General features: G+C 45.2%; 1 protein-coding gene across 2 annotated transcripts; it reads left to right on the top strand.

Annotated features, from left to right (window-relative positions):
* The first annotated feature begins 37,066 nt into the window (after positions 1-37,066).
* Positions 37,067-45,451, top strand: LOC115311024. 2 transcript variants are annotated; one of them, XM_040215588.2, is made up of 4 exons: positions 37,067-37,255; positions 40,241-40,299; positions 41,909-41,971; positions 45,251-45,451. In XM_040215588.2, the coding sequence occupies exons 1-4, from the start codon at positions 37,086-37,088 to the stop codon at positions 45,379-45,381; spliced, it is 423 nt and encodes a 140-aa protein (XP_040071522.1). In that variant the 5' UTR covers positions 37,067-37,085; the 3' UTR covers positions 45,382-45,451. The 2 variants fall into 2 exon arrangements, with proteins under 2 accessions (XP_040071522.1, XP_042141979.1); XM_042286045.1 differs by lacking the exon at positions 41,909-41,971.
* Positions 45,452-72,089: the final 26,638 nt, after the last annotated feature.

Raw genomic sequence — 72,089 nt, 5'->3', positions numbered from 1 at the left:
GGCCGTGCTTGTGTGCTGCATCTGTTTACATATTAGACATCCTGGGTGCCTGCAAGGCCTACATTCGTTAGGTGGTGGCGATGAATTTATCCGAGAGTTTACTAGCGCGTCTTTGAGGTTACGCGATCGTCTGTGGACTACCCCCGGGGTGGATGGAAACGCGCGTTTAAAGGAGCGATGCAACAGTTTTTTTACTTTGCGCAAATACCGCTTAAAACGGATCCCTAACATTAATGACCTATGAAACACGCGTTTGTTTTGCACCCCACGCAATAGAAGTCCCAGAAAAAAATTTAAGAAAAACGAGCAGCGTTCACCCCCTCAACTCGCAGCCAGAACAAGCGGCCACGTGATCTGAAGCCGATTAAATTCCGCCAATGTAGGTCATAGCCACGCACTGGGGTGGGCAAAGCACAATGCACGCGCTGAGTTCCAGATATTGTTATGGCTCGGCTATTGTCGTCGTTGCAGCGATTGGACACGGGCCACAACCGGAATGCTTATCGAGGTAGTAATTATCACCAGCCCAAATCGAGTGCCCACGCAATGCTCGGGTCCAGTCTATGAACCGCATTCAAATATCGTCACTTGGGTGTACTGCGATCCCCGAGTTACGTCATCAAATTTTGCAAAGGAGAGATTGAATGAAAATGATCGCTTTTGTCCTTGAAATTACACCGCAACAAAGGAGTTTCTTGGCCAATGGCGTTGCGTGTGAGTATCCTTGAGTCCCAGGTGTGCCAGTAAGCTCGTGTAAGAGAAAAACATTCCAATTGAATATCGTTGCACAGCTCCTTTAAGGCGCTCGCTTTGTTCGAGAATGTTATAATGTCGTCTCAAGACATTATTTACATTAGGATGGTTTATGCTATAAGTTAGACATAGATTTGTGCGTTGTGTGGCGCTTTGCGTGGGGCGCGGGCTGATGAGGTCTGCGCGGTTCAGTTGTTTGGCTTTTCTGATTGCACCGTCGATTATACGGGGTGGATACTTTTGTTTCTCTAGTACTGACTTTAAATTTTGACTGCTCGCATCAAAATCTGTCTCTTTTGAACAAATTCGTTTGAAACGATGAGCTTGGCTATAGGGAATCCTGTTCTTGCAATGGTGTGGGTGGTCGCTTTGATAATGAAGGTATTGCTGCCGATCTGTTGGCTTACGGTACAGGCTCGTGGCGAGTTTACTTTCGTCTATCTTAACGTTGACGTCTAGGAAGTTTATTTCGGTTTGAGAGTACGAATGTCGAAGCGGATGCTCGGATGAGCAGCATTGTATCGACCTATGAAGTCCACCAGCTCCTCCTCAGTGTGCGACCATACAATAAATATATCATCTATAAACCTTTTGTATATTAGCGGCTTTACGGGACATTCAGAAAGGAACTGAGATTCTAATTTTCCCATGAATATAGTTCGGGGCCATTTTGGTGCCCATCGCGGTTCCGCTAACCTGCCTAAAGTATTTATTGTTAAATTCGAACGTGTTTAGTTCTAAGACAAGCCTCGCTAGAGTAGCGACGACGTGTCCATCTGGGGCGGCGGAGAAAAGCTCACCGGAGAAAAGCTCACCGGAGATAAGCTCACCGGAGAAAAGCTCACCGCAAAACCGGCAGATGCGGAGAAAAGCTCACCGATTTTTTTTAACTTAGCGGATTCTGCGTCAAACGTGGCAATTTAACACAATTCTCATTCGCCACTTCATTAAAAAAAAAAGTCCTCTTGTAATATTTTTGAAGGTCATTGAGCATATTTTGTAATTCCTCAGAAATTAGTAATCACCCATTCTGTATATTAATGAAGCTGAAAAAATGATATCAGAACATCGTACACTGGTAAAAAAGACAACATTTTATTGACAACTGAGGGTGCGCTGTCGGTAGCTCTGTCAAATAAAGAGGTTAGTTCTTTGTGAGCTAATATGAATAGCGGTGTGTGAACCGTTTCAGCTCCTAATATTCTGTGGTGCCTAATAGTTAAGTAGGTAATTGTTGATTCAGTTAGTGTCGGCTACGCTGTTTTCTACTTTAGTTGCGAGAACAGCTTCGTCCTGTCGTGTTTGTTGTCTTCACTCCGTCGTCGTCTTTTGAGCGGTTTTCATCATGGTATAACGTTTACCAACTCGCCCTATTCACTACCTTAAAGAAGACTATTTCTTATATATGTCACGAGTAACAACGGTGCCAGTGTGCAGCTCTGAAAGTCATGAGTGGCTTACCTTAGAAGGGCACTATCACACAAAGGCAACGTGCGGAAACACCAGCACGAACGGCTAGCAAACGTGCATGTCCGTGGAAGAAAGAAGCCTCGATATCCTACTGACTGTTTTACCCTGTTTTCAAATGTTAATAAAAGCTACAAAGAGAATTTCAGGCACCGCGTTGTCGCGCACGCGCTTTCGGATTTTCGGTGTTTACAGTCTTGATTTTTAGGTTTTAGGGAGACATAAGTTTTGGATCTCTTTCATGTTATCCAAGTTCATAAAATTTTCAGTTAGGCTTTAGTTGCCTAGACAGTAAGCCGCAGAAAACACTGGCCCACCATTTTTAATTTAGGAGCAATATACTTAATAAGCTTGGCAAATGATACAAAAAAGGACATTTTCTTTTTGAGAAAGCTGACAAACTTTAATGATAATAAATTGATATATGTTACGCATGATCCAACAGCCTCCGTAAAAAAAGAAAAAAAATCGGTGAGCTTTTCTCCGCATCCGCCGGTTTTGCGGTGAGCTTTTCTCCGGTGAGCTTTTCTCCGGTGAGCTTTTCTCCAGTGAGCTTTTCTCCGGGATTCGTCCATCTGGGGTATCCGGTTGTTTGTGGAGTTCGTACATGTCAATTAAAGAGAGTATTCCATCATCATGTGGAATATTCGTATACAGCGATGACACATCGAGTGTAACGAGATATGATTCTTTTGGTATGCATAAATTTGATATTTCTCTTAAGAAGTGAGTTGTGTCTTTAATGTACGAATCAAGAATATATAGGTGAAAGATGCGTACTGGGGGAGTTACTAATTAGAAGTTTATTACGACGGTTCGAGCGGGGACCGCTCTTCATCGGGTAGCGAGTCCACAGCCCGTAAATATTTTTATACCCCTAAAAAGAAATTAGAGGGAGTAAAGATCAGTGGGAAATGGAAACAACGTTGTCAAATCAGATAGTGGTTCACACAGAAAGGAAAGAAAACCAAACTTGCAAATGCAAATGCCACAAAAGAAAGAAAAAAGAAAACGGTTGGCAAAAAAACGAACCACGCTCGCGCAAAAAAAAAAAAAAAAAAAGTAAGAAGTTTTGAAGCAAAAAGGAAAACACACACACACAAAAAAAGTGTGTCCGAAAGTTGCTGGTTGAAAAGGGGTGGCTCGTCTTCAAAGCAGATATAGGTCACGTGTGACCACCGACGCGCCCAAATCCCGAGACATTCCTTTGTGCTAGAAGATCGAAGTTTGAGATGGATTAAGACTTAGGGGGATTTTTCCTTGAATAAGGTGTGGCAGGATGTAACAGTCTATGCCAGCCTGAGATTAACCGCTTGAGCCGCATTTATCGGTTTTGGAGGTTCTCTTCGTACTTCAACGTATTACGATGTGGTTTAAATATCGATTGTTAAATTTGAAGATATCCTAGTGTCTTCAGCGTGTGCATCTGGAGAAACTCAAGGACGGAGAGGATCAGCTCTCCAACGAGCCAGCTGCAAACTAAACAGCCTTCCCGGACCTTCTTTAACGCCCTGGTTGAAGGTATTAAACTTATAAATACAATAACGATTATGTTTGCTCCCTTTCAATTTTTGTGCTGAAGCCTCATTCCAAAATTACAACAGAAATGTGCTTGATTGAGTGATTAGAAAGAGACATGTGCTTTGAGAGCGGAAAGTCGGGGAGTGTTTCTGCGTGACATTTGTGGTTGTTAAAGCATAGTCTGAAAATCAGATTAGTCTGTCCGATGTACAGTCGGGAGCAAAAGTTTGCGGGGCACGGGAGCGCCAGCCGAAAAGACTGGCTGCGCCTTCTCACGGCGCGTTGGCGCTCTCAAGACTCACGCTTTGCGCATGCGCCTCCTTTCTTGTTCGCGGTCATGCTTTTTCCGCTCGCTTCCGTTCGTCACCCACGAGATAACAGGGACTGGCGCAAGGTGCCGCGAAACGTTATCTGTAGCATGCGCGAACTCCGTCACCCAGCACGATGGTTGAGGCAGACGCACGGCATGATGGCTGTCATAGCGGCATCTTGCGCCGGTCCCGGTTATCTCGTGCACGTCGGGCGGAAGCGAGCAAAAAAGACATGACTTCGAGCACTAAAGGAAGCATATTTTCGAAGCGTGAATCTTGAGAGCGGCCGCGCGGCGTCGGAAGGCGCAACCAGTCATTTCGGCTGACGCTCCCGCGCCCCGCAAACCTTTGCCGTCGACTGTACTGTTTGTTATAGACATTGCAGTGCAGGAAATCAATCACGTTTGACGTGCCGCAATCGTAGCTACCCGTATGTTCCACGTGAACTCTAAATTTGTGCTCGTGGCGTTCTTTGTTTCTGATATGTGCTTGCATACTTTATACCTGGGCTTTCGGCATGGTCGGCAACCTTGGCTTGCGGGAGTGGTAGCTTTTGCCACGAACCGAACCACGAACCACGAACTACCGACAGACCCCATAGAAAGTCTTGAACCGGCCATCATAAAGAAATTAGTAGATCTAAAGAAAAGTGGCAAAATAACCAAAAAGGTTCTTAACGCCATAAAACCATTCCACTACAAACCCGGTCGTTTTAATCTCTTTCCTAAAATACACAAGATCAACAACCCCGGGCGACCCATAGTGTCAGGAATAGGTACAGTCACCGAACGCCTCTCGAGTCTTGTCGATACACTGATCAAGGACATTCCTCCAACCTTCCCTTCGTTGGTTAAGGACACCAGCCACTTCCTGCAGAAAATTGCCCCACTAGACATTCCGGATTACGCTTTTCTCATAACCCTTGATGTGGCTTCCCTATATACAAATATACCCCACAGAGACAGAATTGCGGCAATAACCGAAGCGTATGAACACGCTCATCACACACTAGACATCGAAGGGGACGTCCTTTCGATTCTGATGAAACTGGTTTGGAAGAACAATCACCTTGAATTTGAGAATAGGCACTTTCTGCAGACCAACGGAACCGCTATGGGAACTAAGATGGCGCCGAATTACGCTAACATATTTATGTCACTACCGGAAATCACCTTTCTCGCCGAACGCCCCACTCAACCGCTGTTTTACACAAGATACATCGACGGCATGTTCATGATCTGGGCCGGTACTGAAGACGAACTCATGAAATTCATCGCCGCCTTCAATTTAGCTCACCCATCGATAAAATTTACCCACTGCGTATCACAAAACTGCTCAAACTTCCTGGATGTAACTGTGGAAATTGTTAATAATAAATTAAGTACGAAACTTTACAGAAAACCTACTGATAGACAACAATACCTCTATTTTAACAGCTGCCATCCTCGACACTGTAAGACTAGTCTGCCCTACTCTCAGGCGCACAGATTTAAGCGCATATACTTAGACAACAACGACTTTGAATAAAACGCGCAGGAACTGAAACGCGTACTAACTCAGCAGAGGTACCCAACAAATGTAATCGATGACGCTATAAGCAACGCAAGAAACCTCGACTGCTCAGGCATCATTGGCAACCGAATAGAGCGTCCTCAAGAAAGCAGACAGTCTAACCTTATCTTAACGTATATAGGCAATCTTCCAAACATCAACAACATACCGAGCAAAAATTACAATCTTCTGTGACAACGCGACCGCCTCAAAGAAATCTTTCCCGCGCTCCTCGGGTCGTCTATCGACGAGGCAGGAATCTCCAGGACGTCTTATAAAATCAAAAACTACCACTCCCGCAAGCCTAGGTTGCCGACCATGCCGAAAGCCCAGGTGTAAAGTATGCAAGCACATGTCAGAAACAAAGAACGCCACGAGCACAAATTCAGAGTTCACTTGGAACATAAGGGGCAGCTACGATTGCGGCACGTCAAGCGTGATTTATCTCCTGCACTGCAATGTCTGTAACAAACAGTACATCGGACAGACTAATCTGGCTCTCAGACTCCGTTTTTACAACCCCAAATATCACGCACAAACACTCCCCGACCTTCCGCTCTCAAAACACCTGTCTGTTTCTAATCACTAAATCATGCACATTTCTGTTGTAATTTTGGAATAAGGCCTCAGCACAAAAATAGAAAGAGAACAAAAAGAATCGTATTTTATTTATAAGTTTAATACTGTAGCGGTGCTGCCGAGGCGCGTGCTAGAACCCACCGAGGACGACGACGAAGCGCGTGCAGACGGCACGGGACTCACTTCTAATACGGCCTAATTTGGTTATGAACGTCCTTTTGTAAATTAGAAACGTAACATAATACCTTCAACCAGGGCATTAATGAAAGACCGAGAAGGCTGTTTAGTTTGCAGCTGGCTCGTAGGAGAGATGATTCCCTCCTTCTTTGAGCTTCTCGAGATGCACACGCTGAAGACACTAGGAGATCTTCAAATTTAGCAATCGATATTTAAAAAACATCGTAATACATTTAAGTCCGAAGAGAACCTCCAAAACGGATAAATGTGGCTCAAGCGGTTGATCTCAGGCAGGCACAGTCTGGGACGGGTCTAGGCCAACTCGTCGAAAGCCAACTCGCCGACGGCCAACTCGTCGGCGGCCTATTCATCGAATAGGCCCCCTCGTCATTGGGCAACTCGTCGAAGGAAAACTTGTCGAAGAGGCCAACTGGTCGCCGCTTTTTTAAAGCCAAATATATAATTTGTGTCCTCAAAATTTTAAAGCAAGTACTGTCCTATAACAGTCCGTGTTCTGTCTTTCGTAAAAAAAATGTATCAGCAGGCGCTTTCCAGACTGCTCTTTCTTGTCGAAGGTTAACAACTTGCCGCTTTCGCCACTTTCGCTTTGCAGTGGGGCACGGTCACTATGTCGCTCGTGGATCAATGGGGCGCGTGCTAACTTACCCGGCCGATCGGTTGACGCTAGAGTGCCTTCATACACACGCGCGCTTTTGCTTGAGTGGTGACATCTCAGCCATTTTTCCGCCCAATCGTTTTTTTATGCATTTTGAAGTGCGCGCAATCCGGTGTCACTTAGCTCGAGCGCGTAGCTTTGGCTGATGCATAGACGCCATCTTACCGCCCAAGTCACGCACCGAGTGCGCGAGAGCGTCACGCGCTGGCACATTCGGGGCAACAATGGATGTCTTCACCCTGAGACAGACAGACATCTAGGCACCCTAGTTGACGCCGCTTCGCAGCGACATTCTGCGGCGGCTCATTACAATATAAGTATAGGGCTCCGTGTTTTCGGAAAAATCCGAAAATCTCCGAAAAACACCCGCCGGTAAAATTTGGTCAATTCGGATTTATTCGATAAACTCCAAATTTATAAATTAAAAAGTCAAAAACCTTTTTTTATATAATTTGGGCAGCGCAGGGAAATGGTCTTAGGAAAATGCCACCTTAATTATCTTTCAAATCTCGGATCGTTGTCAAAACGGGTCTTACCACTTGTCTCGTCAAGGTTGATTCAGGGCAACAGGTCAATGTACACTCGGGTCACAACAAAATTCACTCTTGGTTTCCTTTTTGGGTCATGAGATTTGTGCTTTAGAGAAAGGAGAGGTTATGTTTTTGTTAACAGTGAAAGCTATGGATCGTAGAGATTGTATAAAAAATATGAAAGCCGTTTACAACTCCCTGTAACGCCGAATTAGAGCGCATCTCTTGAGGAGGAGGAGGGAAGGGTGCTGGAGGGGTCAGTTGACCTCGGAAAAGGGGGGGGGGGGGGGGTCACGTGACCTTGGGGGGGGGGGAGTCACGTGACTTCGGGGGGAGGGGTCACGTCACTGATGACGTCATCACTGACGTCACTGATGACGTCATCGGCATCCGCATCGTCATCATCACTGATGACGTCAGTGATGACGTCATCGTCACGTGACCCCCCAGGTCACGTGACCCTTTCCCCCCTAGGTCCTCCCGAAGGAGCCCGAGGTCCTCCCGAAGGAACCCGAGGTCCTTCCGAGGTCCTCCCGAAGGAACCCGAGGTCCTCCCGAGGTCCTCCCGAAGGAACCTGAGGTCCTCCTGAGGTCCTTCGGGAGGACTTCGGGTTCCTCGGGAAAATTTACCCATAATGCACCGCACGGTTACGCCGACGGCGACGGCGACGCCGACGCCGCTCAAGCCGGAAACGGGCGCCTAAGAGCTGCGCTCTAAAATGGGAAGAGGGGCAGTTGAAACTTCTTTTTTACAACCTTAACCCCTCCACCTCCCGCGACCGTGGGCTAGATTGATTAAATTTGATGGGATGGGGCGGCGGAGAAAAGCTCACCGGAGATAAGCTCACCGGAGAAAAGCTCACCGCAAAACCGGCAGATGCGGAGAAAAGCTCACCGGCCTTTGAGCAAATGCGGAGAAAAGCTCACCAATTCTTTTTTTTTTAACTTAGCGGACTCTGCGTCAAACGTGACAATTTAACACAATTCGCATTCGTCACTTCATTAAAAATAAATAATCTTTTTTGTCACATTCTTGAAGTTCATTGTGCATATTTACTAATTCCTCAGAAATTAGTAATCACCCATTTTGTATATTAATGAAGCCGCAAGGGTATCAAATCGGAATATCGTACACCGGTAAAAAGAGAACCATTTATTGACAGCTGACAGTGCACCGTCGGTATAGCTCTGTCAGATAAAGAGGTTCGTTTTTTGCGAGCTAATATGAATAGCGGTGTGTGAACCGTTTCAGCTCCAAATATTGTGTAGTGCCTAATATATAAGTAGGTGTTTGTTGATGTAATCAGTGGTGGCTACGCTGTTCTCTTTCTGTTAATTTCACTAACAAACCTTTAGTTTCGAGAACAGCTTCGTCCTGTCGTGTTTGTTGTCTTCACTCCGTCGTCGTCGTTTGAGCGGTTTTCATCACGTATAACGCTTACCAACTCGCCCTATTCGCTACCTTACGAAAGACTACTTCTTATATGTCACGAGTAACAACGATGCCAGTGTGCAGCTCTGAATGTCATGGTGGTTCGCTGAAGAAGGGTACTATCACACAAAGGCAACGTGTGGAAACACCAGCACGAACGGCCAGAAAACTTTCATGTCCGTGGAAGAAAGAAGCCTCGATATCCTACTGACTGTTTTATTCTGTTTTCAAAGGTTAACAAAAGCTTCAAAGATAATTTCAGGCACAGCGTTGTTGAGCATGCACTTTCGAATTTTGGGCATTTACAGTTTTGATTTTTAGGTCTTAGGCAGACATTATTAAGTTTTCGAACTATTTCCTGCTCTTCAAGTTTATAAAATTTTCTGTTAGGCTTTAGTTGCCAACCAAGTAAGCCAAAGAAAACACTCGCCCGCAATTATTAATTTGGGAGCAGTATACCCAAAAAGTTCAAGAAATATTATAAAAAATGGCATTTTCTTTTTTACAAAGATGACAAATTTTAATTACAATAAATTGATATATGTTGCGCATAATCACGCAGCCTCCATATAAAAAGAAGAAAAAAATATCGGTGAGCTTTCCTCCGCATACGCTCAATGGCCGGTGAGCTTTTCTCCGCATCCGCCGGTTTTTCGGTGAGCTTTTCTCCGGTGAGCTTACCTCCGGTGAGCTTTTCTCCGGTGAGCTTTTCTCCGGGATTCGATGAAATAACTACGCGCTCCCTAGCGACAACCTCCGGGAGTTTATTGATTTTAAGGTATCAACGTTTATCGAAGCAACACTTGTGTGCGACTTTTCTCGTAGGACAAATTTGTATTGCCAATGGCAGTGGCACCAACGCCAAATTCAACCGAAGAAACTTTAATTAGTACAAGCGCGTTTTATTTTTATCTGGCACATGTTTACATCCGGTTAGTATTAATTTATTTATTTTAATACAAAACATGGCGAAATTAAAATCCGAATTTTGAGAAATTGGGAATCAAACAGATATGAACTCCGATAAACTCCGAATTTTCGGCAAAAAATAACCTCCAAAAAACGCCCTCCGAATTTTACGAAAAGTAAACTCCGAAAACAGGAAACCCTAAATATAAGCAATAAAGAAACGTAACAAACGGACGATCATGTCGATTATGAGATGACACAATTTTCAACTTGTCTAAAGTTTTTCTCTTATTTTTGCCCTCTTGTAATTTTTCTTTCAATCTTGTAAAGATTGAAAGAAGCTAAGAAAGTAAAGATAAAAAGGAACCACGAACGTTTACCTCAAACCGTCATCCAACCCATTCGACGAATCGCCCTTCGACCGATTACCCCTTTCGACAAGTGGCCCCTAGACGAATTGCCCTATTCGACGAGTTGGCCGTCGACGAGTTGGCTTTTGACGAGTTGGCCGGATCCCGACTGTTACATCCTACCGCTCCTTATTCAAGGAAAAATCCCCCAAAGATTTAATCCACCTCAAACTTCGAACTTTTTTAGCTTAATCGAATGTCTCGGGATTTGGGCGCGTCGGTGGCCACACGTGACCTATATCTGCTTTGAAGACGAGCCACCCGTTCCCAACCAGCAACTTTCGAACACCCCTTTTTTTTTTTTGTGTGTGTGTGTGTGATTTTCTTTTTTGCTTCAAAACTTCTTATCTTTTTTTGCGCTTTTTTGCGCCTTTTTTTTGTGTGCGAGCGTGGTTAATCTCTCCGCCAACCGTATTCTTTTTTTTTTTTTGCATTTGCATTTGCAAGTTTTTGTTTCCTTTCCTTTCTGTGTGAACTACTATCTGATTTGACAACGTTGTTTTCCATATCCCCCTGACCTTTACCCCCTCTTATTTCTTCTTAGGGGTATATAAACATTCACGGGTTGTGCATTCGTTACCTGATGAAGAGCGGTCCCCCCTCGAAACGTCGCAATAAACTTGGAATTAGCAACTCCGACAGTACGCATCTTTGACTTATTAACTTTTCCCGGTCCATTGTTTTTATATTTACCTTACTTCACCTATATATATATATATATATATATATGTGTGTGTGTGTGTGTGTGTGTGTGTGTGTGTGTGTGTGTGTGTGTGTGTGTGTGTGTGTGTGTGTGTGTGTGCGTGCGTGTCTGTGTGTCTGTGTGTGTAAAAAGCCACCGAGGTTCAAACCTACTTAGATAGATTTATAGATTTTTTTTAAATATTTATGTACATAACGGGTGTTTTTTTTTTTGGTTCTTACACATTTGTTTAAAAAAAACATGAAAGCTACACTAATGCGGTTTGTGCAGGTGGGTTATGCGGCCAGGCGGAAATATGTGGGTGGCTAATCTTTGGGACAAGTGGGCTAACTAATTAAAATTCGTTAATTAACTTTTTAATTAGTGGAAATAGACATATGGTTCCAATTAGAAACTTGCTGAGCGTCATCCAAAACCCCTAAATCAGTCATTTTTAGAGACTTTGAGCTCGTGAAAAGCGCAGTAGTGCGCTAAAGTTAACTTGTGGAACAGGTGCAAGGCTGGGGCTAAATAAGAGACGGAAAAATTGCATAATTAAAATAAGAACACCGACTTGACATAACAGAAAAAACAATTTCATTAGACGTTTCGCCTCCCATTCGGGAGGCATCATCCGTAGTTACACAATGTGATGTTATAGGTTCATGTCAAACCGCCGAAGGACGAATTCAGTCACACTGTGAGGTTTGATCAAGATATATATATATACATATTAAAAAAAATTAAGAAAAAATAAGAAACGTTCTAGCTATAGACGCTTTGCAGCAGCTGTGCATGGGCGCCGCCATAACTGACCTTCAGTTTTTGTTTCCCCTTATTACGTTTACTTCACTTCATTATTACCATAGCAGGCTAGGTCATTGCCATCCTATATTTTATTCTGTCTTTCTCCCTAGCATTGGCCTTTGTGGAGGCTCGTCCACAAAGGTTTCAGTGGCTCGGTATCTCGGTAAAACAAGAGAAGGTCAGCAATGGCGGCTGTATTTTGGCGCGTGTGCAAAGCGTCTATACACAAATATGCGGGTCAGAAATTGTCTCACTTTCAGTCCGTCCTTGTGTGGCTGAACGTCTTGGTGCTGTCTTGTTTTCAGCAGCGCTTGGTTGTTGGTGAGTGTTGTTCCTTGCTGATAATCTGGGATGCTCTGTTCCGGGACACCGCTGAAGTCGTTCCCAGTGATGTTCCTTGGGTGTTCCTTGAGGCTGGTCTGGGATGTTCTGCTCCGGGACACCGCCGAAGTCGTTACTCTTTGCCACCAGCGGCTACTTCGGATCGCTGCCGAATGCCTCGCTCATGCCGGATGTTGCCGCTATGTTTGCACACCGCCAAGCTGATGTTTCACCCGACAGTAGCACCCTCGGGACGTCGCCGGGTGTGCTTCCACCTGGTCGGGTTACCCCCGAACAAGAAGCCCTCTTCTTCCTCCTTTTCGCCCCCTTCTCCTCCGGCCTGCTTCCTCGACGTTTTCCTTTTCTGCTCCATTTTTTCTGTTGTAGCACGACATTTACCCCCTCCTCCAGAATTTAGTCGTACTAAATTTCTACACCACGTTGATGCATCATCCCCCTTTTTTTGTTTACGTCCCTGTGTTGGTTCACCAGTTTGCACATCACTTTCACACCCTGAACGTTTTATATCTGGCCCGCACCCAGTTCACAATTTCAGGTACACCAGAACATCAGCTGCATTTCACTGCCGCAACTAAAGCACTTCTATCCGTTACTGTATCACGGTATACTTAAATCATACGTATAAATATTATGATATCTAAAAAACAATTTTCCACCCTACCCCTTTGTGCCGATCAAACTCTGCTCAAGTAGTCCGTCCCGATATTGTCTTTGCCTTTTATATACTTAATCCTAAATGTAAACTCTTGCAGAGATAAACTCCACCTCATTACCCTCGCGTTGTTGAGTTTCGTCTTATTCAAATATTCTAGCGGTTGATAGTCCGTCTCAACTACGAATTCCTTTCCGTACAGGTAAATATCATATTTACCAATTGCCCACACGAGTGCGAGGCATTCACGTTCTATAGCCGCAAAGTTCTTTTCGCTCGCGCTAAGTTTTCTACTGCCATATAACACTGGGTGCAGCATGCCCTCGTGCTCCTGCAACAGCACTGCTCCCAAAGCTTCGTCTGATGCATCCGTACGCAGGACAAATTGCTTAGACACATCGGGCGCTAACAAAATGGGTGGTTCTGCCAGCCTTCTCTTAAGCTCTTTGAAGCTTGTGTCATGTTCAGAGCACCATTCTACTGCGTTAATTTGTCCCTTCCTTGTGAGGTTAGTAAGTGGAGCTGCTATCTCTGCATAACGGGGTATAAACTCTCTATAATACCCGGTAAGACCTAGAAAGGCTCGCACCTGTTTTTTTGTCTTTGGCGCCGATGGTTGTTGAATCTTTTCTATTATTTCCCTCTTCGGTGCGATTTGGCCCATCCCAAGCTTGTGACCTAAAAATGTTATCGCGTCAAACCCAACCTCACATTTGTTTGGCTTAACCGTGAGATGATTCCGCTTGAGACATTCAAAAATTTGCCGTAATGTTTGGCAGTGGTCCTCCCACGAGTCAGTGGCCACCAAAATGTCGTCAATGTAATGATGTACATTGGGCACCCCCTCCAGGACGGACCTCATCAACTTGGTAAACACTGCAGCAGCCGTCTTCAGTCCGAAAGGCATAAACCGGAATTGGTAAAGGCCCGTTCTTGTCGAGAAGGCAGTTTTTTTTTCTTTGGCTGATTCTTCCATCGGTATCTGCCCTTTGCTAGATCCAGTTTAGAAAAATATTTTTTTTCCCGACTCTTGCAAACACTACGTCCGACCTTGGTATAGGTTCAGCGACAGCCACTAAGACTGCGTTCAATCGCCGAAAGTCAACACAAAGCCTATTAGAGCCATCAGGCTTTTTTACCATTATTATGGGTGCGTTGTAGGCGGACGTGGATCGTTCGGTGATGCCTAATCTTAGCATCTCTTCCACTTCTTATTCCACCTCATCCTGGATGGCAAAAGGCAACGGATACTGCCTTACAAACACCGGCTCTTCTGTTATCAATCGAAGTTTGCATTGCAATGCATTTGTTCTGCCCGGTACGTCAGAGAATATATCTTCAAACTCCCCGATCGCGTCAGCAAGATCTTTCTTTTGCTTTTGACTTAATTTAGGATTGATGACCACATCCTGCGCACCCTGTTGCCTTTTTAGACTGGGCGTCGTGATCTCCCCTAAGTCTTCAACCTCATCCTCGACCACCATCACCCCACTACTTTCATTCTTAGTTTCGCGACCTACATATTTTTGTGACATATTTATGTGAAACGTTTTTCTTTTGTCGCCAACCAGCAGTTCGTAGTTTAAATCGCCTTTTCGCCTCGCAACTTCGTACGGTCCCTTCCACTGCATGGTTAGTTTGTTGTGGTCACTGGGTAGCAGTATGAGCACTCTGCCGCCTGGCTCGAACCTTCGAGCCTGGCTCTTCCGGTCGTAGAACCTTTTCTGTTTTGTTTGCGCCTCTGCCATGATCTCATGCGCCACATCACATGTTTTCTTCAGTTTGTCCTTAAGTTCGATCACGTATCCGTATGATGTTTTTAACTCCTGGTTTAAGCTTTTATTGGACCACAGCTCCTTAAGGATGGTCAAAGGACCACTCACATTTCGCCCGTACAACATCTCAAATGGTGCGAATCTTAACGACGCTTGTGGTACTCCTCTATAGGCAAAAAGGAGTGCTGGGATATACCTATCCCAGTCCGTGGGTTGTTCTTGACTCATTGTCTTCATCATTTGCTTGATAGTACCATTAAATCTCCCTACGAGCCCATTACACATTGGGTGATATGGCGTAGTTAACAACTGCCGAAAGGATAATAGCCGTCCTATCTCTTTCATAAGATTGGAAGTGAAGTTCGTACCTCGATCACTCAGAATATCCTTAGGTACTCCGTACCGGGAGAACATCTCGACTAGGGCTTCTGCCACCTGCGGGGTATCAATGGTTTTCAATGCCACAGCGTCCGGGTACCTCGCGGCTAAATCATCCATTGTCAAGATATATCGGTTTCCCTTGCTGGACTTCGGGGTTATTGGTCCAATGATATCTATCGCTACCCGGTGGAAGGGTTCTTCAATTATGGGCATACTCATCATTGGGGCTTTTTTCACGGTGCCTTTTGGTATAGTGCGTTGGCACACATCACAAGACCGTATGTAACGTTTCACGTCACCTTGCATACCAGGCCAAAAGAATTCTTCCGCTACCCTAGCGACCGTGCTCTTTACTCCCTGATGGCCCGACATCATTCCATCGTGAGCCAATTCCATTACAGTCTTTCTAAATACCGTTGGTACAATGAGTTGGTGTCTCACGTCCCCGTCGCTGAATTCGACTCGACGGAACAACAAATCATCCTTCACGACTTATTCCGTTGTTACGTCACATCTCCATTTCCGCACTCGTTTATTCAGACTTCTAAAACACCTCTGCAGGCTCTCATCCGACTTTTGCTGCCCCGTTAATTGAAGAGCTGTGACTTTTAGCAGCTCTATAACCGGCGCCTTGAGCTGGGGCAATTGTTTCTCTTCACGTTTGCCCGTTCTTTTTGCTCCTGCTGCAAATGACACCTCGTTATGAATCTGCTCTGCATTCAACGCCTCCTTTTCCCCGATTTCTTGCAGTAGTCGGTCGTTCTCAGCATATGATGTAACGCTGTTCAATGAATTAGACGGGGTTTCGCCAAACACTTCATCTCCCTGGTGACGTATTTTCCTCGTACTTGTGCCCCACCCTGGATCCGGGCAGTCCACTTTTCTAGCCCCTGGGATGTTACCCAGTATGAGGTCATACAGCGGTTCTTCTACGCATTTGGCACGTACTTCCCCGGTGTAATAAGGTGTATCTATGTTGATTATCGCTTCAGGCATAACCCTCATGGTGCCGTCAACCAAGATAACCCCAGTGGACGTACCTGTGAACTCCTCACTTCGTACCAGTCTCTTTCTTACTAGTACTGTGTTGGTTCCACTATCCCTAAGCACTGATATCTTAATATCATGTAACCTCCCTTCGACCACCGGCATCATTATGTCGATATTGTGTACTAAGTCAGCGTCAGTAACATGCTCAAATCTTGTATTTGTTATCGCTCCCTGCTGTTCTTTGTTGTCCCTCTTTAATGCTTTCTGTCTTTTATCCAGGACACACGCTGCTTTGTTCTGTGAGTGATTGGCGCACTGTCCAGCTTTGTGTCCCATTTTGCCGCACTCCCAGCATCGTACTCCTGCCTGATTTTGTCTATATCCGCTTCTGCAGTCACTTGCCTTATGCCCAACCTTACTGCACAGAAAGCTTCTAGGCGATGGTCTTCGGGCTCCTCCCGTTCGTCCAGTACCCTTACAGTTCTCGCCGTCTGGTCTCACTGTTGTACAACCCCCATCTTTCATAGCACCCAGATTGCATTTTTCCTGGGCTTCCAGGTACTGGTCAGCTAGCTCTGCCATTTCTTGCGTTGCGTTCACGTTACGTTCTTTGAGAAAAATGGCCAGCTTAAGATGACAGCAACTAAGGAACTGTTCGGCAATTACCCTGTCCCTCACTGCCTCGAACGTCTTCTCTGTCTGCGCCATTTCGAGCCGAATATCAAAATAATTACTCAATCTGGTACAGAATTGTCGTCCAGTTTCTGCCTCCTCCGGCTTGCTTCGTCTGTACTTTTCTCTAAAACTGTCTGCAGTTAGTCTGAATTGTTGGAGCAAGGTGATCTTAACCTTCTCATAGTCTAGGGAGTCAGCTGCTGTCATCCTCCCGAATGCGGTTAAAGCTTCACCCACCAGGCAAAGACTAAAGGACGTCGCCCATTCCTCCTTCGCCCATCCTTGTCCTACCGCAATCCTCTCAAATCTATGCAGGTAGGCATCTAAGTCATCGCGTTTCTCGTCAAAGGGCGGCATCAATTTCTTCAAGCACGCTCGTCCTCTTGACTGACCTTCGCTCCCTCCGTCTGTTGTCGCTCCACTGGCGCGTTCTGTTTCCGCGAGCTTGATCTTAAGCTCTATCATAGTGATCTCATCTGCCGCTTTCAGTCTGGCGTCCTCCCTCTCCCTCTCAGCCTTCTGCTGTTCCCTCTCGTGTTCGAGTTCGGAATCTTCTCTAGCGTGCACTCTCTCCTCTCTCTCACGCTTTCTTTCCTCCTCCAGAAGATGCAACGCTTCCTCTTTTGTTAGTCCGAGGGAGCTTCCTAAAGCCATTATCTTTTCAAAATCCATTTCAAACTTGTTGGGAACTGTTCACCGGTACAACTGGTTTTCCTCACTCTGCGGTTTGTATCCTGGCAGGCTCGCCAAATTGTGATGTTATAGGTTCAGGTCAAACCGCCGAAGGACGAATTCAGTCACACAGTGAGGTTTGATCAAGATATATATATATATATTTAAAAAAATTAACAAAAATAAGAAACGTTCTAGCTATACACAAATATACAGGTCAGAAATTGTCTCACTTTCAGTCCGTCCTTGTGTGGCTGAAGGTCTTGGTGCTGTCTTGTTTTCAGCAGCGCTTGGTTGTTGATGAGTGTTGTTCCTTGTTGATGGTCTGGGATGCTCTGCTCCGGGACACCGCCGAAGTCGTTCGCAGTGACGTATCTTGGGTGTTCCTTGAGGCTGGTCTGGGATGTTCTGCTCCGGGACACCGCCGAAGTCGTTACTCTTTCCCACCAGCGGCTACTTCGGATCGCTGCCGAATGCCTCGCTCATGCCGGATGTTGCCGCTTTGGTTGCACACCGCCAAGCTGATGTTTCACCCGACAGTAGCGCCCTCGGGACGTTGCCGGGTGTGCTTCCACCTGGTCGGGTTACCGCCGAACAAGAAGCCCTCTTCTTCCTCCTTTTCGCCCCCTTCTCCTCCGGCCTGCTTCCTCTACGTTTTCCTCTTCTGCTCCATTTTTTCTGTTGTAGCACGACACACAGCAAATGCAGGGTTCAACCTCAACTCAACGCTATTTATCACGAATGTCCGTGTAAGCTTCGTGGAGAGGGCCGCGGTTTTTGTTGCACACGGATGTGTCCCTGCGAACAAACCACGATTCTAGGAGCTTTCGGGGCCCCCATCTGTCCTCCCTCGCCAAGGTCGTCGCGGCCGGAAAGTCGAAAGAATGCCCCATTGTCCACGCATGGTCCGCCAGTTCAGTCTTCAGTCGTGTCGCGTGGGATGCGTACGTGACGTCACGCTTGTGTTCTTTGAGTCTGGTATCTCTCCTCCGTCCGGTTTCACCAAACTAGGACGCTGGGCAGTCACTGCGGGGGATCTTGTAGATAACGCCTCTTTGGACGTTCGCCGGCGTTGGGTCCTTTGGTTTGGAAACGGAATTTGCAATAGTTCTGTATGGCTTGAAAACAGTTCGGATGCCAAGGGGCCTCAAAGCGCGACTGAGAGGTTCGAAGACTCCTTTGACATAGGGGGTGCACACTACATTCTTATCTCTTTCCCTTTCGCACGGTTGCACATTTTGTTTCATTTTGTTTTTGACCTCGTCAACAAAACGCCTTGGGTAGTGACGTTTCACCAAAGCTCCCTGTAAATGAGTCATCTCATTTGCGCCATGGAGCTCGTTAGATGATATGGTATTTGATCTCTGTACAAACGATCGCGCTACTGGTTTCTTGTGTTGCACTGAGTGATGGGACAAAAAATCCAAAAAATTATCTGTTTCACATGGTTTGCCGTACACACCCGCTTCAATCCTGTGGTTCGGTTCGCCTGTCCTCATTACAGATACATCTAGGAAGGGCAATTTGCCCTGCTGTTCTGCCTCGCAAGAAAACTGTATCGCGGGGTGAACACTGTTTAACTCCCGGTGAAAATCATTAGCATGACTTATATCTAAAATGACGAAAGTGTCATCCATATAGCGGCGGAAAAATTTGACCGGGAACAGAACTGTTTTCAGCACTTTCTTCTGAATATGGTCCATAGCGAGATTGGCAACACTGACAGATACCGGGCTCCCCATCGGACACCCGTTCACCTGATGATACGTCTCCCTACGAAAGGCGAAAAAACATTGGTTTAAGCAAAAACGCAAAAGTAAAATTATATCATCAACGTGAAGTGACGTGCGTGCTCTTAGGCTTTGATCATCAAGTAGACGCTCGTGTGCGACATCAATGGCAACACTGTTAGGAACATTAGTGAAAAGGGAAACTACATCAAAAGAAAACATGCCTTCATTCGGAAGGAGGGTCTGGGCGCGGAATATCTGAACGAATTCTTGGGAATTCTGCACACAAAGACCACTTTTGCCTGTCACCGGCGCCAGTAGCTCTACCAAATATTTTGACAGGTCGTACGTGGGGCTACCGATAAAGGATACAATCGGGCGGAGAGGACATTCTGGTTTGTGCACTTTAGGTAGGCCGTACATTTTAGGTGTGCATCCGTCGGAGGAAAAGAGGCGGCGGTACAGAGAATCATTTATCCTACCCTTCTTTCGAAGTTCCCGGAGATGATCAACTAACGAACGTTCGGTTTTCCCAGTTGCGTCGCGAGCTAGTTTGACAAAGTGTGCGGGATTACTAAGACCGTTATACATTTTCTGGTCGTAGTCGGTCTTGTCGAGAATCACCGTTCCCCCACCCTTATCAGCACGTAAAATGACGATCGACTCATCAGCTCTCAACTCCTGCAACGCCTTGCGTTCATGCTGGTCCAGGTTTGGCTCCGGCGGCTTCGCATTGTTCAAAATGGACAACACCCGACTTCGGGCAAGGTTGACGCCAGTCTCACTAGATAGGTGGCGGAGTTTCTCCTCGATTTCGACAATGAAGTCACGCTTGGGGACTTATCGAGGTGCCATTGCAAAGTTGAGATCTTTTGAAAGAAGACTCACGTGGTGGTCCGTCAATTCCTTGGAAAAGTAGTTGAACACAGTCCTTTTCTCGATCTGGGAAGTTGGTTCCGGGGGCATTAACCGTGCGAGCTTCTTGTCGTGCAGTTCGGACGGTTTGTTCTTTTCCATGTCCTCGGCCTGTTTCCGTGCGACGAAAATACTGCGGAGGTCATCATACTGCAGCACGTGTCGAAGGTTCCGTTCCGCCGTCGCCTGTCGTTTTTTGGCGTGGTTGATTCGTTGCTTGTTATCCTGAACACGGGCCTTGACACAGTTCAGGCTGAAATCTCGAGCGAGCTTGCGTCCGCAGAGGGTATCCACCTGCGGCTTGCAGTGCAGCCCTTGAGGAATGAGGCCACGTTAGTAATCCCGCACACTTTGTCAAACTAGCTCGCGACCCAACTGGGAAAACCGAACGTTCGTTAGTTGATCATCTCCGGGAACTTCGAAAGAAGGGTAGGATAAATGATTTTCTGTACCGCCGCCTTTTTTCCTCTGACGGATGCACACCTAAAATGTACGGCCTACCCAAAGTGCACAAACCAGAATGTCCTCTCCGCCCGATTGTATCCTTTATCGGTAGCCCCACGTACGATCTGACAAAATATTTGGTAGAGTTACTGGCGCCGGTGACAGGCAAAAATGGTCTTTGTGTGCAGAATTCCCAAGAATTCGTTTAGATATTCCGCGCCCAGACCCTCCTTCCGAATGAAGGCATGTTTTCTTTTGATGTAGTTTCCCTTTTCACTAATGTTCCTAACAATGTTGCCATTGTTGTCGCACGCGAGCGTCTACTTGATGATCAAAGCCTAAGAGCACGCACGTCACTTCACGTTGATGATATAATTTTACTTTTGCGTTTTTGCTTAAACCAATATTTTTTTCGCCTTTCGTAGGGAGACGTATCATCAGGTGAACGGGTGTCCGATGGGGAGCCCGGTATCTGTCAGTGTTGCCAATCTCGCTATGGACCATATTCAGAAGAAAGTGCTGAAAACAGTTCTGTTCCCGGTCAAATTTTACCGCCGCTATGTGGATGACACTTTCGTCATTTTAGATAAAAGTCATGCTAATGATTTTCACCGGGAGTTAAAGAGTGTTCACCCCGCGATACAGTTTTCTTGCGAGGTAGAACAGCAGGGCAAATTGCCCTTCCTAGATGTATCTGTAATGAGGACAGGCGAACCGAACCACGGGATTGAAATGGATGTGTACCGCAAACCATGTGAAACAGATAATTTTTTGGATTTTTCGTCCCATCACCCAGTGCAACACAAGAAATCAGTAGTGCGATCGTTTGTACAGAGATCAAATACAGTGTCATCTAACGAGCTCCATGGCGCAAATGAGATGACTCATTTACAGGGAGCTTTGGTGAAACGTCACTACCCAAGGCGTTTTGTTGACGAGGTCAAAAACAAAATGAAACAAAATGTGGAACCGTGCGAAAGGGAAAGAGATAAGAATGTAGTGTGCATCCCCATATGTCAAAGGAGTCTCCGAACCTCTCAGTCGCGCTTTGAGGCCCCTTGGCATCCCAACTGTTTTCAAGCAATACAGAAATATTGGAAATTCCGTTTCCAAACCAAAGGACCCAACCCCGGCGAACGTCCAAAGAGGCGTTATCTACAAGATCCCCTGCAGTGCCTGCCCAGCGTCCTATATTGGTGAAACCGGACGGAGGAAAGATACCAGACTCAAAGAACACAAGCGTGACGTCACGTACGCATCCCACGCGACGCGGCTGAAGATTGAACTGGCGGACCATGCGTGGACAATGGGGCATTCTTTCGACTTTCCGGCTGCGACGACCTCGCGAGGGAGGACAGATGGGGGCCCCGAAAGCTCCTAGAATCGTGGTTTGTTCGCAGGGGGATGAGGACTATTCGTCACATGCGCACTCGTCACCGGACGATTGGTCACAGGAAGATTCGTCACATAGGAACATTCGTCACAGGATGAGTCGTCATGCGGGCAACTGGTCACATTGACCGGGCAGGGGACGATAGTAAATCACAAATTTCAACACCTGCCGACGTTCCCTGATGAGGAGTTTCATGACTTCCCACTGTCGCATGAACCAATAGTTAGGAAAACTAATCTTACAATACTCCTCCGCTTTTACTTTCATTATATTACGAGTCTTCAGCAGGTTGATCTCAGTTGCCGGCTTCAACGATCCGGCTGGCAGCCAAATCAGTTTTTGCTTTTGCTTTGCATACACCTATTCGAGAAAATCAATAAGTATCAGAATTCTTTCTGCTTATGTGTACGCGTACCCGTCGTGAAGCATCATGGCTCTATCTCTCTCTGTTGCGATCACCTCCATTATTTTGAATGTATTTGAGTTCAAAAATAGTCGCTCTTATATGACCTCCGCATTCACCGTTCGGGACGGACCCAGAAGCTAAAACGTCTGTTACAAATTTTTTGACCTTGAGAAGCGAAAGACATGCTAAAGTAAGAGGTGACCCACTTTGTGAGGCCGAACCAACATTCAATGTTCGGGACCGAACCAGAAGCTAAAACGTTTGTTACAAATTCTTCGCCTTTCAGAAGCCAAACACATAATAAGGTATCAGGTGAGCCACTTTGTCCGCCGCGAACCAAATTGAAGAATACATTTTTTGGGGGTCGAACTATTGTGGGACCGATTGGCCGCGTGACGAGTCATCCTATGACGAATGTTCCTGTGTAACGAATCGTCCTGTGACCAATCGCCCTGTGACGAGTGTGCATGTGACGAATGGACGGTATCCCGTTCGCAGAGACACATCCGTGTGCAACAAAAACCGCGGCCCTCTCCACGAAGCTTACACGGACATTCGTGATAAATAGCGTTGAGTTGAGGTTGAACCCTGCATTTGCTGTGTAACTACTGATGATGCCTCATGCATGGGAGGCGAAACATCTAATAAGTTGTTTTTTCTGTTATGTCAAGTCGGTGTTCTTATTTTAATTATGACGTCTCTCGGCTTTTGGAGTATTTTTGGAAAAATTGCGCGGGCGTCTTACCGCAACCGCTAGCCTTGTACCTGCTCCACAAGTTGTAACTTTAGCGCACTACTGCGCTATATGAATATGTATTCATATATATTAATATATATTGAACCGAATCGGGGGATTTAGAATTATACTAATGATATTTAATAAATCTGAACACTGACCAGTCAACTCTATATTTACGGTGGCGCAACGCATGTTTCAGACTTTTTCAGAACATTGGCAACGATGTATACAAAACCCTCAATTATCCTACTGGTGTTCTTATCTTCATCGTTTCTCCTCAACGTTTGTGACTCAAGAGGCCCTAATAACCCGACAAAGGAGTTCTACAATGTATGTAAATTTTGTGCATTCTGAATATGTCTTACGTGTATTAGAATATGCTTATCGATGTACTACGTCGAAATAAAATCGAAGGTAGACTTAAAATATGACTGGGGCTAAGACGGTCTGCTTTATATTCAAAATATGTTTGCTTCAGAATGAAGTGCTGTCTCCCCTTACTGGATAGAGTGAAATATACACGCTATCACAATCCCTGCGTACTCATTTTCCCCATAAACTTGTTGACATAATTTGTTTGAACCGGGTATAGACTGTTATTATAATTAATTTTCCCCAAACAGCAGACAGGACCTTAACCCCAATACTCTTTCACACCTTTTTATTTTCCACCAACCAAACTATGCCAGAAAAAAAGACATATACGCGAACATGACGACTTTAAATACGTATAAATAAGACGAGTGTGAAAACTAGTCTATTGACTCTATTAAAAAGTCCGATAAGAAATAGTTTATAGGAGTTAATTGGAGTTATTGTAATCCAAACAGGGTTCAATGTTTATTGAAGCACAGTTCATCCCAATACAATATGAGGTTATTGGTGTTGGGCGACAGTTAATGGAATACAATATGTCGTATACTCCTCTACTTATGGGAAATCGCGACAACATCTGTTGCATGATACGAAGTTGAAAGTGGACAGATTTTAAAATTACCTTGCACATATCTCGATCTGTGCACAAGAATATTTATCGATAATAACAAATCCGAGTGCTAAAAATATTTATTAATTGTCTTGGATTAAATCACAAATAACTTGAAGACACTAGCGAGCTGGTGTTTTCAGGATCGAGTTTCACAGTCTCGGACACTGACAATCTGGGTCGCTAAAACGACGTATCCCGCCGTCTGCTCGTCTCATCTTCCCCCCTCCCCTCCCATCACCTCCCCTCACCCCACCCCCCTCCCCCCCGCGCACGCTCCCACGACAAACCTTTTCGGGTAATTCTCGTAGTACTTACTAACATTCCGTGACCGTGACGAGGCACGAGATGCTTTCACCCTTCAACAAGATAAACTTCGGGCATGAACTGCCGTGAAAGCGGAACTGCGCCAACTGAGCGCATTCATTGTACGATCGTACGTGCCCAATAACGTTGCGAAAACGTAAGCAAAGACTCCAAACACCTTCCCTAACACACAAACTCTAGGAGCCACGGTAATGAAAACACAATACGACACAAACAGAAATAACATCGAACTTTTCCCGGAACTGATTTTTTGCCTGAAGTCACTGGCGTCACTATGTGATAGGGTCACGTGCCATGTACATCCTCTGAACAGTGTGATCATACTCTGCGCTCCACTCCCCTATGGACTCGCGCTCAAAAACGGTTCTCCCGTTCTGCCTCCTACTCCTGCGTCGGTGACGTTGGTGGGTGTCGTTGCCGACTGCCGGGGAAAAGGCGTCGTTTGAAAGTTTCTTGGGCTCTCGGCCGTGCTTTATATAGAATCTCAACTCTCAAGTCATAACTCACAAGCCCAATGGAACATATAAAGCTACGGAGAAGCTAGCATTACTGTCTAAGCGTTTTCAAGTACTATGGCGCCCGACAGCGCCCTCTACTTTCTATTTGCGCGTGTTCTCACGCTCTTCTGCACGGGCGCACCTGACTCTGGTTCGGCCTTTGACGACTTTTTGGCGCCAACAGTGCTTGTTCAGTTGTATGGCGTAGGCGATATGAGTTTAACTCTCATGCAGTATTCATCTCTCGGCAGTTGCGTTACCCAGACGCCTTTCGTTAGCAGACCACCGCCCTAGGTAATGAATTCACGCTCTCGTTTTCGTTACACCTTACTCAGGTAACGTGTTTTCTTGAAATTATAACACACGTATTGTACAGTCTCGAACAAAAAAAATGCGAAAGACGGAGCGATAGCCTCTCGCGCTCATCGCAAACAATTTACGTAAATACATGCATTTTTCTCTCATCAGTATGAACACAAGCTTGCTGAAGATGGTACACAACTGCTAATCGTAAAATGAAGGCGAGAAAGACACTTGGGTCACAGAGTACACCCATAGCTTGACTCTTGTCTTATGTTGGTTGCCTTCCTCAGAAAGAAACCTTTGCACCGAAGAATGCTTCAATTGTTCGAGTCCGTGTGTTGTTACAAATACCTTGGTATTCACACAATATGCAAACTTTCGTGGAGCACTCAGATAGAGCGCGCCATTAACAATGCTAACCCGATGCTTGGTATTCGAGAAGGACATGTGGATCGAAACGGTCCACTTTCCCTCCTACCCTCATGTGTTTCACAGGCGCGGATGACAAGCCTGAAGCACATCCGTATGTTATCTGTACCCCTTGGGCACAAAAGTAAAGTAATTACCTTTCCTTTTCCACTTGAGAGGATGTAGGACCGTGTCTTCTGAAGCAACGCTTGTTATTTATGATTTAGATCTTGACCTTGATTCATTATTATGGGCTACTTGCATTATGAATTACTGTTTTGTTTAACGGTGGCACTCATATTAGCGACACATGGCTATCAGGTGCGTACAAAGCAGGAGTTAAAAGGTCAATTTCAAAGTCAAAGTTATTTTTCGGCTTAATGTCAACAGACCCGAGCACCTGAGGCAACCAAAAGGCGGAAGCCCGTACTCCAAGTGCTGGCTGCCTCCTCGGGTGGACTTTGGTCTTTAATGGTAATTTTATGCAATGAAGTAATTTAGATTTTAGAGCAGCAGCGAGCATGCACGACACTCCAGGGATAGTCCTTTCGGTCGACAGAAACAAGGTGGCCTCAACAGCCATCGAAGGAAAGGGGATGGGATTTCTTGGCGTCAACATTTCGCTGACTGCGCGACTGTGGCATGGCCAAGCAGTTTTGACTGAGGTATATTATTAGAATATTATAAAGCTTTTATTTGACAAGAGTGATAACTCTAGGAACCCTACCTAATATAGTGTACGGCCGAATATGGCGGACATTTCCGCCTTGCTAAAACAATTCAATGCAGCATTAATCCACAAAGTGAAAGTTCATCTGTTGCAAATTATGTCACGAGTGGAACAGATCTCAAATACATCACATTCTCGAAGTTTCGCAGGTTAATTGATCCTCCAGACAGGACAAATCAAGATGGCGTGCCGTGACGAATCACCGACATATGGCCCAATACGTTAGAGAATACACAGAAAGAATAAAACACATGAAGGACGAACACAGACACACACAGTTTTATGTTCGTCCTTCATGTGTTTTATTCTTTCTGTGTATTCTGTAGTTTTCAACGCGCTCTGCTACGCCCACTCCGTTAGACTTTAGTTTTTTTTTTTTGCCGGGTAAAAAACCTTTCCGTTTGTGTTGTTGGGCAGCAGGTTAAAGTCTCCTCATCACAAGCCTGCAGACAGTCACTCACACGGCCTGCTGGTTGTCGGAAGTCCCCCTTATCGTTATTGATACCAGTCTTCCGAAAGCAAGAAGAGGAAAGAGATTAGAGCGGAGGAAAGCCGTGATGTTTGCATGGTTCATGTTCAAACTAGAAACGGACGGCTGGATAACAACTTTAATTTCGGATGCCAGAGCTGTGTCGCTTTACGCTATCGTCCACATGTACTGTTTGGCGGCATTGAATACCTTTGTTGAACGGGCTGTTTTAATTACCATTGGTTAATGACAGTGGCGTAGCCAGGAAAAAATGTTCAGAAGGTGTTTTGTTTGCTCAAACCAATCAAAATGCGAAAAAAAAAGATGAGAAAAAGAGAGAGAGGAAAAGAAATTGAATAAACAGAATTTTAGTTACTATTTTCTGATTTCTTAGAAGACAAAAATTCACCCTTTTTTGCCACATCTCGTTAGTTCAATCTCTAACGAGGAAAAGTTTAACGGTGAACAAAGAAAACACGCAATCATAAAATATAATAATGGGATTTGAACAAAAAAGTCCAGACAGGCCCACAAAATATTCCGGTGCGTACACCTCTCCGCAGAACACTCGGGCATCCAATGACTAAAAAACTACAGAAGAATGCCAGAGAATAGGGAAGTTTAGAATACGATTAAACATAAAAACTGCAATGCGCACTGGGGCTATGAGCAAATGAAGCGTCACGCTCATTGTTCCTACGCGGATCACATTTTTCAGAAATGATCGTGCTATGGTCATGCTTTGGGGTTTTTCCGTTCTTCGATGTCGTTTTAGGAGAAAGGGGCAGAAAAAGTACAAGTTTCTATGATTTGTGGGTTATCAACATTTAGTGGAATCCGCCGTCGGTCAATACAAAGAAGCGAGAGGACACTTTCGGGGCTGACTTGGATGTTCTGGTGAATGTTGAGAAGAGCAACCCCTAGCAAGCGCTTCTGGGACGTTAAAGATCTCAGGTATCACTTGAGTAATCGGAGTCTCGATGACGAACCTTCCGTTTCCGCGGTGCTAACAGTCATAGGTGCAAGGGCCCACGATTTGGAGCAGGCGGTTCACATTAGGATACAAGGCCTCCGGGCCAAGTGAAGTTGCCTGTACCGCTGAGACGCTCCTAAGCGGTGCGGTCCTTCCCCACCTGTGCGCAAACCAGAACTTGCCCAGGCAGTTTATTTAACGAAACGGATGCTCCGCACAGGCTGGAGATTTGCTCAAAGTCGAGGCTTGCGACAAAGAGACCGACGTCATTCGCCACAACATCGCTCTCACCTAGGGACGACGATGCTGCAAGACGTGAATGTGACGACTGTATTGGGGACCTTGATGGCACGCTTGAAGTTAGAGGTTAATAATCGTTCTTGAAAAAAAAAAAAAAGCCTGAAGCGAGAGCTTGGCTATAGAACTCATTACTTTCACGGCTCACGTGCTTAACAGAAGGTTTTAAACATTACCCACTGTAGCCATCAAAGAAGTCAACTAGGTACGCTTTGAAACCAAGTGACAATATGCATTCCAAAGTTGCTTTGACGGTGCATATGCTGCCACTTTTCTCTCTCGCTGCTATTTTTTTCTTTTCTTAAGGAGGTGTTTTTGTGTTGGTTGGTGAATTAGTGAAAATGAAGGAGTGCAGGCTAGTAAACTCTAAAAAAGGGGACGACGGAACGAAAACAAGACAACAAAAACGCTAAGCTGTTTGTTATTTCGTCGTCCTGTTTTCATTGTAGAGTTTGCTGCCCTGATATCCACCTCTTTCCGGGTATTCCGGTTTGAGAGTACGCGACGCACATGTTGCCAGGCCGAATTAGGCCGGTAGGAAAACAACATCGCCATTTTGCTGTGAGTGAATAGCGAGTTGTGGCTCGTGGTGAGGTTGTACGATGCCAACAAATTGTGTGGCCTTTGAGTGCCGAAATTGGCGCAAGCCAGGGGGGGGGGAAAGTTTTTTTTCCGTTTCCCGTCGGCGAAGTACGACCCCGATCTTAGAGCGGCGTGGAATCGCGCGGTGAAGAGGGCCCGCTGGACAGACCCAAAAAAGCCTTGGGAGCCAAGTCAGCAATCCCGCTTATGCGGCGCTCACTTCGTCACTGGTAAGTCGTTTTAATCGCTCCTCAGAGGTTCAAATAGACGACGATAGAAAGCTGCGTGATCGTTACATTGCTGATTCGTTAAACAGGAAAACCATTGCTGGGCAAGCACCACCCCGACTTCGTTCCGACCGTGTTCGAGCACGCCAAAAAACAGCCGCCGCCTCTCGCTCGCTACATGCGATGGAAAAATCGCGCGTCCACCGAAGGTACGAAGTGACGATAGTTGAAACTTGCGATAGTTCTTGTACTCTTGCTATTTCTTGGCCGTGTCGTGTTCGTGCGTTGAAGCTAGCTGTTTTACCTGACGGCGGCTCTTTGATGTGTAATGATTTGCGGACCGATGGTGAAGAAAGCGCGAAAGGGCGGTTGTATTTCTGTGAAAAATGATTTTTTGCTGTCCGTTTATTCCGTTCTACACGGAAAGCATGAAACGTTTCTGCTTTCCGTGACATTTATAACAGAAACTGTGACTTGCAGCTTTTCGACAGCTAAAAGCTAAGTCGCTGTGCAAACTTTTCTAAATGTCTTTTAAAAAGCGGTCCAAAAGCGTCTCGTACCAAAAGTAACTCCTGAGACCCTGTGCATGGCTTGAAGTAGCCTGCACCAGACACAAAATCTAAGAATAGAAAAAACGTCTTTCCAGAGGATGCCGCTGATTTTCCGTAATCGTATGCGTGCCTTGCTTGTTTTGTCACTAAAATATATGTTATCTTTAAACAACAAACCAGCTCCGACAGACGTTGCAGTTTCCACCAGCCCGCAGCCGGGGATCCTCGCAGCTGGCAGGCCAGCCCTCAACAGCGGCGGCTGCCTTGCTCACAGAAGGAGGATGCTCGCAGCAACCCCCCGAAGGTGTGAATTGTCTGATGCAGCTGATTTGCCGTAATCGTATGCATGCCTTGTTTGTTTTGTCACTAAGATAGATGTTATCTTTAAACAACAAACCAGCTGCGACGGACGCTGCATTCCCCACCAGCCCACAGCTGGGAGCCTCGCAGCTGGCAGACCAGCCCTCAACAGCGGCGGCTGCCTTGCTCACACAAGGAGGATGCTCGCAGCAACCCCCCGAAGGTGTGAATTGTCTGATGCAGCTGATTTGCCGTAATCGTATGCATGCCTTGTTTGTTTTGTCACTAAGATAGATGTTATCTTTGAACAACAAACCAGCTCCGACGGACGCTGCTGTCCCCACCAGACTGCAGCTGGGAGCCTCGCAGCTGGCGGGCCAGCCCTCACCTCCCGCTGACTTCATGATGGCGGCAGCCAAAAGTGTGCACCCTTGTCCGCCTTCCAGGGGACCTGATGAGATGTTCAGCGAGCCCTCATGTTCAGAGCAACCTCCCAAAGCTGTGAATTGTTTGTACTTGGCCTTTTATTACTGCATACTCTCTATGTAAACGGGTTCAGCAACCTATGTGTAAGAATGTGGCATGTGTGACTCCGTGTAATCATTTGTGCCCTTTATGTAAGCAACAGGGCAGTTTTGGTATGCATGTAGGAGTATTGCACTGTCAGAGTTTAGGCATACACCATGACAGATGATGACGATGGGTGTAGAACGACCGACAGGAATCATGAAGTTTTCATAGAGAATTCTATTACACACTTAAGGTCCTGTTTTAGTCTTTCCTTGATACAGTAGCTTGGCTCCAAACCTTTGGCGGTTTCGACGAAGCTGGGCACAAGCTCGAGCCTGAGATTAGATTACAACTCCTTGAAGGAAGCAAAGGGTGGTGGTGCATAGCGCGGCCTGTTCGTGAGCCTCACTTGCTCCGACTACCAACAGCTGCTGTGTTCCTTAACCTTCTTCGGCAAGCATTGATTTTAGCAGACGACACCCAAGGAAATGGCGTCCGATTTTGCTGGCTTCAAACGTGGGCTTCGTTCGGAACGACATGGGGGTGTAGTGATATCAGTGCATGCTTAGGTATTTTCACAATGCATTTCTACGGGCGTAAAGTGAAGAAAAAGGGTTCAAAGTAAGGACTTAACGCCGAGGGCTGGCTTTCTCCTGTGCCTAAGATTTTGATGTGCACTACACAAATGTTTTTGTAGCGTAAGCTACACTGGCCGAGGTTGAGCAGTTTCGCGTGGCTCCTGGAGAGTCGTGCCGCCCATGCGCAAGGAACAGTGACGTCACACGTGTAAGTCACACGCGCCGCGCGCATGCACCCGCTCGAGATCATGGCTCGCGCTGTCCGGTTGTTCTGGGTGGCAGCTTGGTTGCTTGATACATAACAACACGGCGCACATCATCGGATCTCAAAGTAGTCACATAATGTGTATACCGTGTGTGTGCCACTGAAGCAGCAGTAAGCATGATAATCAAGCTAATCCTAGACAACCAGGAAAGCTAAGAATAACCAGCTTTACCTAAGCTTACGCTACGTATATCCTGGCATAGCCGAGCTAAGCCTTTGCAATTTTTTATTTGTTCTCTGACGGCTAGTTTTTTTTTTTTTTTTTTTTTACATGTAAAATGGTCCTAAAGTATCTAACTGTTGCTGTATCTGCAAGAAGTAACTGGGCAACATCAGCTTCCATGATCTTCACCTATATATGTGTGATTCCTTTACAGAAATTGAGCAGGACGCTGCAAATGGTCCCGACCACAGAGGGTGTTAGTTCCGAGGCACTCAGGCTGCGAGACCTGAAACTGGCGGAAATGTAGCAGATGATGCTGCATCTTCAGTCCGAGAAGGAGCGCCTCCAAGAGACCGTTGAAGTTCTGCAGGTGACACAGCTGAGAGTTGAGACCATCCGAGAGGATCCTAAAAGCTGCATGTATTAGACTGAGTTTCCCGAGTTTTCTGTCTTCCACGAACTTTACAAGTTTTTTTAACCTCGGGCAACCAGAATGACTTACTGGCACGGGGACGCCAAGATAAACGGTGAGATCAAACGCCGCACAGGGAAACTCGACCTAAGGGCTTACCCTCCTACAATAATGCCCAGAACTAGGTGATGTAGGTAGTCGAGTAAATAAATAAACAAAAGGAACTTAACACCAAGTGTAAATCCGGAACATGCGGAGGTCGTGTTCATTTAGGTCGCATTAGAGAGAAAAATGCACCCTTTTAAGTGGTGGTAATGAATATACAGAGGTACAAGACAATTTCCGACGGACGATGACGCAGACGCTCCAGAGAGCTTCCAGTGAAGCGTTCCAGTGGAGGGTGTTTCCATGTCAGATCCTACAATAACTGTCCGGGTCATATTGTGGATATTTTTCTAAGAAATATATGAGAAAGTCATGTTTATTTGAGGAAACTTCGGCTATATGTGAACGCCGTAGCTAAATGTTTGCCAGAGATATGAAATTGAGAAGCTCGAGACGTGCACTTTGCCGGAATTTTATTATGGTAATCTGCGCAGCCGCCAATGTCACAATAACCCAGGCACGTAGCTAATTTTTGTTTCATTTATTTTATAGACAATTTAAAACAAGCACACCACATATTAAAAAATAAAATTATATATTTTTTCACCAAAAAAAAAAACATACAACGAAGCAGCCCACTCTCTTTCTCCCCCCCCCCCCCCAAAAAAAAAATAAAAAAAAACACGTTTTAGAGACCGATTCACAAATTATTTACCTACAAATAAGTTTATGCAAAACGTCACAAAACATATCAAAATGGGTGTCTTAAAATGCAGCTTATGAATACTTAAATATAATTGCTTATCCACTTTTGTAATGTTCTTAATGCAGAGACGTAAGTCATTTTTCTGAAAGTAGCAAAGGTGCACGTCAATATTAAAACAAAACTACAACTTCATTTCTTTTAGACTCCACTTAACTTCTTGCAGCGACTTGAATTAAACTGTAATGTCAAAATATTGAGTGGCATTCAAACTGGAATGGAGAAAAGAGACAACGAACCTTCACTTAAATTGATCTGGCTTGTCTGTTATAGGAGCTTTGCCATACGACGTGGGATCCAAAAAGATTTTCTCTAAAAACGACAGTCCGTACAACGACTGGCTAAAAAAATAATAAAACACACTCGGGACAAGGAAAGCAATGTTCGTCGTCCCTTGTCCTGAGTTTGTTTTATTATTTATGTTGCCAGTCAATGTTATTAAAAGCTCTTCAGTTAATGTACAACGGTGCCGCTCCTTTGCAAAGCGTAGAAGGTCGTAATAACTTAAAACCATGGGACAAGAAACTATAAGAAAAAAGGACAACGCAACAAATAATTTCGAGAATAGCTGAGTTTATTTGACCACGCCCAAAATATGAAAAGATCTAGAAAAAGAACATGACGTCCCGAAGATTTCACGAGACGTAGCTTGACAGGCTAAATCCCTACAACATTAGAACGCTTCCGCGTCAACGAGCATCCGCAAAAATAATCTCCGTCAACAACACGGGAACCGACCAACTTCCTAACGTCAGGGTGTTAGATTATGATGTTTCTTAACCAGCTCGTTTGCGTACATTCATTACTCAGAAAGTCATACTGTCCCAGCTTTGTTTTAATTTTCTCTATCCTTTTGTTGCTTTTAATGGTGGCACCGAGAGCAATGGTTGGACGCCGTCGAATAAAAAAAAAAGTTAGGATTCTTTTCTTATCTGTTACTGTAACATGCAAATCAACTCCAGTAGAAAAAAAAAACACTTTATGAGCAGTCTGTCGTACGACAAACTGCTCATAAAGCGTTTTTTTTTCTACTGCAGTTGATTTGCATACATATTTTGTGTATGTCATTCTGTAGTTAGTGACACGAGCCTCCTGCAAACTTGTGTTTAAAAGATTTTTTTTTTTTTTTTACCTTGCCTATTGAAAAGCAGACGTCTATAGACTATTTGATAAGGAGAGCTTAGGCCACAGCTATTTGGCGACTCCCGAAATTCTCCTTAGCTAAAATTTCTGCCAAATTGCTTGCGCTGTCGAAACCGAGTCAACTCGACTCACAAGCTGCGTTTTGCATTCAGACTTTCCCGCCATATCTTGAAAGATTGTACTTTGTCTGCCTATTCAGGCCGCTTACCTTATTTGTGTTGTCTTCCGTTGTGACGACCTGGAAATACCTGGGCCCGTGACGCGCGCCATTCGATGTAGTTTGACTATTACCTTTGCTGAGATAATCTCCCGAAAGTATTCAGGCCGCTTACCCTATTTGTGTTTTCTTCCGGCGTGACGACCTGGAAATACCAAAGCTCGTGACGCGCGCCATTCGACGTAGCTTGACTATTATTGCCTTTGCTGAGATAATCTCCCGAAAGTATTCGCGGTTTTTGTGAAAAATGGCTGATGGGGTGCGGGGTTGGGGAAGAAACGGACATGTCTGTTCATTTGCTTCGTTGCTGCGCTAAATGCATGCTTTCCTCAAAACGTACCCTAAAACAAGTCCTGGTTCTATCCGATCGTCGTTGAGTGACTGCCGTCGACATTGAAGATTGGAAATGTTGTGTTATCCGAGATTTTTCTCAAACCCTTTTCATATATGTGTCACCATGGGGTAAGTACCATATGTTGTTTGATTAACGACAATTGCTGAATTTCATGTTGCAAGTGGGAAATACCCATGTACAATGGACTAAATTACTTCGAACCTCATTAAGGTGAATATGTCAAAGACAAAACTGGTTTGTTTTAAAAATCCACTTAACGGGTTGAACTCCCACTTTCTGTAGCGCTGCATACATTCAGCTGCAGATCTTGTGATTGTGAAATTACTGAATGTGTCAAATCTGTAAAATACCTCGGAATTTACTTCGACAGTGATTTATCCTGGTGTACACTTTTAACGTATTTGTGCAAGAAGTTAAGAAGCGTTTCGTGCTTACACACCAATGTTAAAATGTTGCTGCCTTTCTCTGTTAGGAAAATGATAGCACAGGCTTTGACATATAATTATTTACGGTACGGCATAACAGCTTTCATGGGATGTTCGTTGTTCTGGCGCGCAAGAGTTAATTCGTTGTTGAAAAGTATTTTTAAAAGTGTCGCGTTTGACATGCCAGTGCAGAATTATTTCAGTAACTTCATATATCGTATTTTGAGGGGCTTTTTAGGGAAACCGTCGTGCTGCGTCGTTTCTGGAGCTCCCCCCCCCCCCCCCCCCCCCCCCCCCAATTCAAAACCCCTTATGTTCAACAGCGGCCAATGAGGCCATCTCTTCGTTTCGAGGTATGGTAAGCGTGTGAGAGCGTATTATGTGCCGCATATATTTAGCCGCCATCCAGAATCAACGATCCTTATAACGTCGAGAAAAAAACTTAGGAATGCGTTATGGAACTTAGAAGAATGAAGTCAAATTTTAAAGTGCATTTCGTCTTTATTGTGTATTTTTTCGTTTTTATTTCCCCCCCCCCCCCTTTTTTTAAAAACAAAATTGAGGTTGCAGTGTGTCTAAGGTGTTTGTTTGGTGTGTATCTTTTCGGTTTGAGGTAATACGCACTGAGGTTTCAGAGAACGGGTGTGCTATAGATTGTAAATTGCTTTCAAGTAATCTTCTCATTATCAAATCTATATGATTTAGTCACCTGCCCAGCCAGGCACACACCCTTGAGACTTATTCCGGCTCGCTATTGTATTTTAAAAAAATAATTGTTCTAATAATAAAGCTATGTTCTATGTTATTTTGGCTATCTTCTGCGGTCAAATATTTACGACAATTAAGACCTTTGTACATTGACGTGGCTGAGCACTTGGCGGCGTAAAAACATCTACGTAAAATGGAACAAACATTCCAGTTGGATACGTTCGGTCATCTCGGACTAACCGAAAGTAGCTTACATTTGTATATTTTTCTTCCCAAAGATGGCAAAAGGCTTTCTCAAAGGCCTCCAAAATTAAATTTCAAATCAAAATTAAAACAAAGAAGCAATATAGGCGCCACCGGTGTCCGGAATATCGCCTACGCAGGCTGCCACAGCCCACTGACGACAAAACCCACAGCCCAACGCAGTCGGACAATACTGACGGACATTCTCGAAACCGGAGATGCGCGCTGTAAATCGCATGGTTACAGGCTGCTACTGGAAAGATATAGTTGGTAACAGGGTGGGAACACAGATGACACTTCAGATCCAGCCCGTGATCATTGCCTTTTCCCGGGTTTTGTCTGCGCGTGCGGTGAAGTGTAGACAGATACAGAAAGCTCACACTGGAGGCGAAGCAGCTCCCGAGTTCTTAACCTGTCGCCGATTATAGATATAAAAATCACAGCTTCTCGCGAAGTCACTAATTGCAGTTTTTTTTTTTTTTTTTTTTGCAATTTTCGTGTGCCACCGACGTCCTGGACTTATCGTCGTCGAGTTAAAAATTGAAAATCTTTGCATAGTTCATTTGAATGCAAAGTTCATAAGACAAAGACTAATGATTTAACACTCTCGTTTGGTGACTCATTGAATGTGGAGTTCGTGCAGATTTTTAATAAATTCGACACAGGCCACATACTTCCGTGTTTGTCTCTTGATTCATTACTCAACAACAACAGCATACATATTTTTTATCTTCACAGTCAAAGCATACCAAAACCTTGTCCTTGCCAAGTGATCTGCTACGGAGATTTCATCCCAGTGCAGTTTTATTGGTACACGATAAAATAACATATTTATTGATTTCCAATTTCCGCAATGGATAAAATATTGGGGTCCAATACAATAAGGGTTATTGTAATCCAATACAATGCGCTATGTTCTACGGGTTTACAATCTCCATTATACGATACAGCTTATTGGGCTTTTTCAATAGGCAGTAATTAAGTATGTGCTCCTCCTAGCTTAAAAAGCATGACTGATTTATTTGCCTGAGGTAATAGGGCTTATGGCGGGAAATAGTAACCCGAGCACTTCGCGTATAAATCTGAGCTAAGAATTTTAAATGCGATAGAGTTTCGTTCGGAAAATTCAAACCATTTTCTGCGCGTTAATATGAAGGAATTGTTTCTTCATTTCTAGTGTAATGTCTTGAAATTATTTGTTCTCTTATAAACAGATATTCTGTGTATTGTACGTAGGAAAACTTTCAATCTAGGCAATGTTTTTTTTAAATATAGGAATCCATGCTCGACTTGACCAATCATGCGAGTGGCCTACAAATCAGAAGCAAGTGCTCGAGAATTTAACCAGCTTTAATATTGTGCCGGCTAACATAGTATAGTGTCGGTTTCTTAAGGAATCTTTTGTGGATCTTGCAATTTGAAATACAATGATATAGATGCCCGTTCATCGAGATTACCCTCCTCCATAAAATAGTACAACAATTAAACCAAGCAAATACGTATAGATTGATACGTTTTGTTCCCTTTGAATAAATTCACTTGGCTTTAATACTGTAGCACGACGATAGCATAGCAAGAGGCGGACACAGGTGCTAAATATTTTAATTTTGTTTTCTTACTTTTCAAGGATATGCAAACAAGGCCTATCTTGATATACGAATGCTACACCAACGGAAGCAGCGTTGATCCCCCGGACTCCGTGAATATTACAGTTCTTTTGGACGGGACTGATCCAGCAACATCGGTGGCCTCGGTCATCCTTTGGTCTGCATCAAAGGGAACTCCAAACTCCTACGTGACGTGAGTATGAGCGTAGTCTCATTTAAGAAACATGATACGAGAACAATACATTTCCGTAGATGTAAACGTGGATATCTGTTCTCGGATTTTCTATGTTATGAGAAGCGCGATTCCGGAACGTCGGATCCAGGGTGTAACATAGACAGGTGGGGAAACGAGAGCCAATTGAGCGACCGGATTGTGTCCCTCTCGGTTTTCTCTTTTTCTGTGGCGCCATCTATATGGAGCACCGCGAACTCTCACTCCCGGTGGGTGACGGGTGGCGACGGGCTAAACTGACGGAGATGCTTTCTCGTGGATTTTCATTGAAGGACTGTCGTGCTCTCGGTTTATTTTGGGCACTCTCCCATAAAGTTCCATGCAAATCCGATTCCGATTTTTTTTTCTTCTCGCCTCAGCGCCATCTGTCGCAAATCGGCGGTACCGCAAGCAGACGAGTACACAATCCGGTCACGGCGCTGCGGTAGGCTTCTATGGGCCGTTTCCCCACCTGTCTATCTTACACCCTGGTCTGATCATTGAGTCAGTGTGATGTTGGATGCTTTATTCCGGCCGAAATGCTCGTGTAAAAACTGCGCTTTACATAGAAATGAAAGGGTTAGCGCGGTTGCCTCTCTCAAACAGCTTATTATTAAGGTACATTGCGTTTAGTATAAGTGTTTTGTTAGATAGACATGGTTAACATATGTATGCCCTCGTGCGGTGCTTCCGTTTCTTACTATCCGCAAATCCGCTTCTAGGATAACTGGTAACTTTTACGCACCATCGCGCTTTCCACGGGCGCCATGTATTTAAAAAATTGAGCATTCGGCAGTGATGAATGCGGTACAAATCGTTCTTTTTTGCAATGACAAGTTTGCGATAAAGATCATACACCGACGTTTCGTAAAAAAAAAAAAGCGGTGTGTAGATAATAGCCCGTTCTTCCGCATAGTAATGATGGGTAGTGAAAACGTGTGTGGAAAATGCTACACCCAGTTTTCTGGGTGGCACAGATACACCGCTTGTATCGGCCTCTTTGAACGCCATTTCCACTCCAGTGCAAGTGTCTTGATGTTCATGCTGATGAATATGACGTCCTCGTGAAGTGAGAGAAAATTTGCTTCAAATCCGGAGATGTTACGAAAGGTCGTGATCCTTCCCTGACAATGTTAATCGGGGAAACAAGGATTGAGCCGTTGCGACGCCCATGTGCGCTGAAACCAAGTAAAACATCGGCGACGGGGACTGCGACGACACCGGGCACGTGAAAGCCTCTAAAATAATTCTGGACCTGCTGATAAAGCTGTCATCCAGTACGAATGTTCTGACCGCTGAAGTAGGCCTTCTTCGCGCGGATAATAGCGCGCTTTTTGTTTTTCATTTCATTTCATTTATTTACCTCAAGGGTGCCTTTTAAGGACGAATTACATCAGGGCGGTGGCAATAAATGAGAATACAATATGAAAAAGAAAAGTTTTGATTTATTTTCCCCCAGGGATTAGACCATTACACAGGTGGTTGGGGATCAATCCGTCACTATTGAAATTACACATTAAAAAAATTATGAACAGCAAGTTAAACAAAATAAGGTACTGAGACTAATTAACGCTTTGCTAAACGAACACTGAGTAATTGAGACGATGAAGGCAGGGAGGTGTTTCAATTCAAGGAGTGTCTGTGGTATAAAGGAATAGGAAAAAGCGTTGCTATTAGTATGAGGGATGCCAACTTTATGTTGATGATCTATTCGTGATGAAACATAGAAAGAAGCTCGAAGAACCTATCTCGCAGAACAGGGCTAGTGTAAAAAGCTTCGTCAAATAAGCTTAACCGAGCGTTCATTTTTCGGTCTGATGGGTGTGGAACTGAAAGGTTAGTCTTCATGGAGGAAACACTCGACGTTCCATAATAGTTGAAGAAAATAAAACGTACTATCTGCTTTGTATATTTTCAAGTGATGCAACTAGTGGACTGCCCAGGATCCCAAATAGACGAGGGATTCCCTAGTTTCGATCGATTGTGATTTGTATTGTTAGGTACGTTACCTATGTGAGGTTCCCATGTTAGATTAGATGTGATATGTGCATCAAGGTACTTGTACCATAAAACAGACTGTAGTGCAACTCCTTCAATATTATAATATGCAGGTAGTGTCGTACATCGGATACGCCTATAAATTTACATTTCGCTAAGTCTTGCTCGCGAAAACACCCGGCACAAAAAGCACGGTGTCCGCCCGGGCTTCGGGAACGAAGCTACTCGGCTTGTCCGGAGCGCTTGCTGATGCGAAGGATAGAGTTTAAATAAGTGTTCTGCAGCGATCCATCTAGGACGTGGCACAGGAGTTTCACGCGCGTAACAACCCGCCGGTGGTCCAGTGATTGCCAGCAAAGGCGCCTCAGTCGATCCTCGTACGACAGGGGGCGGGGGGTAAGCGGCTGATGTGTTCATGAGAGAAGAGTCCGTGTTGCGTAACGCTTGACGCTATTTAACCGTTGCCCATAGTAAGAGTAAGCTTATACGTTAAAAGAATATAACTACCGCACGATATTACTTAATGTTTATTTGTTAGGTCGTACGTGCTACTGACCTGAAATGTGGCACAAGGCGTTCTTATCCAATGATAGATATTAGTGTTGATGGAAACTGTCAAACACACCTGCTCAAGGAAGCTAACAATTCACCGTGACTGCTGTATTCTACAGTTATGGATATATTCTACTTGCAGCACCACATCATAAGTGCGTGACTACTCCATATCTACTAAGTGATCAGTCACATAGTTCACGATTACGTGAGAGATTCGGAGGAGTGTTAAACGCATATAAGGATCATCTCAGTATCGTAGTAGGAACCACAGATCGTCTTTTGAACTTTCAATCACATGGCCTGAGTTTCTTAATTTAAGAAAACTTAAATATCGTAAAGTGTTTAGGATCAAATTGATTATATAATATGGTATATTTTACTTTGTTTGCTTAAGAACTCGTGTCCGATTTGTAGGAGCAACTTCCAGACACATTATGATGCTGCTAGAGGTGTCGGTGTCCGCACCAATTCAAGTGAGTAAAATATTCACAAAATAGAACTCGAGAAGTAGCGACCATTTAGCACTTCATATGAGGAGGGTATATTTGAGCTTCGAATGATGCGCCCTTATCTTATTGCTAATCTACGTAATGTATAATGATAAACCAACCTCCATCTTAGGCTATAGTTTTGCATAAACAGAAACATTTTCGTAACAAAAAAGTGTAAATTGTAGAAGGAAGCCGCATTTATTGACCTATGTACATATATAAACAATTAATTCGCACAAGCGCTCACGTCTGTTTAATGCAGTTGACAAACAAGGACAACTGTGCTGAAGCCACACTTTTCTCCAACTCTTCAGCACGAGTAATTTCATATTTTTACGATTGTCGTATTGAAAAATGTAACCATTATAAAACTTTAAAAAAGCCTCAGCGACAGTATAGATATTAAACAAACTAATCTGCAAAACTCAGCAGAAGCCACTTTAATATAGGTCTGATGATAAAATCCCAAATGCATAACACAAATCTTGCCAACATACAGTCCCTACGGCATCAAAGACAGAACACTCAAGTAGTTGGATGGCGAGATGGCAGCAATTAGAAAAATGAATAAAGTTACACTTTTTAAGGTCTAAGGCCGTTGATACTTCAGCCGCTATTCCTGTGTAGACCACCTGTCGTTGTGAAATATACATTAGAAAATATTACCTTTTTCCGAAAAAATCGGTCCGTGGTTTAGTCGGTTTACTGAGATGTTTGCTAAATATTCTGATAGATTTGTATTCTGTTATTTGAAAAAAATGAAGATTAATGTTATTGATTGGTGTACATATATTTTAATTATTAGTATACATTGCATTCTTGAGTACAGTTTTTTGTGTACTTGAGTCTTGCAGTATACTTAAAACGCCGATGTTTCCGACTATTTCATGACTGAGGTAGTAACCTTCAAATTGCCGCTTATATGCATAATAGTTCAGCATATAAGGAGCACTAAAATATAAATAACATTGATATTGAATGTAAATTTTGGGACTGCTTACTTATTCAGAAAATATGTTTTATGTAGTTAAACATTATTGTTGCTCATCAAGCGCGTGGTACACACTTTGATACGTTGGACACATATCAAAGTGTGTACCTGGACGCAACACCTGAGAAACTTACGCTTGAGCAGTAGTGTTACATAATGTATTTATTATGTAGAAAAGCTGCTAATGTGCACAAATGCTGTTGAAAACCTAACTTCGCAGCACACACCGTTTTTGCATACCTAGTTTACTTCTTTAGAGAAAATATATTATCAGAAGGAAATGTACAGCTCACAAGAATAAAATTTAAATTTTATATTTTTTAAGTGCTCCGAACCATGTAAGATTGGACGCCCAATAATCTTTACAATTCAACATGGGCACACAAATTTAGAATAAATGTCCAAGTCACACGTCACTCTTTTCTTTTTAGTAAAAACGTCTCGACTACTGATGTTTTTCTCAACTCTTCAAAAGTTTAGTCTAAGGAATTGCAAATATAAAATATAAAGTCGCTAAAACGCCTAAACAAAATAAGAATCACGATACAAAACAATTCGGCTCTAACCTTCATTGTAATAATTCATGATTTTGCGATTCAGCTGCGACAGAAGATACAACGGTTCTAAGATATTTCAAAGGCCAGTCACTTTACGTGAAACTTGGTAAGTGAATGCAGATTTTATTTCGCTCGTCGAATCAGAGAAGAATTTACTAAGGCTATGGTCACATAAAGCCAAAGGGAAGTTCTTCATTTTAAGAAAGCAGTAGGTATAATGCCACAATTTCCATGACCTTTAAAAGATATTTTATTTCATTTCAGTGTCTTTTTAATAAAATGCGAACGAAACCATTACTTTACCAGCAAAGCTAGGCGCTGTTAGTTACAGCAACCGAGATTTAGCTTTATAAAATGGTAGTTCCTATTACAGTTTTTAAACACAGAATGTCGTTATGGGATGAATGCTATACCAAAAGCGTCACGCTCCATTGTTGGCCAAATAGCGTGACACACAGGCCAAGGCAACATAAAGCCTGCACAGCCCATAGTATTCAGTGCATAGGCACACAACAAAAATATACTCTTGTACTACAGTTATGATGTGTTTTACTTAAGGAGCTTATAGATGAAAAATCCCGATACCACCGTCTATTAAACGAAGAGGATAAAGCTCTTCGTTTTGATAGACGGTGGTATCATACTTTTTATAAGGTTGTGAATGGAATTGTAGACTCGCCGGTCTTGTTAAGCTCCCTCTGTTCTCACGTCCCACCGCGTATTAGCCTTACTCAGTTTTTTCTACCCGCATGAACCTTTTGCCGCGTCTCCTATTATAAAAATGCAACTTGAATTTCACCCCACCTTGAAATAATTCGTGATGTGAAAACATTTCGCCGTAATCGTGACACTAAATTACTCGCGTAATTCGATATCCACGTGTGTGTGTGTTTTTTTTGTGTGTTTTTTTAAAGTTCTGTCATTTTTGTTGTCTACTACAAAGAAAGCATTGAGCTGTTTGTGGACACGTAAAAAATAATATTAGACCCCTAATTATTCGTACATACTCATAAGCAGGCTTAATAATTGGTAACAAATGAGATATACAAAATGGCTCAATGGGAATCGCAATCCAGACACGAGAGCTCAAACAGTTGCACCAAGTATGACTCAAGGGAGCCTGCGTGAACAGGCGACCGTCAGCGTGGGTAGCTGGCTCCCGAATGGCGAAGCGTAGCTCCTCACGTGATCCCACAATGCCACCGGGCAGTTTATAACGCAACAGCGGCTAGCCCAGTGGGCATCTGACCTCACGTTTCAGCAAAACATCCCAGAAAAGAGGAGCAGGTGAAACAAATCTCCCCTTCTCGCAATAATTTCAGTTACCACAATAGGCTCCTCGCAATCAAACCGCTCTAAGGAGTCAAGGAGCTACACGCACCCTCAGAAGAAGCAGAACTCAAATACTTTATCAGAAGAATACACTCAACTTCGCTCAACTGCATCAGAAAGCGCGCCTCCAGCCCCAAAACCTGCCTGAGTGGTTTGTAAACCTAACGCCCGAGAAATCGCATGCGCATCGCACTTTCGCGCTGGGCCGAAGTTGAGGGCTGCTGCTACGTATCGATATACTGGATTCTCCAAGACAGCGGAGACGGCTGTCTTCGCTCTCTCGGCGGGTTTGCACAACGGTAGATGGCGGCAGCCACCCCTCCCAGTCAGAGCCCTACATACTGGGAGGGTTTGTCCGATGGGCGAAGCCTGTCGCCCGCTAGAACAAGCGGTATTTACGATTGCACAGAATGGAGGATTTCGCTTTTGGCCACTTTTCTTGCTCGGTCTAGTCCAAGTGCGCGGTTAGTAGTTGTTTTATAAATATAATTTATTGTTCTCTGACATTTTGTTGTGCCTCCAATTGGTCACTATATTCAAGCACTGGCCATCCTTTATTGATCTCCGAAAACATAACTTACAAATAAGCTTTATTTCTTTTGTTGTGAAACAAAACTAGGCTTTCTCAAACAAAAATTAATTTGGCGATTGAGCGCAACGGTTCGCAGAGCCTCTCCTACATGACGCCGGTCACGGCACTGAATTCTAGCAGTGGCGATTTTTGAGACATAATGTTCAAAGTGTTCCCAATTCACTTTTCACCAAAGAGGGATACATTTAATCCACATAATACAAAGAGGTTATGACAAAAAATAAGTTGGAGCTGCTAATACATGTGCCGCGTCAAAAACACTTACGTTAGCGATAAATAATTTTATTACAATTTTGGGTCACAGCATACCTTGCGTGACTAATCCAGAGTGGGTTTGAAATTCGATAACACATACTTTCATATATATATTTCATTATGTCTATTATATATAGACATAATTTATATATTTCATTATGTAAATGGAACAAAGCAAATAACAACGAAAAGGCCAAAAATACACAAAATGACCACCAAACATCATTTAACGCGTTAGTAATGGAACAGTACATGGAATAAAACAAATAACAATAAAAAGGCAAAAAATACAAAAACTTACTGCTACACATCATGTAACAGGTTAGTAATGGCAATCTTAAATTTGTCGGAGGCACTGATTTTGACAATGACTGCGGGAAGGCGGTTCCAGCGAATCGAGGTTTGAGACAAAAAAGAGGCATTAAAGTTAGATGTGCTGCAATGACGGATCCCAACTGTTAATTGATGATCGGTGCGTGATGATATGTAAAATGGTTCAGAAAATAGTGCTTGGCCGAGAGTAGGGTTAGAGTGATATATCTTATGGAACAAGCATAGACGGGATATCTTTCGACGAAGAGAAAGAGGCAAGGTGCCATCTTCTGGTTGCCTTACTTCTACCTGTGGTTGCTGGATTGTCGGCGTTTTCAAAAGAGCGTCAAACTCTCCCAGTATAAAGGGCTATGCTCCCAGTTAGAATTCCTCAATGTTGCTTGCTGCTTGCGCCTTGCGTCGAGCCGTTCACACGACACTAGAGGTGCCGGCGCCAAGGTTATATATTTTTGCATTGAAAGATAGATTTCCTAGTCAATCATTTGTGGAACCTATGAAAACATCAGGTTACAGCATTCTTATCACACATTTCACTCCTAAAAAGTTTAACTGATAATGATAATCATCTTAAACCCGGTGCGCTTGTGAGTGTACCGTGTGTGCAACACCTGCAAGACCGCCTAACGCCCCCCATAACAAAGCTTAACTAACCATAACGTACACATGATGCAGGTACGATATTTTCTATGCACCTTTCAGCACAATAAAGACGAGCCTAAATTCCCCGAATTAGTGCTAAGAGGTCGCTTTTCTTCTAGAGGAGTGTAAGCTCATAAAGTGGTAGAGTATAAAATACTTTCGAGCCAATGTTTCAACGGTTGTCGGAGATTATTCCCGCATTAACCACAATTCTTTTCATATGTTGTATTCCAGATATCCCCAGCAAAAACAATACTGAAGGTTACAAGATCTATGATGTCGACTTCGAATGCACGAATGCAAAGATTCTCTTGCGTGAAGTTTGTCCGTTTCAGTGCAACATGAAACTGACCCGAGAACTGTAAAGCAGCCGAAACTGAAAGTGATTTTGATGCGCTTGTTTTTTAGCATATGGTCTATTTGGCACTCTCGATACTACATATGTTAAAGCATCCCGTCCATTTCATCGGATATATGCTTTCTTTTATACCATTCTGGAACGTTGAAATAAATAGTGATCTTAATTCCAGACGAATAAAAATGTATACCCCCTTCATCAAGCTGCTTCACGTGATTGAATGATTTGGGGCTTTCTGGAGCAACTGCGACCCGGTCATTCTACGCCAAACTAAAATACTTACGCAAAGCAGAGGTAGAGTGTTATTTAATGTAAAAGTCCGGCACCCTGGTAGAAGACAAAATGCTGAGAAAGAAATAATTAGCTGCTATGATCACGTACAATTGAAAGTGCATATTGGCAAAGATAGAACTTACGGAAAAACCTGTTTCCTCAAGGAATATGAAAACACGCTCGAAAGGAATAATTGGCTGCTCACAAAGCACAAGCATAAGGTGAAATGTAATACAATCCATTGAGAATTCCGTAAAACAGGAGCGCCTTTGTTGTGCAAAGGCAGAGTGAAAACCAAGAATATGCCAGACCGTTAAGGCCTCACCACAGTGTTCTAAAAAAGGTGGATCTGTCCTATGCACGCATGAGACTTTTCGCTTTAGATGATTATAGTTGACTCTATGATCTTGACAGAAAAGCTTCGTACACTAACTACGGGTTTACGGACTGCACTTCATGTCAGGTGAAGAACATTTTTCGCCTCCAACATGTCGCCAAGGCACTGATAGTACGATAATGTTGGTTTTGACCTACAGTTTAGCCGGAAGTGAAGTCAGCTGCAACAAACCTATACTTAGAAGCGCAAGAAAAACAAACAACCGAGCTGAAAGAAGTAGTATTGCCAACTGAATTTTATTTGGAAAACACGAACATATTTGCATACCAGTGGCGTGGCCAGGGGACCGGGGGGGGGGGGGGGGGGTTCAAGGGTCGGAACATTCCCGAAATTTCATGGTTGTCCTCTTTACCCCTTCCCCCTTTCCAATGTCAGTATAATTTTTTTGTGTGTGTTTCGTTTCGACAATCCACTACGGCGAGGGGCTGTGCCCACAACATACCGAAGCAAAACGAAGACGACGCTGTCCGTGGGTTGTGGGAAAAATACATCTCCGGCTCCGGCTCTTCGAACAGCTCTCTCCAAACTTGGCCATGTTAGTAACCAAAGCCTTTCTTCAGGCTCGCAGGTGCGAACGGCTTTGTTCCCGACGTCACAAAAGCCGCGAAATCCTGATCTCGAAGAACGCTGGCCTCGCCTCGGGGAATGCAGGCGGCTTAAAGACCGACGTCCAGTTCGCGCTTTCCACTCTTCCCCCGTTCCCTCCTCTCCCTCTTCTACCCTGTCCACCGTTGCCTGTTTCCTCCTCCCCCATGGTGAGGAGGATCTTCTGCCTTGCAGAATCTCTAGTCTGGTCGTCGGCCTTTAACTAAAGTTCCCCTACCCTTTGAGTGTCGAGGCATAGAAAGCCGGGCACATCGACGACGGAGCAATAGGGCGCGCGGCCGCAGGAAAAAGGAGAGGAGGAGCGCGCCGAACGGTAACCAATATGGTAGCGCAGAGCAGAAAGGGCAGACCTAGACAGCGAGCGCTTGGGTCATGAGCGGCCGCTCCCCGAACCACGCTTGTTTTTGTGTTTTCGTCACCGTCGTTTTCGTACTCCGGTAGAAACGGGCTCGGCGATTCGAAAGGGCGCTGGGAGAAACGGGAAAGGGTGGACGTTGAGTTTCTCCTCTCCACGATAGCGACAAGAAAAGAGAGAAAAAAAAATATTGTTTCTGCGTTTGGCCGCTAGCTCTTTTGTGGCGCTAGCAGACAGGGTTCTCTCCGCTCCCGTTTCCTTGCCCCTCCTTTCCCATTTACGGCGTCCGTCTTTTCTCGCGACGCGCCAGGCTTTCTCCGTATAGAGGAGGCTATGGCGCAACATAACTCCAAAATAGCAATACTCTGACTTTACGAACCCTACAATGAGGAGAAAACCGGACGACAAAATAACTATAGTCGGTTACAAGTCAAGAAGGTAGGAGAAGCTCCTCCCACAAGTGTGATGCGCCCGTTTCAAATCTCTCCGCAGTCGAAAGAAGAGTTCACTGGAAACGCTCCTTGTTCCGCTTCAATGGATTCCCACTTGTCTCCGATCCCACTTTTTAAAGGGACCATGAAATGACCTTTTTACTTTTTCCAGATAACTTTTACATTAAACCGTCAATGTTCACTGAATGCCGAACAGGCATCCGTTTTCGTCTCGGTTTATTAACTTTTACACAAAAAATTATTGAAATATCGACTTTTTCATTCTCTCCAACTGACCGCAAAAGAAGCCGTGACGTAGACCGTTTCCGGAACCGGAAGTTCTCTCGGCAGTAGGAGAATGGGAGTGTTAGCGGCAACGAGTTGGGGTGCGCCGGTAGGTTTTACTGCGCTGATGTCACCGACGTATTTCCTGAATCGGCGCCTCTCATCGCCGCATCGCAGCTGAGCGAAATTCAATGAGATATGTTGCGCTACAGCGACAGCATGGGACTAGTCCCATACGCCGGTATGTCTGTTGGGAAGTGCAGCGAGTCTTGTCACCACCCTGTCATTGTTGGCAGAAGGGCCGGCCCGTGTCAGTCGTTTGCAAAGCGACGTAGATGGCGTTTTTCGCGGCCTCGGAGATGCAGGAGCGAGCCGACGTTAAAAAAGATACGTTTGAACTACGAGTGTCAGCAAGAGCCACGTAAATACCTGCTTACACTCGGAGCGGACGCGCGCGCTTGATGGAAGTCTTGTATTCGCGCTGTTGGTAAGCGCTTAGGGACCGTTCTTTTACAATGAGTAAAGCTATACGCACTCCGGAGTGCGCTTCGCGCGGAAATGGCTATACGCACCCCTCCGAGAGATCTTGCCGCTCGGGCCACCCTTTTCGAACGGCGCGTGAATCACTGGGGCGCTCGTTAACACAGCCCCCCGCCTGCGTTCACGCCGCTTCGCGGCGACAGTATCGGCTGCTAATTACAAAGCGTAACCAGTACACGCCGCTTCGCGGCGTCCAGCCGGCAATCCAAGCCCCGCTGTCCCCGATCGCACCTCCGGAAAGCGAGTCCGCTACCATTTAGTTCTGCGAAGTTTCTCGACAACATTCGATTTTTTTTTTTTTTACTGTTCATCGCAAAAAAGGAAATATCGTAAATATCGCCAAATGCCTCGACAAAACAAAATGTTTGAGAAAAAAAAAAAAAAAAAAGTTGGCTCACCGCGGATCGAACCCGCAACCACTTGCGTATGAAACGGACATCCTAACCCCTATGCCATGGCACCGCTTAGGAAACTCGTTGTGTCCACTCTTTTTGACTCTTTTTATACGAGAAAAGCGGAGTGCGTATAGCCATTTCCGCCCGAAGCGCACTCCGGGGTGCGTATAGCTTTACTCTTTACAATTGCAACTCGATACTGACGCGACACTCGGCAAAGAAAGGTTGGACCGGGGTCGACAGTGACGTGCAGTCTGTCAGAAAAAAAATGGCATACCAATAACAAAGTGTACATACCGTGTTACGAAGGCAATCCATACGGCGTTTATTTCAGCTCTATATCACACAAAACAAGAAGATAGAATCGACGAGAGTCCCTTTTCGACGAGTGTTCGTCAACACTGCCTCGGAAAACAAGGGGAAGAGATTGACCTCCTCACCTCTTAATCTAGAATTGAGGTCAGTGATCAAACTATAATACGGGAAGGGTCCACAAGGGTCGCGCGGGCATGTTCCATTTAGCACGCCAGCCGGTCGTAGGCAGACGGTCTTGCGACGAAGCAACGCAGCGCCGAGTCGGAATGCCTGCTAGGCCTATACGCTTCGTCGGAGTCGGTGAATCCAGCGTTCTTGTTCGTCGTGGTCTGTTTTAAGTACTGTTTTCTTGCTGCTTGAAGTCGGCACGCGCGGGAAGAACACGTAGAAAAATAAACGTTCAGTCAGTCAGAGTTTTGAGAGGAAGGAAAACAAAGAAAATAAATGTTCGTCGGTCGCCGTCACCCAAGTAACTGGCGGCCCTGCCCTACTGCGCACGCGCAGTAGTTGCTTCGTTTACATCACGATAGATGGCGCTTGGCTCTCAGCATTATCAAATTTGGCAATTTTCGCCACACATCTCTAATTATGCTACAAAATGTGGATCTGAATATTATTTAACAAAACTTTTAGGAAACATTCGCCGGCTATTTATTGTTTACGATCGCGGTGCTGGTGAGGTAGGCTCTTACCCAATAGGCGATGTGGATTCGGCTGACGTGCACCGATTCTGCGTATGCATCGTAGTGAACAGGCGAAGGAAGGAAGGCGCAAAAGAGTCCAGTTTTCTTTTAAAAGTTCTATGGCAAATAATTTTTTTGGGCTCCCTATTTTTGTGTTTTTGTGTTTCTTTTCACACCTTTTACGACGTGCGGTGGATGAAACTCGATTTTAAAATCATTTCATCGTCCCTTTAAGAAAGCGACCTTTGTATTCATCGGAGAGGGAACCGAGCCCCTGAAAGCAGCCTTTGTATCCATCGGGGGGGAAGCTAATCCCCGAAAGTCGTATTTGTTTCCGTCGGTGGGGGAGAACTCTAATCTCCCTCTCGTGGCTTCCACAATGCTAAGTCAAAGTCGAAAGATAAAGCAAATATGTACAGAAAGGCAAGCCCTTCCTTGCGCGTTGGCCGCGACGTCACGGAAACGGTGGGACGCTATTGGATGCGGAGGTGGCGGAGGGATATCTGATTCCCTTTGAGGGGCATTTGCCGCTACCTTCTTAACCTGTAACTGACTATAACAGCTTAGCGTTTTTTTTTTTTTTTTGTCTTGTCTTTTTTTTAGGGTTTACTCGCCTCTACTTATTTAGCTTCAATAATACACAAACAAAAATGCAAAAAACACACTCGAAAACATCCCTATCATTGAAAAGAAAAAAAAAGAAACAAGAGAGAAAAGCGATAGCCTATGCACTGTTGAAGCAACTTTGGAATGCTCATAATCATTTGGTTTCAAAGCGTGCCTAGTTGACTTCTTTAATCGCTGAAGCACGTGGGTAATGTTTACGTGCTTGTGTTCAACACGTGAGTCGTGGAACTTCCTCTACGTACATAGACTTTCAAAAATGAGTTCAAGAGCCAAGCAGTTCTTGACTTTTTTTTTAAGAATGATTATTGACCTACAACTTCAAGCGTGTCATCAACGTCTCCAACAGGACCAGCAGATTCACGTCAGGCAGCATTGTCCGCCCTAGGCGACAGCGATGTTGTGGCCAACGACGCCGGTCGCCAATCTCCAGCCTGTGCGAAGCATTCGTTTTGTTAGATGAACTTCCTGGGGAAGTACTGGTTTTGACACAAATGTAAAGGGACCGCACCGCTTAGCGCGTCTCAGCGGTACAGGCAACTTGCATTTGCCCAGAGGCCTTGTATCCTAATGTAACCCGCCTGCTGCAAATCCTGGACTCCATGCTCGTTAGCAGCGCTGAAGCGGAACATTTGCTTTCGAGACTCCGAAGACTGGGACGTTGAAGCACCTGAGGGCTTCAACGTCCCAGAGGCGCTTGCTACTCCGTTCTAAGCTGAGACCAGACGCTTCGCCTTCAACGCGAGCTCGCTGGCTTCGGCAGGGCACTGGTTGCGCAAGCCTGCGCGATCACACTTGTTTTTGGAAGGGCAGAAAGCTCGCGCTTAAAGCGGAGCTTCTAGTTTGAGCCTAATGGTAAACGCAGCATTGGCGACGTGCGCGATCAAAAGCGTCGCTGTGATCGGCCTTCCACGATTGGCCGAATGATCACTATGACGTTAGCAAAGGTTTTCTCATTGAAAGAAATAAGAGCAATGTAAAAACTTCAATTTTGACCTGGTTGGCAGTGTTGGTTTCAGAGCGCAATGATCTCAAGCTTCCACCATGCTAATTATAAATACCGTGGAACTTGTTGTTCGTAAGGTAATGACGTCACGAGAGGAAACCATAGAAGCGCGCCACCAAAACATCTCGCCGCTAATAGGGGCTGCGCTTTTGAACATTCACCGGAATATGCAAATCAGCACCGAAAGGGTACTCTCGCTTCTTTCTATCGACCGACGGCGGCTTCCACTAAATGTTTAAACCCCACAAAATGATAGAAACTGGTATTTTTCTCTTCCACTTTCTCGTAAAACGACAACGAAGAATGGAAATAATTTAAAACATGACTATAGAATGATAATTTGTGAAATATGTGGAACAATGAGCGTGACGCTTCACTAGCTCATTGCCCCAGTGCGCATTGCAGTTTTTGTGTTTAATAGTATCCTAAACTTCGCTATTCTCTGGCACTTTTCCGCAGTTTTCAGTCATTGGATACACGCACCGTAATTTTTTTGTGAGCCTGTCTGGACTTTTTTACTCAAAGTCAATTATAATATTTAATGACTACGTTCTTTCGTCATTTAACATTAAATTTCCCTGTTTTAAATATTGGACGAACGTGATGTGGAAAGGAAGGTTGGACTTTTGTCGTCTAAGAAACAGGAAAATAGTAAACAATATTGTGTTTGGGCAGTTTCGTTTCCTTTTTTTGTGTGTCTTTCAAACAGCTTAAGCAAAAAAAAAAATCTGAAAATTTTTTTTTGCTGCGCCACGGATACACATTTTATTATACCTCAAGCCAAATGAATCTGAATTTCTTATTTGATGAAACGAGTGACGACGCACTGGTGCAACTATCATCTTTCTTTACGCTAAATTTGAACACCTCCAAAGTTTTCCCCTCTGTTTTCTGTTCCTACTTGCCCGGAATCTGTGTTTTATCCAGAAAAGGGTCATACGAACACTTATCACAGTGGTCTGCCAAGTTCCCTAAAGGAGACCGCTTTACAGAAAGTTCATGGCCTATGTACGATCGCGTGGTGCACGAAAGCACCCGATGTGAAATCCCCCACGACTGACACCCGCCCTTTTCCCTTTTGCCCTGCCTTCAAAAGGCTAGTTTTATCAAAAGGCCATGACGCGAATTTTTAGATCATGTGGCCTGGTCCTCACCGTGACGGCGGAGCATTCTGCTTTTAATTAAGTGACAGTTAATGTGCTCACCAGCGTGTGCAACGTAATCATGCCGTCATTTGTAGACCCTCAAGATATTAGGTTAAAACATGGAACAATGCTGCATGGTTGAAGCGTGCACACGGATTCTGCATTTGGGGCTATAATGCTACACTCGTACGATCGCCCACATGTCGTTGATATTTTAGACTACCGATGTGGCGCATCCCATATCTTTGTGTGCAAGTCTCTTTGTGCGCATGCTCTCTTGTTTTATTTATATTGAGGCATAAGCTAGTTAGCTTCGCTGGTGCTCTGAGGGAACGCCAAAGTGGCCGACAATCTTCTTGAAATTTATATCGCCCCTTTTGTTTTTTTGTATGGAGACATTTGATTTATCATTATTTTTATTACTTTGACATGAGGCTTCAAGGTAAGTTGAGTGCTTCGTGTCTGTCAGTCTCTTTTTGTCCTCTTGTTCTAGAGTTAACATGTCTAGGCAATCTCTGCCATATTGGTTTTTGAATACCCGGACAGCTAATACCAGCTGAGACAAACGGAAGAATTCGAGAGAGGGAACAGCGCAGAGGAGGGGCGCGCCGATGGCCTAGAAACGGGTTGCTTACGAAGGCCCCTCGGCCTGGCGCACTATCTCTCTCTCGAAAAGGGCGAGAGAAGGTGATGAGAAAACAGTTTTCCTCCCGTTTTCCCCACCCACCATCACTAATCTCTCCAAATCTCTTTTGAGATTAGGGGACTCGGCGTCCTCGTCCTTGAAGGAGGAGGGATCCCTTCATTCCTAAGCCGACAGTGTCGAAGGAGCTGCGCGCCCGCCAGACCAGTTATCGCCTGCTCCACTCTCTGCGCGTAGTTACGGAAGGGAGCGTGATCACGTGATTAAAGCCAAACGTGCGATAGGTTCACCGAACACCTTAGCTTTCTCTTCACTTTCAGCTTAGGAGTGATGCAGTCCAGCCCACGAAGCACACACACACGCAGACACACACAAACGCACACACAGAAAGTGGGATCGCGTGAACCAAGGCCTAACGATAAGGTAGTGACTGGAAGACGGTAGGGACGGTCCCCTCAATGTCCAGCACGCGCATCCACGAACTGCAAAAGGACAGATGCGCTTCGCAATTTAGGAAGATTCTTTTTTTTTTCGGCAGACATAGCTCTTTTCAAGAATGGCAAGATCAACATGTTCATATCAGGACACCGTGGTGCATTGCTTAGCGGACATTTTTTTTTATCGGGCGAAGCGGCTCGGCAATTCCTTTATCCACGCTATCCTTGCTGGAACCAGTAAGAACGATGGTTTAATGCCAAGTGCGATCTTCAACATGCGTATTGTCAAGGCCTTGGATATTCTCTCGGCAGCGCCTACACACCGGTGATCTTCCTTTGTTGTGGCCAACCATACATGTCACCACTAGCTTCGGCGGACCGAAGACACGACGGACCGCTTTCTTTTCCACGTGAGTGACAAGGAGAGGATCCTCTCCTTCCTCTTGACCATCGGGGATATGTGCTCTTTCTACGTAATGAACGTTTTGTCATGATCCGATGAGTGAACCGTGTCTAACTCTGGGCCGGGAATCTCCGACGAGTCCGCGTGTAGTCCACAGCGATCGCCCCGAAAGGTCCAGTACAGCGTAATTTGGAAGTGCTTTTTATTCTAATAGTCTGTGAGAGAAATTCTGATTGGTTATTTTTGTGTTTGAAGTCATTTTTAGTTCACGTTTTCTGTTAAAATATGGCTGTTTCTTGACGGTAGATGTGTGCTGTAGTAAAGTCCTCCCAGTATGTCCAAAGCCGAATTCCACGGGGCGCTGAGTAGTCCTTCTTTGCCAAGATTCAGCTCGCCGGGTGGTTGTGGACTGTCAGCTATGTCGCCGCGCTATGCGAGTGTGTTTTTCAGTAATCGTCTTTACTCGACAAGCTTTCTTCTTTTTTTCATGTAAGTGATTTACTAATTTAAGCATCATGTTCCGTTCAACTGTCATATTTTGTTTGTATAAGAGAGTATAGTTATTGGACTGATAATTTAGTAGTACATTTGACACTGGTGAGCTGAAGGGGAGGCCAGCGCTTTTATTTATAACTTGTAAATAACATGAAGGTAATATGGGTACATTTATAACTACATATTTCTTCGCCGCAAACACCGCAATTCTTAAAACTGTTTCTTTTTTTCTTTCAAATCAACGTAGAAATATAGGTGTGAACTTAAATGTCGAGATTCCAATAAACATGTTTTAAGGCTAGATGAAGGCTTGAGGGACACTGTGATGTTGCAAGGGTAGGGCTAAGCAATTTATAGATTAACTTTTCTACTATTTGAAGGAAAAAAAAAGAGCTCTAAATTCGACCTTGCAATGCATGTGCCTGCCCCTGCATTTAGAGTGGTGCAACCAGTTCATCCGCATGCAATAAAAAACATAGAGCCCACATCTATAGTGCAGCAGCACGATGAAGTGGCACACATGAGCAGCTCGCTGACTCTCTAGTAGTGTCGGTTGTGGCAAAGCTTAAGCTCGCCGCGATGCATGTTCTGTTTTTGACATGTGACATATTTTATTAGTTATTTTAATACTCGTCAATCTTAATTTGTATGTTCTTGGTTTGGGCTACTTTTAAATTTCTTTTTCGTCTTGTTTTGTTTTGTCTAGAATTCGTGCATTTTAGTAGGCATGATTGTGTTTCTTTATTAAGGATGAATGGTACTTTTTTGCGAATTAGCCCATTGTAGAGCTGTAGTTACAATATTTAGTGAATGGCCTTCCCAAACTTAGATGTTACTTGCATTCGCTAGCTTCCTTTCTAAAGTTGTAAAATAAACTATAACATACGGCAATCAGCACTGAAACCCAATAGGGTGCTCAGACTAATTTATTTATAAAAATGTCCCTAACATATCGCATGCCACTTGGACAAATGCAGATATTAAGAAAGTGCATTCATCCCACCCCTCAGATACTCGTCTATATAGAGCTATGTTTTTCACCGCTATGGGCAGAGGCCAGCTGATTTGCTACAGTTTGGAAGGTGGAGGGATGATGTGCAGGGAAGCTAAACTCTGTCCCTCTCTTTCATATTGCCTGCTATAATTGTTCCAAAAGTCAGGGAGAAGGAAGGTGGGGGGGGGGGGGGGGGGACTGCCCCCTCCCCTTGCCCCCTTCTTCCGATAGGGTACAAGCTTGGGGATGCCATAAATAAATGCAACCTCTTATGGCTGCCATTGCGTACAAAGGGGAAGAATAGAGAGAGAGAGAGGGATGTGGTTTATCTTTATCTTAGGTGTTCATATCACAAGGAATACAAACGGTTTTGGATGATTGCGGCTGGGCGAGCTAGCAATGAGTGCTGCCTTAGTGTTCGGTTGGGACTCTTGTTCAATCGGCAGGAAAGCGAGTCCCAGCCAACTATTGGAGCGGATCCTATCAATGGCCCCTGGAATTTTCGCAAATGATCCGTTGTCTCGCAAATGAGTGCACTGGTATTAGCAAAGGGCACTTAGCGAGCTGTTTCCTCTCTTTTGATATTGCTGACTCTACATTCAACCATTCATTCTTCACAGGAGGAGGGACACGACCGATCAACCTATCCGGTGTTGCGAATCGACGAAGAGGACTCAAGTGCCATAACTGTGGTTACTCCTTTGAGGTGATCACTCCTTTGAGGTGATGGATATTGTGGCTGGTGCAGCGCTCGTTCTTGCAGTGCACGGAGTCCACGACATTTCTTACCGTCAAAAAGCAAGCCAGTCGCTCGCAGTGATTGGGCACTTCATTGGTTTGAAGTACAGAATAAAGTCCGTCCTGGCTTTAGGCTTGATCACAAAGTTAAAAACTTGTTAGCCAGAGGAAATTTGTGTGCCAGTTTTGCCTTTTTTGCCATGTTCTGAAATTAAAATCTTGGTTAAATAAACTCTATTCTACTGTTTTCTTTCTATGCTGACTTTTCATGAGAACCTATTGCCTGCCTCTGTGCAGGCTCATGTGCTATATATTTCATGTCATTTTTGAGCTGCAGTTCCACATTTCCTATGCAACCATCTCCCTGTGAACATGGACATTGCCGCTTTTAGATTGTAGGGCTAGTGTTCATTGCAAAATACTTGAGTTGTCCCTAGTTGCATGGAACAACTTATACAATAAGGACAAAAGTATTCCAAATTACAGTGACACCAAGGGAGGTATTGACATTCCTTAGAATAATTGCAGAACGAAAAGTACAGTGGTCGCACTTCAACCGGCTAGAAATGTCACTTGCCAGAAGAGTTTTTTTTTTAAACTTTTTTCAGCAAGATTTTTCCAACAAAGCCAATTTTACACTTCCGTTCTTCTAATTTTGTTTTCAGGTGTTTCCGTTACTTTTCACTGGGTTAACTTACACTCAACAGCACACTAAAAACAATATTTAACAGCATAATTGAGCGGAGTTTGTGTCACCCCTTCCTGAAGAGGGTGCTAATTCTTTTATACAGAGTTTAGGCAACACATCAAATGGGGCTGTACTTACTGTACACAATTCTTTCTGTAGAGTAATTACAGCCCCATTCCAAGTGTTGCCTGAACTCTGTATTAAAGCGTTAAGTACTCTCTAAGGCGGGGTCACACAAACTGCTCAAGTGTGCTGTTATGTGGCATTAACTCTTGCTAGAGAGCATAGTTAACTCACTAATACAGACTCTAGGCAACACTTCTAACGGAGTTGTGTTTACCCTACAAAAAGGTTATAACAGCTCTTCCTGGAGAGCGTGCTTAACTCTTAAATACAGAGTTCAGGCAACACTTCTAATGGAGTTTTAGTTACTCTCCACAAACAAGTGAATACAACTCTTCCGGGAGAATATGTTTAACTCTTACATACAGAGCTCGAGCAACACTTCTAATGGAGTTGTAGTTACTCTAGACGATGGAGTGAGGGTAACTCTTCCTGGCGAGTACTCGTAACTCTTGAATACAGAGTACAGGCAACACTCTAACAGAGTTATAGTTACTCTACACGAAAGAGTGAAGGCAACTCTCCCTAGAAAACATCCTTCCCTCGTCAACTTGGAGTTTCGGCAACACTTCTAATAGAGTTATTGTCACTCCACACAAAGGAGTGAAATATACTCTCATCAAAGAGTTTAGGTAACACTTCTCATGGAGTTATAATTACTCTACACAAAGGAGTGAAGTTAGCTTTTGCACTTACACATCAAAAGAGTAACCCTGACTCTCTCAAAAGTATTAGAGTTACTCTCTATAGAAGAGTTAAGTGGACACTTCTATGGAAGAGTTAAACATACACTTGCCTCCGAAGAGTTATAGTTACTCTTTAAAAGAGTGGATTCTGTGACAAGCCACTTACACTCCAAAAAGAGTCTAATGGACACTTTCTTTTTAGAGTGTGAAATAAAACTTAGCCTTTTTTCAAAATGAGGCCTAAGAAATCGTGTTAATTTCGGGTACTTATGGGAGCTCTAGTGATCTCTAATGACGGATTCAGCATTATTCCACGTCTAATGGTACGTTTACACTAGCGGGTCCGCTAGCGAATCCGCCCAGCTTTTGCCGCTGGGGCGAAACGCTGGGCGGAAAACGCGGCGGCGAGCCGTTTTTGTCCAGGACCTATTTCTCCCGCCGAACGGGGCGTTTCGCTGACCGGATGTGACAATCTTGCGCGGCGCGACGCTGCCTACGTCACGAGTACGCGTTCTTCCGGGAGCAGACGCCCGGGAGAGAGAGAGCCAAGGCGGGAACTCTCGCGCCTTCTTGTCATATTCGACGAGACGTTACGGGAACCGCTGCCGCAGCCGGCGCTGCCGCCACTGCTCGAAGGAAATAGATGTAAGCACAACCAGCTCGTCGCCGCCGCCGCCGGGAGCGGATCCGCTCCCGCGGCAGCGGATTTCTCTTCAGGTGTAAACGTACCATAAGAGAGAACATTACGCACACCGTCTTCTCAGGTGAGAACCGGAAACAATTTTCGTCGGCTGACTTACTCATTTCATTTATTGCGAGCTGCAGCTGGCGTTCACTGCTGGGGAGATTGCAAGAAGAAACTGATATTTGAGCGTCATCACGTACACGGAGTAAGTGGCGGTGCGTGGTATTACCTGCAAAATACAGTTGATCTTCATGGCAAATAATGTAACGCTGAAGACCCCCTCCCCCCCCCCCCCCCCCCTTGTGGCACCCCGTTCTCCTGAATAAAGGGGTCTGAATATGATGCACCAAGTCTAACTTTGAATTTTAGATCAAACAGAAAGCTTTTTAAAACACAGGACATGCGACCACGTAAACCACATGCGAACAGGTCCCTATTCCATACCAGCATGCCGTGTCGTACGCCTTCGCCAGAGTCAAACACTGACACGCAGTGATGCCTGTTCACAAAAGCATTACGTATAGTTCTTTCTATGCGCACTAGGGGGTCAACAGTTGACCACCCTCCCCGAAAAACACACTGGATCCGATCAAAGAAACCCTGCGTTTCAAGGAAATAAACAAGTCTCCTGTTGATCATCCGCCCAATTATCTTGCCGAGACTGTACTTAACTGCAATTTGGCGATAAGTGGATGGGACTGACGGGTCGTTACCAGGTCTGAACAGTGGCGTAACATGGGCCTGCTTCCAGGCATGGGGAAAATATGCCTGCGTTCACGTGTGTTTAAAAAACAAAGCAAAGTTCCCAGAAATGTTGGTGGCAAGCTGACGAATCATCTCGTAATGAACCCTGTCAGGACCAGGGGCCGACTGCTTCTCAAGACTAAGAGTCAACTTAAGTTCAAGCCATGTAAAGGATTCGTTATATCCTGCAACATTTCCTCCAGACATACTAATGCAATGGCATTCTGCACGATCCTTGAACTGTCTAAATTCTGCCCTGTAATTATCAGAGGTAGAAACACCGTGAAACTGCTCTCTGAGGACATTAGCCGCATCTTTTAGCGAGATTGTAAAAAGTGTAAAAAAGAAATCCTTGGACGAGACAAAACTGTTCATTTAAGAGACGTACTTCTTCGAAGTTCCTCGCTCAGCATGTTTCCTCGTCCATTGAGCTTTTGCTTTTCTCATTGTAAAATATATTCTATTGAGGGGAGTAGGGTACCATCTATATCTATCCCATGCTTTATGCTGTTATTTTGTTGTAGGTACGCAGTCTTTGTTCCATCATGGCTTACACCTCTCGGCATGTTTTCAGAAGTCTGCTGTATAGCCTCAAAAGCCGCACTTAGGATATGTTTTGTGGCATATAATGCGTCGTTCTCTGGGGACAGACTTGCAAGGAGCGAAGTGTCAGGCGTTGCATTTAAATTAAAAAGCCCCCAGTCTGTCTTTTCTAACTTCCACCTAAGAACGCTCTTTAAAATGGTGGGAAGTGCAACGTTGCATTTTAAAATGACCGGAAAGTGGGCGCTCCCGAAAGTGTTCTTAGAACGTTCCAAGAAAAACAAGGAAACAATCAGGGTGATGAAATAGACAGGTCCATGGATATGAAAGTGTTATGGGGGGCATTATAAAAGTTGGTTCTTTGTAATTAAAAAAAAAAAAAAAAACCTGAAGGCAGTAAAAAGAATCTCCGTGACCTTGCCACGGCAATCAAGTCGGTAACTGCCCCACATAGGATTGTGAGCATTAAAATCGCTTAAAATTAAGATGGCAGTTTTAACGTCATCCATCGTTAAATCTGCCGGAAGTGATCATGCTAGTTTTATAAGAGGTTTACCACTCGACTTAAGAAATTGCAGGCTTTTATGGCGACGGTAGGAGAAGCAGCGGTGGAGGGACCTACGCAGTGGCGCTGAAAGCTTTGTCGACTGTGACAATAGTTGTGTTTTAATGCTGGACACTATGATATTCTTAGTGAAAAACATACAAAAGATCACACTCATAACTTCTCTGCACTTCATCACTTTCTTTTACCTGCGCCAATGAACCGCTTGGAAACAGAACACACTTTTAAACTTACGTCATTGCCAGCAGGTTCTAATCAGTGATGTACAGCGTGTCGTTAAAATGCACCATAACAATACATAGATTTCAGGAAAAAATATTATTTTATGTGGGTCTGTTTTGCGAATTTAAGCTAAGACTGGTTTGAGAGGAAGAGAATGTGACGCCCATGAGCAAAGCAAGGAACGTCTCGAGGACACTTCAATAGCGAGTTTAAAACAAAGTACCCAAAAACTTTGGGAACGAAAACAAATATCGCCGTCGGGGCTGCACATGAAATCCAGACAAGGCCATTTCTGGATACGCGGGCCCAAGACACGTACGCAAAACGAGATCCCGAACCGCGTTTTGTGCTGGCGCATGGCGGGGACGTTACATTTCCAGCGTACGCTGTTCAAAATCTCGCTATCAAACGCTCCAAGTTCGGAGGGCCTGTGATCGGGAAACGAAAAGAAATTGGCCCAGTATTCATGGGTTAGGAGCTCTGGAATAATTACACGCCATACTATGACGTCTCTTGACACGCGCAATAGGTTTAACTGGAAAATATAAGGTGTGGGCGAGGCCATGAATGCTTTACCTCTCCGTGAAAGCGGCAATATACTTAACTATATAATTGGAAAGAACTATCCTAGCGATAAAGTATATTGTGACCAATAAACGCACGAGAAGATATAAGATCATATAAGAGTTCATATAGCGTTAACTATCAAGAAACTAGAAAGCGCGAAAGACAAGGACACGCGGAAGACAGCACAAACTCTTAGAAGAAACGGTATGGATAGTCCTCCCTTAGGAGAGGAACGGTCTTGTAACCTATGTTCCTTTAGAAAGGGAGAAACTTTCGTCCCAGAAGCAGGGGAGCAACTAGTTCCTCCGTCGCCTGCATCTCATTATGGCGGCCCTGAATTGAGCAAATCGAGCTCAATAAGGCTTAACGAGGACGCTACGTCTCCTGTACGGGACGAGAGGAGCACCAAATAAAAGCTTAACACGAGCTTTCCGCGAACTGTGTTTATTTCCGAAGCCAAATTCCCCCCACAACTTGCGTTTCGAAAGCAATTACTCAGTCTTCTCGTCGACAGCACTGCGAGGTTAAACGGAGCCAACCGATACCCAGCTACTTCGAGCAATTTGCGTCTTACCTTTGGTGTTCCTCGAGTCAGAATTCCTTCGCCAACCGCCAGCCACGTAGCCAGGATTTTGTTTGGGAGGGGGGGGGGGGGGGGGGGGGGTGCTCATGACAGAATGCTGTATGAGGGGGCGGGGGGAGAGGAGGCCCAGCAAAATGGAAGATTTCGGGGGGAGGGAGGGGTGCCCGGGCCCCATGGGCCACCCCCCTGGCTACGTGCCTGTCAACCGCACATCACGCAGGAATGGCAACTCAATCCGCGAAACAAAAAGCCGTTCTCGAAAGAACAAACTCGAAACCGCTATTTATTGCGTAGCGTGAAAAAAGGTTAAATCACTTGCCACCAGATGGCAGGGTTTTGCTTGACCGCTAGGTACCGCCCAGCTCATGTTCTACAAAAAAATATTTTTATTTCCTCAGGCCACCGCGCTTAGGGAACCTCTACTATACAGACATTACGCATACTACAAGCATCAGGTGAACATACATTGAGCACATACACGGCACATACAATCATCATTACAATGGCACACTAACCCGAACACTACTTTTTTTTTTTATTGAGTAAAAAACGGGCTATGTACATTGTAAAAAGGGAAGGTGAAAGTCGGCACTTCCCTTAACACCAGCGAAGTACAATATTTTGAGAATAAGCATCACCAGGGTCACATACAGTTACGATCGTAAAGGAAAAAACCAAGCCATGATTTTGCATGCAAGCAATAGGCTATTTCAAGCGCAACTTGAGACTGTCCCAAAAGTCACTTTCCGGAAACTCTGTTGCCTTTGTTAGGGAGCTCACGTAGTTGATCCCCTGAATCAGGTACCGCCATGCGGGTTGTCCTCCTTCCCTTACTAATGTGTGATCGGTCCGGGAGCTCCAGATTGCGTGTATACCAATCAGTGTTAGCATTTCCCAACATAGCTTATGTTCTTGGTTGCCAACGTCAAGAAACTTCAACGAATGCCACGTTGGGTACAGTGCAATACCGACTTCGGCACGAAGCCGCGCCCAAAAAATTTCGGCATTTGTACAATACAAAAAAGTATGCTGTAGGGTCTCCGGAACAGGACAGATAGCACAGTTGGTTCCCCATGGCATGAGAAAGCCTTTGTTTTCCTCCCATGTTTTTACAGGTAACACTTCCATGTGGAACCTAATCAAAAGGTCCTTAATTCCCTGCCGAACGGGGTATCTCCGCAGACGTCTGAAAACATCGGATCCGTCTGCCTCGCTGAAGCCAGAGCGATAGAGCGGCAGTGGCATGACAAGATCAATTGTGTCCCAGTATAGGCGTTTCCTTTTAACTTTGCTTAGATAGTCCTTCGAGAATCTGCTCTCAAAGAACTTTACTGCTTCTGCTATTTCTTTTTAATAGCGCAACACAGGCGCCTTCTTGGCTGCGGCGTCACTATTGCTGATATCGAGCCATGAAGAAAGATAACACCCTCCAAGGTTCAGAAAGGCAGCCGCAGACATCGGGACTTTCTTGTCTCGAAAAAGCATAAACCTATGCACTTTCAGCTTTGTATCAATACTGACTAGCCCTAGCCCGCCTTTGTGAGGGCTGATGAAAAGATTAGTGCGTCGCGTTTTTTCAAAACTTGAATTCCATACAAAGGTAGCACACATACGTTGCATTTTTTGCACCAGATTGCTATGACAAAGTAATACTTGCGCCGAATACCATGCGCAGGAAAAAAACACGGAGTTACACACAAAACTTCGGCTTAGAAGTGGAATATTTCTCCCCTGCCAATCGGCAGCTTTGGCTCTGACGGCGTTTAGCCGCAGACCACTTTCTCCTTTACAGATATCCGCTAAGTTCAAACTAAGCCCTAGGTAGTTAGACATCGAATCGGACCATTGAATACCTATGAATATTTTCGGCTTAGATGGCCACGGCCCCATCCAAGTCCCTGAAGACTTTTTAACATTCATTTCGGCCCCTGACACGCTGCAGAAGTTGTTGATGTGCGCGAGAGCCGAAACCAACTCTCTTCTAGGTGAACATACAATGCTTACATCGTCCGCATAAGCTAAGAGCTTTACCGAGGAGTCGGCTAGATTTGCTCCCCGTATACTAACGTCACTCAAAATTGCTTTACATAAAGGCTCTAGATACAGCGCAAACAGTATAGGGGACATTGGACAACCTTGCCTCACCGAAGAGAGCACTGGAATGGGCCTTGATTTGCACCCGTTAATTAAAAGGCGCGTCGTGATATCCCTGTAGCATAACTTCACGTAGCCGAGCAGCTATTCCCCTACTCCACAGTGTTTTAGCATTGAAAACAAAAAAGAATGCGCCACCTTACAAAAGCCTTCTTTAAGTCCACTTGAAGTATGGCTATCGGCGTTTGTAATGCATTCGCTGTTTCAGTTATCATACGCATAACATGCAAGTTTGAGCTGATCGTCCGTCCCTTAAAACCGTACGTTTGATGTTCCCCGATAATCGGGTTGAGCATACGCTCGAGGCGTTTGTTTAGTATTTTGGCTAAGATTTTATAATCTGCCGTGAGCAAACTAATTGGCCGATAATCGTCAGTCGAGCGCGTCTCTTCCTTGTTGATCTTTTTGGGTATTAAGACAGTCACCGACTGCCTCAGCGAAGGGGGAAGCAGCCCCCTTTTGAAGATGTCTGCATAAACTTGCGAGAGAATGGGGGCTAGTTTTTCCGAAAACTTTTTGTAGAAAGCCGCTCCGAGCCCATCTATGCCAGGTGATTTTCGAGGGGCCAGATCCTTAATCGCCTGAAGGACTTCGTCGGCTGTGATATCTTCGCTCTCTGGCCCGGAAGATGTCTTTGCTTTTGGCATTAGTTCCACAAATTGGCGTAATAAACCTTCGTTACGGTTGTTCTTTTCCTCGAACAGTTCGCGATAAAATCTGACGAACTCTCGCTCTACGTCCTCCTGCTGAGTGAGAACCGCCTCGCCAGTGCGAAGTTCTGTGATTTTATTCTTTTGGGCTTTCTCGCGTTCTTTCACTTTGAAGACCTTCGTTGGCTCTTCGTCCCGCTCCAGGGTTGTCATTCTGCAGCGTACCATCGCGCCTTTGAATTCTTCAAGTACGGACAGTAATCGGCCCTTGCAATCCTTTATATCACTGCCAAATAAACCCGGAGTTTCATTTTCCGCGCGAATAAGCGTTTTAAGCGTCCTGTTAAGAAGAGCCTTTTCCATGCGTTTTTTATTCGCCCTTTCCTGCCCAGCTCGCATGAGATTCACTTTAATCTCTTGCTTGAGCAACTCCCAGTTCACGGCATTTATTCCTTCGACAGTCTTTTGAGCAATAAGGGTTTCCACCATCTTAACCACCTCGTCATATTCCAAAAGAGTTTCATTAAATTTCCACGACTGCCACCAATCGTCTTGCTTTCTTGATTCCGTCTTTCCGAACCTCACGGTGACCAGCGCGTGATCAGAAAAGGCTACGGGTTCGACGCGATAAGCTCGAACGGCTCTTATCATTTCTCCGGACGCATAAAAGCGATCCAGCCGGGAGTGGCACTCTCCCTGCCACTGTGTGTAACCGTTGCCAGTAAGGTTAACCATCACCGTCACGTCTTGCAAGTCATGCTCTCTGAGAAGCTTCCTAAGTACCGGAAGACTCGAGTCTTGCCTTACGCCGCGCGTGCAATCTTTTGCGTTTAAAACGCAATTAAAATCACCGCCGACGATCACTCTGGCGGGTGTATCGATGTACTGCTTTAAATCCTCAAAAAAAGTTTTCCGCTCTGCCGGCTCATTCGGGGCGTGTACCGAAACCACTCTCAACAGGACGCTTTGGCACAACAAATCTATCGCACACACTCGACCACTGTGGTCGGTTTTCCACTCTGGGAAAACTGTTATACCCCTATTTTTGCGAACAAGAATTGCAGTGCCACTCTAACGCAGTTGGGCACAGCGCCCAACTGCGTTAGAGTAGCAGAATTCAAACAACCGCTCGAAAAACTTTGCTGCGCGCTCTGCATGCCCGGGGCCAAGCTTGGTCTCTTACAGTAAAGCCAAGTCTGCTCGCTCTTTAAGTAGGGTGTTCAAGAGCCATTGCATACGAATCCGGGCAATCAAGCTGACGCAATTGAGGGTTACAATTTTAAGCTTGCACATCACTTAGATATAGGAAAGATAACTCAGATTTGCCTTAAGATCTTGCTACAAAAAAAAGGTAACCTACTGGGAAGAAGACCTGCTGCGATTACTCGCTGGAGCACGGGATTTTCCCTGGCGGCGACTTTTCCGGGTTTTCGGGTTCTGCCATACAGGCTTTTGGTCAGGTGAGGCAAGGTCGGCGTCGTCATCATTGCCGTCAGTCTCCACCGGTTCCCAAGGTCGCTTCCCAGTTTTGCACTCAGAGAGTTCCATTGCGGCCCCATCGGCATCGCAGTCATCGTCGCCGTCGCATTCTGCCACCTTTACTGTCCCGTCCTGTGCTGGCTGGTCCTGGGTGAAGTCGAGGGTGTAGACTTCGGTTCCCGAGTCGGTCCGGCATGGGAGTTTTGATGGGTGCACAGAAGAAGGCATAGAAGCCCCGTCTTGTACCGTGCTTTCCCTGGTGGGCTGCTGCTCAGGCGCAGCGTCGGCAAGCTTGGTGTCTCCGGTGGTTTCTTCGGCCTCTTCCTTGTCCATGATCAGGTCTGAAGAAAGGTCTTCAGTCGTAGCGGTCGTGATAGTTGCGTACGTCTGTACGCAGTCCTCTTTTAGATGTCCGAAGCGCCGGCACGAGTCGCAGCGTGGCACCCTGCAGTCTCGACGAACGTGCCCGGTCCTGTGGCAGCGCAAACACATGGGTGCCCTTCCAGGAACGATGACCAGCGCGTTCGCGTTGGAGATGCGCAGCTGGTGCGGAATACGGTCCGTCGCTGTGGTATCTTTCAGAATCAGATGCACCTTTCTGGTTGTCGATTCCACTCCGTTGAAACCCTCCTCGTGCCACGACTCCCTTTCCACGGCTTCCACCTTTCCGAATGGCTCTAGAGCTTTCCGAACCACGTCATCCGGAACCTCACAAGACACCCAGTGTAGCTTGAGCTTGATTTCCGCCTTGTTTGGGTCAACGACGAGGCACCGCTTGCCCTTGACCTGAAATTCTTTCAACTGCAGGAGCTTGAACTTCGACGCCTGGGAATGGAATGTAACCGACCAGACGTGATTCATCTGGTACGGCCCGCATGCCTTCAGGTCCTGTAGCACGCCTGCGTCAAGAAGTCCGGTCTTAAAATCAGCGATCTTGTATGGTCGTCCGGCGATGTCACAGTGAAGAAAAAGCGTGTTCAAGAAAGAAACGCCCCTCGGAAGGGCTGGCATTACGATGCGATAGTCCTGGGTAGCGCTATCAGCGACAACACCGCGGCCCGAAAGGGCCGTTATCACAGCTCCGCTGGAGCCAGCCATCCTGCGTCCGCTCCTGTCGGCAGCCGGAAACAGAATGACTAACCCGAACACTACACCCGAGCTCCGAGTTTTCGTCTTTTATAATGGTCGTCTTGAACGTACGGAATTTCTCGGTGACTGAATAAGCGATAAAATTTTCCCAGCATGTTGATCTTTTTCCAGCAATGCCATACCCCTGAGAGTATTTTGAATGGCTCAGGGGATGAATCTCTTATTAAAAAGAAAATGCTCAATCATGCCGTAATTATTTGAAAGCCAATAAATCAAGCCGCTCCAAAGCGGTTCGAAGCCGTGAGTTTGTTTCCCCTCACGGCACGTCCTAGCCTGTATTTCTATTGTAGTGTATGCTTTTCTATTTGTGCTGTTCGAGCAAGGCTGCAATTGCCGTCTTCAATTAATCTCTGTAGAGCGGATGTTCACTCAGCTGGAAGTGATGCTTCACGAGCTGAGAAATCGCTTTTCGATCAACTTGAATGCAGTCAGAGCCGCGGCTTGCGGCAGGTGTTAAAGTGTACGGAGCTACGCCGTGGCGAGCTCGAAAGCGTCTAGCGCTCATCCCAGCGCGCCACTTCGAGGACAGTTTCTCTAGGAATCTTAGTATAATTAAACAGCAAAATAAAGGGTAGCTTTTTTTTCGATTTTACCTACTATTCTTTTTAATGCTAAAATCCCACACTGTAAACATACGTACTTTCCGTGACGATTTCGTCCTGTATAGTCCTTTCCCCAAAGCGCAATCGCTCTCGGGGACGAGACAACTGACAGTCACATTGGCCACTGTACGATAGGAGCTTACTGTTCAGACGAGCGTTCAAACATGACTATGCGTACGTCGATCGATTGCACCTAATCCCTCAAGTGGTATTAAACTTTTTAATGTGAAGCGGAATGTCAACCTGCGACACCCGCCCCCTCCGATCACAGCCCGACCAGCGGCATCAATGCCCGACAGTTTACGTCATCTCATCTTGTTGTTACACCACTGATACGCGAACACACGGTCACATCGGCGATAATTCTAGTCTTCTGTTCACAACCCACAACGCTGCCATCACGATGTTGCTGCTATGTTGCTGACACGCACAAATACAGAACCACGTTGAACGCCGGTTGCACTCGGCATCAGAAAACAGAACCGAACTCAGCACGGAAAGCAGCCAGGCAGCCGGCAGTAAAACCTGCCTGCCTTGGACGCAGTTCTTGCGATTTCCATAACGTCGAAAACGTCTACAAAGCTCCGCGTGGTTTCGCTGCTGTAGTTCCGCGCACGGAGGTTGCGCGTGAGTCCCGCAATCCGGAGACGGCCATCTTACCTAGTGTACGTGGCGCTGCTGGCACTGCTCCGGAACTTCGTTGTTTCTAGCGGCTTCGTTTGTACGTTTGATAAATTAGTGATAAAAACGTCAATGCAACCGAAATGTTCTGCACGTTTGCACTAGAAGACGGAATTACAGGCGGCCTTCGCTGTCGCTGAAGCTCAATCAACTCAACAGCATTTATTAAACAACGTGCGCGACCTGCTGGAAAAATGAAACCGAAAGATGACTCGGGAGGGCGAAAGCTTTCTCCCGTCTGCCTGGAGAAGGAGAAAAACGTTTCGTTCCTCCCTTTTTTGTGTGTGTCCGCTCGGGGGCGCGACAGTAGAAGGAAGGAAGACGCGCCGTTGCTTCCTTATTCCTCCATTTTTTCTTAGAGTGCAAGACACGCGTTTACTGTAGTGTCCCACTTGTCCTTGCCTTCTTTGCTTTCTATTTTCGTGAACTTTAACCATCTAGGCCAACAGAATATTTTGCTAACGTTATATATATTTATTGGACAAATCATATATTTATTTTTAAAGGATAATGATCGATGTAAAAGAACACACAGTAGAATTCGGATGCTCAATAGCTGTCGTGTATTTAAGGAATCTACGAGGGCTGGCCAGGTGAACCTATGTAGAAACCCGTAAAAGAAAGTAACAATTACTTAAGAACCGCAGTAAAAAGAGGGCACTGCAGATTTTTAAATACGTTTTTGGGCACAACAAGTTTTACTGACGAAGCAATTGCTCAATATGTATCTTCGTTGTGCGACCCCGTTTGTAAAGCAAGCACTTTGAAGTTCGGCGCAAATTACGTCGTTGCACTCCCGAGTTACCGAGCAAGGTGTTTGTGAGTTTTTTTGTAAATTTTAGTGCGTTATTGTTGACATGAGTGCTTAACACCAGTACGTGTGATGGCACGGCTGCCAAAACGCAAGCTGTCTTTTATTCTCCCCTTTCGCCTAAGTTCACAGGTGAGGACGGGGGGGGGGGGGGGGGGGGTATGCTGATTAAGGGGGCGCGATGCCCAGATGACCCCTCGAAGAGCCGTAGTTTAGGCACGCCGGGGATATGCCATAGCTCAATGATATTCAGATATATTTATTCAACTGGTCATAATTATTTCATTCGCATCAGAGTAAAGAGCCGACCTTGGTCTTAGACTGTACGAGGAGGAATCCAGAGAAACCGAAAGTTAGTTTTACAAATTCAGATATTTATTTTTAGACGTTCAAATATCGGGTACCTTCAAAGCACCTTTGTCCTGATGCCATACATTGTCCAGACGTCTGTTTCAATTTTCAAAATAATCTTTAAACATCGATTTTGAAGAATGTCGGTGCTTCTGCCGTTTTTTTCCCCTTTTTTTTTTTGCAGATCGGCAAACTGTTTCGCTTACATTACTTCTTTCATTGGGGGTGAAAAAATAAAAGTCACACGTTGCAAGGTCGTGTGAATAGAAAAAGTGGGGTACAAAAACCATGCCGTTTTTATTTTTAAAAAAAATGCTGGTAATTACTCAGCGTGATGTTGGCGGGCGCGATGTTTAGGTAGGTGAGCCAGATTGCTGTTTGACACAACTGGGGACATTTCTTTCGCAAATCGTAACGCAACATATTCAAAACTTCCAGAGAAAAAGCCTTCGTTGCCCGTTTGAGAGAAAACAACAAATTCCAAGTAAACAATCCCTCTCACGCCAAAGAAACTGATGATAATTTTATTCAGGTTAAACTTCATTTTCGCGCTTTCTTGGGTAGTGGGGAAATGGCAGATTTTTATTCGCTGGACAGATGTCATAGCACCAAGTGCTTTCAAGAGGAGCCAATCTCTCTGAATTCTTGCCCTCGGGCAATTTGGAGAGCGAAGTCGTCTTGCCCCTATTTCCCCTTCTCATCAATAAGTCACGCTTCGGCGCCATCTAGCGGTGGTTGGAGAAGACCGTACACACACAGCGAAAAAGTACACCCCTGGACGTGTAAACCGTTGTCCCAGGGCGGACTCCCCAAATGGTGTTCGTTTTACACGCGAGGTTTGGTGTATTTCGTTTGCACCCGAGGTCTCGTGTAAAATGAACATCTTTGAACGTGTACTTCGTTCTGCGATCACACGTCTGGGGGTGTTTTTTTACAATGGCGGCCGTTTGACGCAAGACGGGTTCGACGAGCGAGGCCCAGCGCTTTACACGGCTTTTCGCCGCAGCGAAAGCGTAGTTTGCACGTGTTCGTTCGTAATCGTCCATACGTGCTGAACTACCGCAAGCATTCACCCCCAAGCGCCGACGCCGTATCCATTACGGCGATTACGCGACAGTGGGAGCGACCATCGACTGCATCCACCAGCGTGCTTCCCCATCGAGCAGGTCTCGTTCGCGTGGCGGTTCAGCCGATCGCCGAGGCCTGAAGCCGGTTGCATTGTCACCGACGCCGGGTAATTTCCACAGCAGTTACCTTTTCGCGACCACAGACATGAACTTTATTGAAAAAGCCCGTTTGCCGCGAGCGACGACGAATAGCTCCGACACCGACCCGACCCGACCCGACCGGCGTTACCGACGTCCCGCTCACCTCTTTACCGCGAGCAAAGTTGTACGCGACGTTTCGACGTATCCACTCATATCTCGTGTGTACGCAAATTTTGCGGCTTCCGGGTACGAATCGGCTACCGAAACGGCCAGCGAACGAAGACGAACTGAACGCCGGCGCGCCATTTAAACGCGCGGTTACTTTTCTACTAGACCGTAGCTATGTGGTGTGGTTCCTTACACATAAATGGACTACGTACAAGCAAAGCTAAAATAAAATTGGGCGGCTGCTTGCGCCACCTAGTGAGTACGCGGAAAACTACAAAAATGAAGGACATTTCGGCATTTGTGGAAGTGACTCGCTCGAACCGCTCGAACACGGACGGCGACATACCAACACATACATCACAGCACATACATCACAGCACATACCACAAGATCAACATACAAGCATCTACATACACAAACAACGAACAGAGGCACTAGCAACCCGACACTCCTACTCAATTGTAATAGAAACCCGCTCGGTATATATAGCAGACTTTTTGTTTCAGACGAAGGTCCGGTGACACCCCCCGTATTTTATATGAACGTAACGATATTACACAATTATTACTTATATAGTACGGCGACATAAATATAATTTGGGAAGGTACACATTTCTCTTAGTCTAGATTATAGCTAAAAGACACCCTATATTTAAAAAAAAATGTTTCGAGCTAGCCAAAATGTAGCAAAATCTGGTTTCGTTTTCGGAAGTTCGAGCGCTGAAGGCTGGAATGCGCTAGCGAAGTGTGTGCTTGCTTCTGTCAAACTATAATCCATTGTATGACGCTCTCAAAGCTGCTGGCTGCAGCCCCCGTCTTGGTTTAGGGTTTGATTTACACGCGCTCCCGTGGAAATGAAATTATGCGCGCTCGAGTCGATATTATTGACAGCGTGAAGTATAAACCGAATGTAAACGATTTTGCGAGCGACGAGAACAGCGACGGCGACCCGCTTCGCTGACGCTCGGTCACTCGCGCGACGACGCAAGCCGCATGAAAGCGGAACGATGTTTTCTAGAAATCCAAAAACCGAGTGACGCGACGAGCGATAGTAAGAAATCTTCGTAATACGTCGCTGACTCGTCGCTGTCGCCGTCGCTCGCTAAATCGCTTTATGCAGTTCAGCCTTTATACTCACGCTAGTGCCGACCTGCATTACCCGCTGAGCCCAAGCAAGCGATAAGGATATTCAAATATGTCACAACAGTGGCGTGCATTCGCTAAGAAAACATATATCTCAAATTCCTGCAGTTTGACGTCGGGATCCGTTACTTGTTCTGCTGTCACCTTGG

Source organism: Ixodes scapularis, unplaced genomic scaffold, assembly GCF_016920785.2.
Source record: "Ixodes scapularis isolate PalLabHiFi unplaced genomic scaffold, ASM1692078v2 PGA_scaffold0__279_contigs__length_252992795, whole genome shotgun sequence".
NCBI lineage: Eukaryota > Metazoa > Arthropoda > Arachnida > Ixodida > Ixodidae > Ixodes > Ixodes scapularis.
The sequence above is the reverse complement of the archived record's forward strand: the minus strand, read 5'-3'. Positions and strand labels throughout refer to the sequence as shown.

Coding starts and splice junctions, on each gene's coding strand:
- LOC115311024 (XM_040215588.2), top strand. CDS start 37,086: ATGCAAACAAGGCCTATCTTGATATACGAATGCTACACCAACGGAAGC. Junction 40,300..41,908: donor CGGTGTCCGCACCAATTCAA/GTGAGTAAAATA, acceptor TTTGCGATTCAG/CTGCGACAGAAGATACAACG. Junction 41,972..45,250: donor GTCACTTTACGTGAAACTTG/GTAAGTGAATGC, acceptor GTTGTATTCCAG/ATATCCCCAGCAAAAACAAT.